Here is a 62,307-nt window from a genome sequence, read left to right as displayed (position 1 = left end):
CCTTCGGCGGCAATTGGTCGTGTGCTCCGCGAGAGTCACTCTCGGGGGTCGATCGGCCATTCTCGGTCCGCGATGCTAAGTGCCGGACGCGCTCGGAAACGCCATTCGCTCGACGAACGCCGACGACGTGAGACGCCCCCCATTTTTGGTGCCCAACTCGTAAACGTGCGTACCAACGACGTTGTGAATTACATTGTGGTTTTGGGGCATCAAAAAGAAAAACCCGCGCGCAATTGATCCCATGTGCGCAACAGTAGTGATCAGTGTTCAAAAATGCTCTCACACACACACACACACATCCTGGAGCGGATAAAAATAAGTTACTCCTCGCAGAGACACTCCGCAAAAAAAGACCCCCGTGACATCATTTCGACCGTGACTCTATCGGTTCGCACAGTGAAAGGACGACTTTGGCACAACTTTCGCCCGCGCACGCACGAAGGTGAACGCGATCGTGAACGTGACCACCAGGCCGACCGACCTTCGAGTGTGTGTGTGTGTGTGTGTGTGTCTGTGGGAGTGATTTATTTGTCGGCCCATGTTCAAATGACGGTTTTACAGTGACAACGAAGTGGTTCATATGAATCGGCGAGCGATGGTGTCACACCCGGCGGCGGGGAAGCCTAAGGTCTTTTAGTCAGCACGACGCCGCGCGTTATGTTAGGAAGATAGTGTTAATTGTGTTTGTTTCTAAATTGAAGTCCGTTCCTTTTTTGCCCGAAACCGGTCAGGAAGACCGATGTTTTTTGTTTTTATTTCAACCACATAAATGTTTCTTTTTCGTCCGTTTTTTTTTGCAGATAGTACAAAGACCGTTAACTGAAGTCGTGTACCAAAGTGTTGAGTTGTTTGATGTTTTAGATGAAAGTTGTTGTTGACCATAGTTACTTCTGATAGTGAAATTACTCTACTCCCCTTGAGAATGAGCATGTTGCGTTATGCCCAGTGTATGTGATGTTTGTGGCTTGTTTGGCGCAAAGTTGCCACGAGTTTATCCATAGTTGAATTACGATTTTTAGGCGCCAAAGTGAGTGCCAAGCCGCATCGGCAACGGCAACAAATACAGTGCTCAGTGTTTGACGTTCAAGAAGCACGTCGGAACTGTCGGAAGCGGAACTGGAGAACGTGTTCCGGGGGCCACGACGACGCTTGGCAGCTAGTAGCCGTAGCATAGCGCGGTTCTGTGAGACGGCACGCCAGCTGTGGATGCCTCACGTGGCGACCGCACGAACGATCACTGTGGAGCCGCTGCCGAACTCGATCTACTCCATCAAGAGTCGCTGGAAATCTTCAAGGCTCGCGACGGCAGCACGAAGACGCAACCAAACGGCAGTGCAGACCAAAGTCTGAAGCGGAAGTGGTGCTTTAGAGTGGTGAGTGCGTGCGTGCGTGACCATACCTTCCAATCGCTCAACCCGGTTCCGATCAAAAAATGATCGATTCTTTTCCGTATTCCGTAACTTATCGTTTCATCGTTTGATCACATCATCGTCACATCACAAATGCAACGAGAGCGGGGCGTAAACCTCGGTATTCCATCGGTCGGTTGAACGACGTACACTTCCTATCACCTCCGGAAAGCAATTAGCGACTTTCCGCCAGTTTTGTGCCGATTTGCGAGACCGTTTGTAAATAGTTCCGACCCGAGCCACCGCCATAAGTTGCGGGTGATTGCGATTTTTGGTGCACAGTATCTAAAGAACCGCCAGAGTGTAACTAGAAACCCGCTGGTGTGTGCATACGCAAATGATAATGAGTAGCATACGCAATTTGATGGAATTTTTTGCATTGCGATGGATGGATCGATGGATGCCTTTTCTAAGCATTTGAGGATGTCAAGTTTTGTTCCTGGTAGAGTGTTTTTGCGGTACTCTCTTTACTTCTTATGAAGAAAACTGCTACCGGAAGTCATCAAATTTTAATGGAAGTTTATGGTGAACTTGCTCTTACCGACAGAACGTGTCGGATGTGGTTTGCAAGGCTAAAAAGTGGTGATTTTCGCTTGCAAGACCAAGAGCGGCCTGAACAGTCAAAAAAGGTTGATGATGAAGAATTGGTAGCATTGCTCGATCGGAATGCATGTCAGATGCAAAAAGAACTTGATGATAAGTTGATTTTTCGAACTGACAACGCTCGACCCCACATCACAAAACCGGTCAAAACCTATCTCGAAAATGTCGGATGGGAACTGTTAACCCCCCAGCTGTATTCACCAGATGTTGCTGTTTAGGATTGGATCGCTCCTAAAGACAAGAAGTTCTATCGACACGGAATCAAGGAACTACCTAAAAGATGGGAGAAAGTAGTAGCTAACGACGGACAATATTTTGATTAAGGTAGTCGTACGTTTTGTTGTTGTTATGTCACAAATGTCCAATAAAAACCAAACTTATTAATTTGCAGACCTTATAGCCATTCAAGGTATGCTTTTGATATTGAATTGTTAACTTCGTATACTAAGTTTAGATCGTATGCACGAAGAACAGGCGATTTTGAGGGTCTGGCACATGTTTATCTCTATTGTCTATCTATAGCTCCCGCTAATTATCAGGGACGTAGAAAGAAGATAAACCCCCGCTGATAGAGCAGTCGGTAACGCTCTTCGCTGTCAGCGCAGCTGGCCGTGGTTCGAATCCCGGGATCGGTTGTAACTCAACCGGCCATGGTTTCGATTCCCGATACCGGCGTGATAGGGGGGTTGGCGCGGGGCTAACAATCCCGCCCGTAAAAATGAAATGTTAGAGAGAGCACCAGAGATTAACATTGTCTCTGGTGCAGGCCAAGACCGCGCAACGGTTGTAGCGCCAAAAAAGAAGAAGAAGAAGAAAGAAGATAAACGAAACCAGCTCCTACCGGACACCACTCTTGTCATATCTGGAGTAATGCAGCCAATAGCCGATGATCTGCGAGCACTCTGGACAGCGGTCAGTCTGTCTGACAGCTGAATTAACGGTGTGCTAAAGAGTAGCCTCTTTTACCAGCTTACCAAATTAACACCACAAATGAGTCAAATGGGGTAGCTGCGTCGAAACAAACACCGCTCGGCGCATCAATCACGGTCTCGTGTGCAACAGTGTTGAGAAACGACCGGTCGTGACCATAGAGCAACCATAAAAAAGCAGACATACGCACCCGTGCGCGGACAAGCACGCAGCACTTGCCCTCCGCGCGAGCATCTCAGATCGCCCCTCGTTCTTGCGGTTCTTGTCACACAGGGGTTATGGTCACGGAACCCTTGATGAGCCTTTCCGAGCCCGATCCGACCGGCCATGTTTGGCGAGATTGGCCGCCTGCCCACCGGTCGCAGTGCGTGCGTCTCACCTTTCGGCCGTGTGGGGCGCGATTGGGGCGAAGGTTGTCGGAGCGCGATGCAGTTGATGCACTGCTGCGTTAATGCAGTTTGTAGCGTTTAGTATTCCGCACGAGCGTGAGCTTCACGCAGCCTTCAAACAGAGCACTGACTGTGTGGTGGCTCGCCGTGGCGGCCAGCGCCTCCGAGAGTCTGGTCGGCCATTTGGCCTAGCGGTATCGAACGAATCGTAAATCACAGCGCACGCCGCCACCGTTTGTGTGACGTTAATTAATGCCACCGAGTGCGGCTGGTTCTTGAGCCACCGCCGGAGGTGTGAGGCGCGTACAGTTTGGTCATGAAACTCGATTAGCGATAGGGTCGAGTCTCAGCATCCACCAGTCTGGTGGTCCTTGCCAGTCTAGTGGTCCTCACGTGCCGGGAGCACAGCACGTTCGAGCGTAATAATCGGCTTTGATGAATCGTTCGTGGGGCACGCAGCCATCGGAATCGATGGCCAATGTGTCTCCGATCAGACCGACAAGCGGATCGAACGCCGCCGTTAGCCTTGGGCACCACACCAAAAACTTCCACCGAACCGAAGTTGGCTGGACGTGGCGATGGTCTGGGTTGGGCACGGGATTATTTGGATGTGCGTAAATTACACGAAGATGATCACTGTTTATCGTTCGTGCGTTGTTTTGGTCGGCCCCGAAACCTATCGGCTAAGTTCGGCGAATGGATACGGACCGTCCGATGATCGGTCCGGATCGGTTTGTATTGGTTTTTCCGTTTGGTTTTTTTCCGGCCAGACCACAACCGAATCTGGAAATCACTGCCTGCCCCGAGGTGTGGTGTTGATGCCGTTTTTAGACGAAACCGTTAATTAATACTTCACGCGGTCCGAAATCGGAACTCGATGCGAGAACAGTGTTGAGGGCTGTGTTTTTAAATTAGCTATTTTCTGTGTACATGAAGACAAACTATAAGTAATTTTTTAATGTTAGGAAATATTCTAACGTACCGCGAAGTCTGTATCAATGCATGGTCTACGAAGAGCGCCTTAGACACAGGGCGTTTGGAATCGGGAATAAACCACTTCGCATAACGGTGATGGAATAAAAACATGTTGATCTCAAAACAGAGGTGTTTTATTGAACTGTTCGGGAGGAAAGCAAATTTCTGATTCTCTGCAGCATCCCTGTAGTCACTTTTCCTCACGTTTTCCTCCTCCATTGGCCTCCCAATGCTTTCCGGTTAGTCGATGGGTGACCTAAAATTAATAGAACTATTGTATGCTGTTATGTACGGAACATCGCCTTGTTTACGCAAGTTTTTATATAAGTTTTCAAATCTAACTGACATCGCCTGGCGGATGCTCCATATGGTTCCAATTCAATAAAGCTGTTAAGAATATTTTGAACAAGGCAAAATGTTGTTAACAACTTTATTGAATTGAATATTCCTAGTAATGGTTTTATGTTCAACGAAATTTATGAGAATGTTACACAAGGCTGGCTTAGCCAAATGAATAGGTTTTGCTAATAATTATCCTGTTCGTATCGAATTTTCGACGTGAGCATCCAACATTGGCATTCTCCTTTCGGCTTCAATCCATTAGTGTTTTTTTTTAAATTTTTTATTAATGTAATGAATTAAATGATTGAACATGTAATTAACATAATCTTTAGATTTCCCAAAATTTAAAAAAATACGGCTCAACCGTAAATTCTAGAAACAAAGCAAACCCAAAATCAAAAGGGTATTGCCTTGACGGCGAAAACTATCCAAATAATCCAAAAATGGTTGTAATAAAAAAAAGGTATTGTGCCCGATTTGGAATGCCCCAGCCCTGTACATGAATCATGGTCCGTGTAACCTTCGCCACGTGTGTGCGTCGTAGACGAACGAATCATATTTGTCACCACCTATCATCACCAACCTGCCGATGTTTTTCGTTCAAGCGCTCAAGGAAACGATTTCGTTCTTATCATCCAATCAAAACATCTTCCCAAACCGTAGGCCTCGAAAAAAAAACGGGGCGCGAAAGGCGTTCGTGGTGATGAAGCGCCGCTAAACAAACACACTTCGAGCTCACCGAGCTGTGCTAACTACGCCGATGCTCGCGTAAATTGTGCGTCTGGGTGGCGCAATAGCTGCGTGTGCGCGCGTGCGCACATGTTCACATGTTCAGCCGGGCGAGGTGCGCTGGAGGAGCATTTCAAGATCATTTTGACTGATTGCTGCGACGCGCCGTAAAGTGTGGTGGGCGCCGAGAAGGCGTTTTCATGATGGATTGCGCTAATCCCTTGATAATGATCAACTGCCGACCGCAGCCGCAACAACAACTCGAGTACGACCGGAGGCCGAAACGGGAGCATACACAGCAGGACCACGGGACGATGATCTTTATCGCTGCTTCACAAAAAACACAGTGCGATTCTGAGAAGGCGCACTCGCAGTGCCTCACGTGAGGTGCAAGTTCACCGGCCATACTCCTTGGTGTTGCCGGCCAGTCACGGTGACAAATGACGCCAACCTGAACCTGGTCGCCCGATGTGTTGTTGCCAGCGGCATGCGCGTGGCGCCAAAAGCATGATCCAGTTACCCGGCACGAGATGCGATCGTTTCTGATGCCTCCGAAGCCTGAAGCGTGTCGAGGAAAACGTGGTGCGCGCGCCGTGGGCCACCACGAGCGTGCTCACTTGGCAGGCTGGAGACAGCGTTCTTTGCGGAAATATGGCGACCCGATCGGTAATCGGCCAGGGATGATCTGTGGCTGAACAAACCACAAATCAATAAGAAACATAGATTTTTTGATACATTCTGTTTTTGTTAGTAACTTAAAGTTATTAACTTGTTAGTTTTTTTACATATAAAACTGATCAATTTGTTGCTCAATAAAACGGTTAGAAAAGATAAAGAAGAATTAACCACGAAACTTGTCATTAGACGTAAAACTACATGCTAGTCTAATTAATAGTGACTTGACTTGTTGCCTGACTCTCCTGCTCCTCCTAATTAGGAATGAACTGTGTTTTGAGCATTTTAAAATTGTAACATGTTTTAATGAAAAAAAAAACTCCGGCTTATTGTTGCAGCCTATGGTAAATTTAATCATCCAGCAATAATAATTTCAACAATGTTCGTTAGACAGCAAAGTACGTGGTAATATTCTTCCCAACATACTCGTACATAAAAATACGTCCGAATAGAACTGGTAATAAATTGCCCACATTGAGAGCCACACAGGCCGTGCATTACCCACACAAACAATGGATCGTTCTAATACTTTATTCGTTGGATGTTGGATCCTTTAATGCCCGAACGAGCCATTTAATTCCTTCTGGCGCAAAACAATGGCGGACGGGATTTTAAAATTTGCCCGTGTCTTCTGGATGCTGGTTTGCATACTTTCTTTGTGTCGCATCGGAAATGGTGAGCTATTCCCTGCGTGGCTATTTCGCCTAGAACAATACGGTTTTTCGCTGCATTACATGGCTACCTTCCGGGTGCAGCCGTGTAAAATCGAAGCAATGTGGGTCCGTGCCGGGGGTGTGTAGTGTCTCATTGTAAGCCGAGCTTCGAAGGACTAGAACAGGACGTGTCTCGCAGGAGAAGCAGTTATTTATGAGGCTGTCAAAACTCGTTTCTCGGGAACTTCGGGTGAGGAATTTAGAGACAAAGTCTCCAGTCCCGTGAGATGGTCGAAATGGAATGTGGGCCAGAAATATCCTTACCACAGATAACGATAACTGCGGAGTACCGAGCTTGTGGTTCAATATGCCACTGTCCGCCTAAATTCCAAGCCGGGGTCGGGGCCAAGTTTTCTCATCTTTCAGGAAACGGCTCGCCCGCCATTCGGAAGAGCTTTGTGACCGGAACCAGTTCTGCTGCCCAGACCCGGTGACACTGCTTTGATGGTTGCGACACATTGCTTAACTATCCTTTTGTTTCGCTTGCTATCCCCACAGACAACAGCCATAACCGATGGTCAGGCAGTAGAGGCGGCGCACGTACTCAACGCATCCACTGTCGTCCTGCGCTTTCGAAAGCAAGGACACCCGAATTTTGGAACCTCTGTACGCTGGCCGAAGGTGTGAGCGCGCACCGATCAGCGACCATCGCCGGTTTATGATTTATGGTGCCAATCGTTCGACGGCATCATCGTCAGCATCGTCGTCATCCCAGCAACGTGCCACCGGACCATCACCGCAGCCGTCGGGATTATCACCAATTCCGGAGCGTTCGATGAAGTGTAAGTGTGCCTTGGTGCATTCTCGAGCAGCATTACCTATACGTGTGGACCCCGGGGCATGATCGCTCACGACCATCGGCGCAATTTCTCGAGGGACGCGCTGCTCGAGCGGAGATTATGTGCCGCGTCCTTCGGAGATGGAGTGTCGCCCGTCGCAACGCACTGCGTCGGGGAGCAGATTTACGAGACCTCAGGAGACACCTTGGCTTTCTCGGCCGAGCATTTCATGGTCGCGCGAAAATCCGGTACAGGACTTCGGCGTCCGGCGCTAGACGAGAGGTGTTCGCAAACAGACCAACCCGAGACCTTGCCATCGCGACCCACACAGTCGTTTGTCAAATGCGACGGCTAACCGGCTAAAAGAAGCCAAGCAGGAAGACGGGAAACGCAGTTGCGGTCCACATTACTTTGAAGTGCAACGTTGTGCGACCGCGAGTCGCGAAGATCTCTCCGCGCGAGGTGATCGTCGGTATTTACTGGCTCGTTTTAAGATTTGGGCTATTAGTGGCCCGCAATCGGTTATGGTTAATTGTCAGAGACGACGCTCCCCAGAGGTCACAAAGTGGGGACCGCAGCGGGGCAAGCAATTTGCTCCAATTGCTACTACCTCCAAAAAGATGGCGTCCCACTGAGCGGAAATTGTTCAATTAACCTGCTGCTTAGCACTCCGTGCCAGGGACAAGGTGTTGGTTTTGTTGGCAGCAGTGCGTCTACCCGCGCCATGACTCAGATTCCGAGCCGTGGATGATTGATCTGCAACCGAGCGAAATATTCGCACCGGCACTGGGCCGGATATTTCTGCATTTGGTCGGAAAATGTGGGACTTTGTTTATTTTTATACGTCTACCTCGAGCGCCGCGCGATGGTGATTTGCTGTCGCATGGAAAGAGCTCGAAAAAAGCTTGTAAGTCGCAACATTTACATAGGGCCGTGCGTCCGACGACCATAGCAATGCTACGATTATTGCACATGTAAATAAGCGAAACAAACATTAGAACACACGAGCTGCGCCCAGCCGCATCGGGTCCGCTGGTGAGGTGAGAGCAGCATGGACAAAATGGCTGCTGTCCTTCCACCCAACTTGGTGCCGGTTCGGGGCGAAGGTGTACATAAAAATCGTAAACATTTCGCCAAACCACCGGCGACGGACGGACAACAAGTGTCGTCCGTTCAGGTGAAGAGTGACATGATAAAAATTTTATTACCGCCACTCCGGACCCACAGATGACGGACAGGGTGGGCGGCGCAGTGTGGAGCATCTTGAGTTCCCGTATGGACGACCGTGGAGCCGTCTTATCGGCCCGGAATCGGTTGTTGTTAACGTTTTCAATTACATGCTTGTGCGCTCGCGGGTTGTGTGTGAATGTGCCTTCATCGGCCTATGATGATAAGCTCGGGGTGGCCTCAATCCAGATCCAACGGTGTGCATCGATCCCGTACTGATGAAGCATATTTCGGTCCGTTCCCCTTCCCCCCTCGCAGCCAAGGTACAGACGAGCTTCCGACAGAATGCATCCTCGATTGGGCGCTGGGGACGATCGACGACGACGAACCCGGTAACGATTCCGGGCAGTACGGCCAGTGGAACCGGGTACGGGTACACGCTCACCGGCAGTCCAAGCCCCCCGCATAGTCCACCCTTGAACATGCCACCACCCATACCGCCCCGGCCCGTCATTCGGCAGTCCAGTTTCACCAAGATCGGCTACATGATCAACACGGCAGTTAACGGCACTAAGAAGCAATTTAGCAGCGCCGGCAGCAGCAGCAATAGCGGTAAGTTCTAACTCTCTTTAAACGCTTCAATAGTACCACATTGCAGATAATGGTCGCCATTGTATTGTAGTATTCCATTGTTTTTACCACAAACTATACCGGTATACTGCAACCGGTTCAACGGAAAAGTCGGTCCGCTGAACCGGTCGAATTGGGGGTAGGACAGTGTCAAACTGAATCGGTTCAATGGGCGCAAAATTTTCGCACAACCGAATCGGTTGCGTTCACCACTACACACACTCGGTCCGAGGCAAGCTTCTACGTTTATGACACCGGATTGAACTGCTCGGTGCGCTGCGATATAGACGAGTGAGATGCGAGCGAGCACATTGTACGCATTAAGGATAAACTCACGCCCGTGAGGTGGCAGAGTGTGGCAAACCGTTTCCCGATTGTGAACCAATCTGTGCAAATGCTTTCGTTAGGCACAATCACATTGAAATAGCCTCATTTCGAAGGACCGTCCGGTGCGAGGTTCCGCCAAAGTGCGATTGAACCCACCCGTGTAAACGAGCCGAGTCGTAGCAGCGTATGGCAGTGGTGTGCGTGTGGCAGCGCCGTACGGCAAAGCCGTGTAAGACACACACCGGGTCCGCATGAAGTAGTCATCCGCACAAAACCGTCAATTGTGGTTCATTCGTGTCCGTATTTCGTACTGCCTTCTGCGTTCGCCGTGCATCCGCGTTTTTTTCCGCTTCGCGACAATCTTCCAGCGCAGAGAGTGATCCAGTTCTTCTCGTCTGTAAAACGAAACAAGACACCGTGCGAATCGCTAGCAGGCTCTAGCGGCGTGTCACGCGTTGTGTCTGTGGTTACGAGTTCGGAGTTCGCAGAGAGGTGTGCCTGGAAGGTTGCAAAATCCCTGTGTTTTTCTCCATCTCTTCCGCGCTGCAAGACGACGAAGCACCCTCCGCCCCTACCCCGAGCGCCGCATTCGAGATTTGCTGGGGCCGATTTTCTTGGCGGCTGTGTGTTCTTCATGAGCTTCGCACCCCTTCGCACACGTGTGTAGTGGTGTGTCGCGCGAACTATCAGCATCGAAGGAACCGCCGCCGCCGTGCACGGTGTGCGAAAGAGGGAGCCCGCCCGAGATAAGACGTGTTTCAGAGACCGACGGAGACACAGCGAGAGAGAGGGAGAAGAAAATTGTATCGCACACACAGCGAGATTTGTAAGGACACACTAACGACCACTGTCTCGTTTTTGGCGTGTGCGGCGATTGTGCCATTCCGAATGTTCGATTCCACGAAACTGCAAATGGAATATTTTTGATTCTACGTTTGGTACGCCGATGGCCGGGATTTTATTAACGCCGAAGCGTGACACGACACGAATCGTCTCACTTGCGTCGTCGTCGGCGCCGCGTTACATTTTACCCAGGGTTGGTGAATTTCGGACTTTCGACCATCCAGGAGCAGATCGGGGTCCACGGATGCTTGGTGAATGCTGTGTTTTGTACGGAGAAATGGCACAAGACAGGAATGGTAGTTTCCGCGGGAAGAAGCATTGAAACGGTGGACCCGCGATGCTACCATGTTGTGGGTTGTTTCCGGACGCACCGTCGTTGGGGGGGGTTGCGGTGAAATGTGCGAATAGGATTCGGCGATCGGCGGGATGCTCGAACACGCACACACGGCACGCAGCTACAAAAAAGTGTATGGCTGCGCCACTTGCCGTCTGGTGTGCGTGACTGATCCGTGCTCTGGATGTTTTGCCGAGAGCCGTACGCGCGGCAAGGAAACGTGCCACCCGTGATAGGTGGCGCGGGGTGAGAACATTTTCGCCAGCGGTCAAATGTTGCACCAACAGCAGCAAAGAACGTGCGGGGTCATCTTCGCGTCGCGCTCTTTCGGATCGGATTTCGCAGTTTCCCTTTCGTCGGATGCTTCCCGTTAGTGTGCGTGTGCGTGTGTTTTGTGTGCAGGTGTCCTTATTGTAATTTTGCATCGTGCCCAGTTGGGCCTACTTTTCCGATCACCATTAATGGAACAACCAGAGCCGGATCCGATGGGTTCCAAGGACTACTGAGGTGTTGCGTTCAAGGGGTATAGGGGCAGACCAATCGGTTTTTTATGCTTTGCAGCAGTGTGCGTGCTTGGCGTGCCACTTTGCAGATTTGTATGTGTGGTCGGTGTTTCCAACCATACACTCAACCCTAGAACCAGCCGACCTTGCAGGTGGTGTGTGGAACAGTGAACTGTCACATTTGCCTCCTTATCGCGCGCGGTCACGGTTTGCGTTCACGGGGTTGCGGAGCGTGCCAGATCCTTTTGCTAGACTGGAATCGGTGTTCGGGCGTATTTTACCTAGCCTTACGCTTAGTTTGGATTCGTCTATCGATAGAGTTCAGTTACTTACATTTGGCTGGAGTATTCCGTTGAGTCACGTTTTAATGTTGCCGTCGCGAAGAATGTGATGAGGCGAGCGAATTCGTGCCCTCTCGGTTGCGTCGACTGAGCAAAGGATTACCGTACTGTGTCTGTGTGTGTGTGTGATTGTCACATTTTTTCTTCGCTGAATGACGTTTCGCGTCGCAGTCTTGAATGGCTGGCCAAATGTCTCAGCCGCCGGTTGCAAAAAGGTTTCTTCGTTGCATCCGACGGTGATTTTTGGATGGTGGTGGCCCAGCAGTAACCAATTGAGCGATTTCTTTTAGGGGGTGCGTACGTGCTTGCGGTCAACGAAAGAAGTTGACTCAATAACAACACAACCGACCGACCGACCGACGGTGTTGTCTTGTCGCGTAGTGTCATTGGCAAAAGTGAAAGAAAAAGTGCGTAATACGAATGTTACGAGCATTATTGTTGCATTGCTGCCACCAGTCAAGTCGAGTGTGCTGTCCTCAGACCTCTTCTAGTGGTCGCGTGAAGTGCGCGTATGCGTGTGTGTGTATGTGTCGATAAAGAAATAAAGTGCAAGGAGTAAACGCAAATAATCGATACAAAAAAACGTCAACCATACGTGAAAAAAGGTGGAGAAAGGGAAAGGCTAACTGTGGTTGCTACGAATGCGTTGATCAAATCACCACCCAGAGGCATTGCGAAAATAAATCACCGCTGCACGTCGAGTTCATCGAAAAGGAAACAAAATATCCCTCCTTTCTTGTTGGTAACCAGCAGACTGTGCAATCTCATCACCGTTTTGGTTCACGTTCGAAAAGAAGCTGAATTGTCGAGTGGTGCTAACTGCTGAGGGCATCAGCATCCTTCCCGTTGCCGTTCTATTAACTGCGGACCGTGGTAAACATACGAACGTCATTATCTTCTTCTCCGGTCGATAATCACAGCCCAATAAGCCCATCGGTCGTGCTGGGTTTTGTATGAAGTCCTACTTCGAAAGTGGTCACTATAGGATTTGACATGGCCGGTGAGTTTCGCTGTTTGTTGGTTTTCGTTTCCGGTAAAATTCTGCTTCGTTTTTCAGCCAGAGTAGCGTAGATTCGTAGCGCACAGGACATGGTGCGTGGACTTTGGGTTTTTGGTTGGTCTCTGGTGTGACAACAAACGAGTATAACCTCACTTTTGGGAAATATTTATTATGTTTTTTAAACCTTTCAATGGTCCTTTTCTGCCTACCTGTCCCACACTACTGAGCTCTTCTGTGTGCGCGTCTTTCTCTCTCGCTCTCTTTCTTTCTCTATCTCTCCTTTCGCTGTGCTCCGTTGTCACAATTTTTGCGAAAAAAATGAAGCATAAAAGGCAATGTGACAACTATTATGAATCGACGGCTCCTCTCAGCGCTACCAGAGAATAGCTGTCAGAGCACACACTACTGAAGGAATACACATACAAACATGAAACAACAGAATAGCGTAGTATGTTTATTTGCATGAAAATGAGAAATAGAGGGAGCTAGAGAGAGAGAGAGAGAGAGAGAGAGAGAGAGAGAGAGAGAGAGAGAGAGAGAGAGAGAGAGAGAGAGAGAGAGAGAGAAAGAAAGAGAGTAAAAATCCCGTCTCTTCTCCGTCTCCTGTGACCAAAACGACGTCTTTTGATTTTGCAAAGTTTTCCGGCTCCATCTCACACAGAGGAGCAGTTCTGTATGAGTGTGTGTGTTCATGTGAGCGCGTGAAAACACCCTCCCCCCATACAAGGTCGCAGTGACGTACACGATGTATGTCGCGCTTCTCTGGCGCGTGTTCCAGCAACCGACTGAGTGTAGAACCGTGAACCATGTGCTCTCAACTTTTACTCCTTTTGTGTACGCGATCAATCCCATTCCCACGGCCGCCGTCTCGCGAACGCACACACTCACAGAAAGTGCGCTGGTGTGGCATGCTCTCGGGAGATGTTTGCCAAGCGAAAAAGCCTTTTTTCCATTCTTTGAAAGTGGCTGCTTGCGAAGGGGAAAGTTATCATTAGTGGCTTATCTTGGCAAGGCCCGGTAGAAAGTGGTTGCTGAGATTGATGATTAAAAAAGGAGCTTGTCGCCGTGCTGCTGCTGCACATTGCCCACCGAAGAGTAAATCGTTTTCGGCCAAGAGCATAATGTCAATTCCTCGATGAGATAACCGGTAGCCGCCGATGCGGACAGCACACAAGATGGTACTGTTGGGGCCGCGCACAATCGATCGATAAGACAAACTAGTTTTTTAATTCGCTTAAAACAGGACTCCAGCGAAGAAGTTTCCAGCCAATGGAATGATGATGTTAAGCGGTTACGAAACGTCACGAAACGTTAGAAGGAACGTGGTAAACGTTCATTACTAAAATGCGTGTTTCTATGCTGTGCTTTTGGAGAGTGCAAATATATTTCAAAGAATCATTATTCATTGAAGGTGTAAAAATAGTAAAATGGTTGGATGCTTTGTATCACTTTACAGCCAAGCAATTCACATCTTAGGCCGAAACGAAGCCTGGAGCTAGCTAGCCTGCAACTCATGCTTAGAAACTTTAGTAAAAATCATGTTCTTTTTCCGATTAACGGGATAACACTTTTCCGGACTGTATATGGAATGATAGATAACTTAACCTTTGCCCCACGAAGAAAGAATTCAGTTTAACAAGAAAAGCGGCATATGATTGTGTTATGATTCTAGACTTTTTTATTACTTAAAGCAGAAGCCAGATGAAATGAACTAACGATGATGCCTTTCACGACCGAAACATAATTAGCTGCAATAACGAACAAGAAAGTTGTGCCCACATTTAGGAGTTTATCAAACGGCATAAAACATCACGTAAACAAAGGAGGCCAAAAGTGGGCCCCACTTCAATGAACTTTTCGGTGGCTGCCAGCTAAAAAGTTGGCCTTTCGTGTTGGCGCTGGTCCAGCGTTCGATTTGATTGGAGTTTAAACGCCTCTCACCCAAATCGAGAGTTAGATTTGGGCAGAAAAATCGAAACACTGCAAGAAACATAATTCAGCATTAAGTAGGGTGTTAGATTCCTTCTTTCAAATCCACTTTCTTCTATTATTGGCACCGTTTTGAATGGCGGGAATGCACACTGGTTCATAGAATCACGGGTTCGGGAATCATTGTCCATAAAGTCTCATCGTTTCAATAGTCCTGATCCTGTACTGCAGAACGTAAGCACCGCACGGTCTTACCCTACATTTCATTTATCGCTGCGGCTGTTAAAACAAACAGGGACGCTATCGTTGTTTTCTCTCGCGCACCGCTGGTTGTAAACACAATTATAACAACACCCTGCCCAAAGGGTTTATAAATCGAGATCCGCTCGAATGTCAGAGAGTACATTCTTAATGCAAACGGCGGGGGTATATGGACCCCGGCTAATCGGGTAGCAGGATCATTGTGCCTTGTGAAAGTAGGGTAGCCAAGAGAAGTAAATGCTATTAACCGGTTATCGAGAGGTGACATAAATTTCCAATCGACTTTGCCGCACTTTATCCATTATGCACTCTGCAAATTGCTATCATCCGGCCGTGTAACGTGGCAGAGATGCGAGATGTATTGGAAAGGTTGTGTCCTTTTCTGCGTCCCTTCATAGTAATTCTCGCTTCCGGCCGCTTTCTTGCTCCTTTGTGAAAGAGAGCAACAAATTGGAAAAACTGTTCGAGGGTTGTTTTAGCCCTTTTCGCACCGTAAAGGATGTGCCGGTCACTTTGTATCACCTGTTCTATCACGGCTATGGATTTGGCTATTTCTGGAATGCCAAGCTTTCGCTGAACCGAGGAAGATTTGTTTACTCTCTTATGTCCACGTAATACGATTCTTTCACTAAACCACTTCCGGACACTGTTTTTTGCACCAATGGAGATGGTGTTGTCACGTTCACATCCTGTTTTATTAAATTTATACAAAGATTGTCACAACATTAAACATAATAATTGTCATATTATTTGTCAATCGAAGTTCTGTGGTGTGTTCTTTTGTTTGTAAAGTTTAATTTGTATTTGTTTGGGTTTATTAGTACATTACAGTATTTGGCGTAAAGCAGTTGAATTAATGCATCTTTCTAACTTCCTTTTTTAATTCTTCTAAGGTTAAAAAAGCCCCCCCGCTTACCCCCGCTGATAGAGCAGTCGGTAACGCTCTTCGCTGTCTGTCAGCGCAGCTGGCCGTGGTTCGAATCCCGGGATCGGTTGTAACTCAACCGGCCATGGTTTCGATTCCCGATACCGGCGTGACAGGGGGGTTGGCGCGGGGCTAACAATCCCGTCCGTAAAAAATTAAATGTTACAGAAGAGCATCAGAGATTAACATTGTCTCTGGTGCCAGGCCAAGACTGCTCAGCGGTTGTAGCGCCAAAAAGAAGAAGAAGAAGAAGAAGAAGGTTAAAAAAGCAGTTTAGTTTATGTAGGAAATACCACCTTTATATAATTTTCCAAAAGTAGCACAGATTCATCGTGTTGAATACTACTCTGGCAAACGGATGGTAGGCAAGCTTGGAGCATTCGCGAGATCAATTATTTCTTTGCTAATATAACAAAAAACCTCTCCACACGTGCCGACTCACCACAGTCACAGCGAGTAAAATGTTACATTTATTGATTGATGAATGGGCAATCACTTTGCAGGCCGCGTGACGTTACGTTAGGTTCTCCGATTTGAGATTGCGCTGCGCGTTGACGTTTGAAGGAATAAAAACCTCTCTAAGAACTGGTTCGAAGCACGGGCAGAAAAGCGATGTAGAATAATTTTCCACACTCCTCCGACTGCTCCCGCCTTTAATGTGTGTGAATGTGATGCTGTGTGCTCCACTTACTTCACATATTCATCATTAATGCGTAATGAGCATTCAGCATCGGTAATGAGAAGCACGATAACAACAAATGCTTGCGTTTGATATTGTACAGTATGAAGAACGTAGCAAAATATATCTTGTTTTTGGTAGGTGATGGTACCTGGCTGATTTTGAGTTGGGGTTTGTCCGTATGTTGGTCCGTATCGGCACCTGAAGTCAACAACAGAATCGGAACAACGATAACTGAAAGATGGGCAACTAATATAAATTCCACTAATTTTACTCTTTCACTTTGGTTTAGTAGTTAGTTTCTACCTATCGGTGTTCTTGTCATGCGCTTACAAATATTTTATGTCTTTTCTTCTTCCCCAAACAACAGGTAATGGCGAAACATCGTGGTGCTTTTCACAGATTAAAGGTGCCCTGGACGATGATGTTACCGAAGCCGACATCATTTCCTGCGTCGAGTTCAACGACGATGGCGAACTGCTGGCCACCGGCGATAAGGGCGGACGTGTTGTCATCTTTCAGGTGAGTCGGTGTACCGCCGTGCTGCGACTTCGTATAATCGCACTCGAGAATGATCTTAAAAAGTCTTTCAAGCAGTCTCGTGTGTCTCCTCATTGGCCGCGCAGTTCGCGCATTGACTGCAGTACGCGTAAGGCACTCCCGATGGCGAGAATTGAAAGTGCAAACTCTAGCCCGCGGCTTACACACCGCGACCCGGTTAAAAACCGGGTTTATGTAACAGCACTACCGATCGTGGTTGGTTTTGGCGCGCCACGGCTCTGATATATTCGAATTTCGAAACAAGTAAGGTCTGCAAGACCCCGCTGAACACACGATACCCGGTGTAGAGGGTGCTCTGGTCATTCAGCTGGCGGAGCAGTGGTGGACAGCTTGAAAATGTGTAACAATTGTCGGTGTGGTGGCTGTCACCGATTCGAGGTCAAAGAAGGTTTGTGCATGCTCGTGAGCGTGCGTGGCGTTCGGGAAAAGATGAAATCTCCTGTTGCGTGCATAACAACATGGAGCGAAAGGAAGCGATCCACTTTCCGCAAATGGTCACTACTAACACACGACTGGCTGGTCCGATGCGATACGGCGGCTCGTTGGCGGTGCTCGCGGTGTGATTTTGTCAACGCAGGGCGCCCATCGTAGAAAGGTGAATTTGTTAGCTATAATTACGTGATCTGTAAAGCTCTGTCTAACTAGTTCGAATGGTTTAAAACCACCTGGAGCTACTACTTGGCGTGACGCAATTATACCCGAGATTGCTGACGCGCGATTCACGGGGTGTAGTAATTGCTAAACCAAACGTCAACCGCCGCCGGGAGAGGAGTAAATTGCATCTCTCGGTCGTCGATCGGTGTCGACCGGAACCAGTACAGTCATTACTGGAGGCACCTTCTGTTTCCTGCAACACCAAGACACTGTGGTCGTGATTTTTCACTGTTTGCTTCCAATTTCCACTTCACAGAGGGATGCTGCTTCAAAAGCGTCGACACCGCGGCGCGGAGAGTACAACGTCTACTCCACCTTTCAGTCGCACGAGCCCGAGTTTGACTACCTAAAATCGCTAGAGATCGAGGAGAAGATCAACAAAATTCGGTGGCTGAAGCGTAAAAACCAGTCGCACTTTTTGCTCTCCACCAACGACAAAACGATCAAGTTATGGAAGGTGTCGGAGCGCGACAAGCGCGTCGAAGGCTACAATACGCGCGAGGACAATGGGAGTGTGCGCGATCCGACCTCCATCACGGCGCTGCGTGTGCCGTCGATCAAACCAATGGACCTGATGGTAGAAGCGTCACCGCGCCGTATCTTTGCGAACGCCCATACCTACCACATCAACTCGATCTCGGTGAACTCGGACCAGGTGACGTACCTCTCGGCGGACGACCTGCGGATCAATCTGTGGAACCTGGAGGTCACCGACCAGAGCTTCAACGCCGTGGACATCAAGCCGGCCAACATGGAGGAGCTGACCGAGGTGATCACGGCAGCCGAGTTCCACCCGACCCAGTGCAACGTGTTCGTCTATTCGAGTAGCAAGGGCACGATTCGGTTATGTGATATGCGCATATCGGCACTGTGCGATCGGCACACGAAGCTCTTCGAGGAGCCGGAAGACGTCGACCTCACGAACAAGAGCTTTTTCCGCGAGATCATCAGCTCGATCAGCGACGTAAAGGTGAGCAACTCGGGCCGCTACATGATCTCGCGGGATTATCTCAGCATCAAGGTGTGGGATCTGCACATGGAAACGAAGCCCATAGAAACGTACCCGGTAAGTGGCGGAGAAATGACACCAGGGTTTGACGGAAGTCAGTTTTAACATTAACAACACTCTCTCGCGCAGGTTCACGAATACCTCCGCACGAAGTTGTGCTCGTTGTACGAGAATGACTGCATTTTCGATAAGTTCGAGTGCTGCTGGAACGGCAACGATACGGCGATCATGACCGGTAGCTACAACAACTTTTTCCGCATCTTCGATCGCAACACGAACAAGGACGTGACGCTCGAGGCGTCGCGCGATATCATCAAGCCGAAGACGGTGCTGAAGCCGCGCAAGGTGTGCACCGGTGGCAAGCGGAAAAAGGACGAAATCAGCGTCGACTGTTTGGCCTTCAACAAGCGGATCCTGCACACTGCCTGGCACCCGCTCGAGAACATCATCGCCGTGGCCGCAACCAATAATTTATTCATATTTCAGGATAAGTTTTAGCTAATAGTAACGGTAGTAGTGAGTATAATTAATTATTATGATAATTGTAATGATTATTATTATTATTGATAGATTTTCCTGAGGCAGGGCAAACGAAGTAGGGCAAGAATTATGGAGCGAGTGAGCAGGGCCGGCAAACGAACGATTGGGCAGCATGTGTTGTGTGTGCGAACCGAGGATAGCGAATGAACGGAACCGGGGTGTGTGTGGAGACCGGTGGTGGTGGACCGAAAAGCGAGAGGATCTGTTGAGAGGAGCTGCTGTGAAAAGCTTTACAATGGCTTCAAACAACGGCTTTACATCTGAAAACCGAAAGCGGAACCGCGTGTAGAATCGTAAGAGGAGATGCGCCATCCCAAACCTAGCAGAGGAGTAATAACGCTCACCATCAGTACAAGCAACAATCACAAGAAGAAGATCGATGGGGTCGCGGAATGTGCAGAAATCGCTCAACAATATTCGGACTCGGAGTGCAGCATGCAACCAGTGCGTGGGAAGATTACTCCATTCTTTCCACAAACCACAAACAACATAATACTATTAACGTCGCGCTTTGCTGATGTAGAAGCTTCAGCAGCAGCAACAGAAGAAGCGTCACAGCACTATGAATGGCTTATTTGAACGTTAATTATCCGGCACCTGGTGTACTTTGAGCTTGATTTGATCGGTTTTGTTCCATTATGGTGTACAGTTCAATCCGCCAAACGATGAGTGTTAGCTTTTTCGCCGATCGGTCGAACACGATCGTGGCACGGCACAGACAGAACCCCCATCCGCAGCAGCTTCAGCAACCAACAACCAGCCAGTCAGCCAGCTTCGAGTGAAGCTTTAGCGAAAAAGCATTATCATGCGAGAACAATAATCGGGACGGACGGGACGGTTGAGTGTGTGTGTGTGCGCAGGACGAAGGCGTTTGCATGTGGGAACATAGAATGGAGTAGATGAGTGAGCGGGAGATAGGATGTTTGAAGTAGAATTTGAATGAAATAGAGGGAGTGCGTTTGTGTGAGTGTGAGAAAATAGTTACAAAATATTAAAAGCAAAAAAAAATCCAATTAAAATAACAGTTACAACAAGGCCATTTGGGATTCGTAACTCGTTATCCTAACGCCTGGTAGTAAGCAGCAGTATCGGGTCATAGGAAACAGAGAGAGAGAGGGAAAGAAAGAGCGCAACAGAGAGCAGAGAGCGAGAGAGAGAGCGAGGATCAAGATGGAATTGTAGTATGGAAAGCAGGGAAAGCTACGCATCTAGAGCTAATGCGTGAAATGTAAAGAGCCAATAAGAATAAGTAACATTTAGCACACATACTGAAGTTTGGCAGTAAGCTGTACCTTCCGTGTAACGATGAGACGGTTTGCTTACGTGTCAAGGTGGGTCAGATGGAGGAACATGAATTGCATGGAAACATCATAAAATTCACGAACGCAATTGAAAATTCTCATATCCCTACACACAACACGCACGCGCGCGCGTGCACACACAATATGTGCCGCTGCAATAACCAAACAGAACAAAGCTACAATACCGCGCCAAGGATGATTTTGGAACCTCACTTTTTTCCACTTAAGATTTTTTACAGTCCACATCTCATTGGGTTTCCTTTGACCTGGTATGTAATCCCATTGTTCCGGTCCCGCCTCTTGGGCAGAGGAAAGCAAAGCAGGCGGGTGCATCAATGCGTGTGTGAAGCAGATAGTTTTGGTTTTTTTTCGAAATTCTGCCGTCTTTTATTTCCGTGTATGAAAAAGAAATAGCAGGCTTCTGTATCAATTAAGGAAGGGAACGAAAAGTAATCTAAGATACGCGAGAGCAGTAAACAGCATGTTGTTTCATAATGAGTCTGTTTTCGGGTAATCTTTTCTGCAAATTTTAATTCTTTAACATTCGCGACTGTTGTTGACACCGTAAAAGTGGTGCGCCATGCGAAATGATGGGTTTTAATTTATACGTTGCCTTGGTAGCTGTACAATACCGGTTTTCTACATAGTATTGAGCATTGAATGTTAAAATGTTTTAAGTTTTCTGTTCTTCGGGGTTCGGAGAACAGATGTGTTTCGTGTGCCGGTCAGGGAAATCGAATCGAAAGCGAATGTTTGTTTCGTTCCGTATTACTACGGAACTCATGTTGCTTTTCTATTTTGCATTTAAAAATAGATTACGCCAGCGAACGAACAAAGGTAAAGGAGCTACGAAAGAAGGGCGAAACTTACTTACCGTACCTACTTTCGATGCATTACAAAGAGTACATTTAAACAACCAACCGAATAGAGTTAAATCAGGTAAGCAAATTAAAAGTAAAACAAGAGGTAATCATACAAATTACTCAGAACAGAGAGATTACACAGCCACGCTCGTACAGCCAGCCAGAGGACCGTAAGGGTTTGCATTTCCATTGTTGCGTTTTTCCAGTTTTTTTGCCCTTTGGTACCCCCAAATCTGTGCAACGACATTGTTAGCACACTTAAGTGCTGCGTGTTCGGAGTGAACAGCCTTTTACAACCATTCCGTTTGTGCCTTTCCTTTCCATGTGTATTTTTTTTTTTAATTATCGTTTCCGACATCCTTCAACAACCCATCATACGGCACAGTGTGTTTCAGTTTTCATCCGTCGTTTTCGCCATCAAAGGGTTTTCGTTGTTATTATTGCAGTGGCCAAAATTGTAATGTGTGGTGTGGGAGCTAAAAACAGAAAAGACACTCGAACGCCTTCGAATCTTCTTGTTAAATAATCGTGAAAATGCAGCGAATCCGGGGAGGACAGGCTGGTGGAAAAAGGTAACGCGGGGCTAAATTGCTAGTTGGTAGCATGTGATACTCGTGTTTTTGCTCGTGCGCGATCGATAAGACTAGATAACAATATAGGAGTTGAAATCAATACATAGAAAAGACGGACGGGCGGAACGGAACGCGGCGCATTGGAGAGGGACGAGAGAGAGACAGAGGAGCGTGACAGCAGCAGCAGCAGCAATTGGGCAACAAGGGGAAACAATTATGGCTTAGAGGAACACATACGGAAGACAAGGAAGACGAAAACGAAACAACAAATGCACAGAAACAAGGGCGCAAGAACGAAGACAGTGGGCAAATGGATTGGCAAAGAAGTTAGAGAAGCGATCAAGAAAAAAGAACATTCAAGACAGATGTAGGAGAGAAAAAAATCAAATAAAACAATGAAATAACACAAACGATTAACAATGCCTATGACGCGGGGCAACACGAAGGAAGAAGGCAACGAAGAAGGAAGTAACAGGAACGGGACGAGATTCTCTTGCAGTTTACAGTGGCAAATGTACTATACGATCGATATTTATATTTCTTTCGCATGCACTGGTAAGAAATGTACCCTGGAACGTTTAAGGACGTCGGGTAAGTCGGATCCAGTTCGAATTCAGTAGTATTGGCATTCAAATGAACAAGTATCCGTGTATACAGTCAAACAGACCCGTCCTGAGCGTGATCACGATAAGTAGAAACGTTATCTTTGACACTGGAGCGTCTACTTTAGAGTTGGATGACATAGTAATCAACCCAGTGGGCATTCCGTGATAAGCACACCGAGTGCCCGTGTATGCGTTCGCAGAGATACCGCTTGCGGGCAACACAATCGTGCCTGCCACGCTGTTTAGTTTCGTGACACCGTCTCCACGTTCTCGTGGAACGGAACCCCGAATCGGAAGGGAGATTTGTTGCCGACAGAGATAACTGTGGGCGAGAGATGATGATAACAGGAATCTAACTCTCGGCCCTCGGCAAGAAAGAGTAATCCGACGATGAAGAATCATGGGATTCTGGTTCGGCTTCGTGAGACAATTTGGTGGACCGCGCTAGAATAATTTGAGCATCCGAAATGGCCACAAGTCACGACACACAAGAAGAACAATCTACGCAAACGTTGGTTCCCGATTTCACGGAACTGAGTGAGGTCGCTTCGATTGGCGTAAGTATTCGGGATGCTGTTGGTCGGTTGCTGGTCGGTTATTTACATTTATCGTCTCGATCGGTGGTCTCGCAGAGCAATGGCCGGGTGCTGTTCGCCACGGACGATTGGTTTGCGCCCGCGGAATGGATGCTGAAGGACGGGGAGCCGGTGTTCCTGCCCGACGAGTACACCGCGTACGGGAAGTGGATGGATGGGTGGGAAACGCGTCGCAAGCGGCTGCCGGGGCACGACTGGTGTTTGATCGAGTTGTGCGCTCCGACGCGGGTCGCGGGATTGCTGATCGATACCGCGTTTTTTACCGGCAACTACGCACCGCGAGTGTCCGTCCAAGGCGGAACACTGGATGAAACAACGCGAAGCATGCTGGAAACGTCGATCGCCCGCAGCGCAGAAGGAGACGGGATGATGGGCTCGGGAGCCAGTGCGGAGGAACTGGGTATGGTGAATTTGCTAGGAACTGATCGGTGGACTGTGCTGTTGCCACGTGTTGAACTCAAACCGGGTTACGAGGCTACCCGGAGACACTATTTTGCGCTGTCCGACGACAAACGGCAGCTAGCTGTGCGCCACCTGCGCGTTAACATGTTCCCGGACGGTGGAATCGCTCGGCTGCGCGTGTTTGGCAGTGTTCAGCTAGACCGGAAGCTCCTACGCCGGAGCGAGGGTTCGAAGACGGCAGTGAAGATCGATTTAATCGCCATGTTCAATGGGGGCCGGTGCACCGAGTACTCGAACGCTCACTATGGCCATCCAAGGAATCTCATCAAGCCGAGCGAGGGTCGCAACATGGGAGATGGCTGGGAGACGGCTCGGCGGCTCGATCGGCCCGCGGTTCTGGTGGTCGACGAGAACGGAATTCTGCAGGTGCCGGGATGCGAGTGGGCCATCTTCGCGCTGGCAGCACCGGGCTGGATAGAAGAAGTTCACATTGACACAAAGCACTTCAAGGGAAATTATCCTGATAGCGTGCGGCTGGAGTACGCAGGGCTCGATGAGCCGGATTGCTGGATTCCGTTGATGGAAGCAAGGAAGCTGAGCCCCGATCGTATGCACGTGTTTGCGGGCGCAGAACTGTTGGTGCAAAAGCGTGCAGCAGGCAAAGTGCGACTGACCATGGCGCCAGATGGAGGAATATCTCGCGTTAGGCTAATGGGAACCGTGGCGATCGAGAGCTCTCAGGCGAACGGTGTAAAACACTAAAACTTTCGTTTAACTTTGCCGCTATGAGGATTTCTTTTTACACTCACACTTGTCACGAAGAATTCTTTCCGCTTGAGTTTTGGGTCCGCTTTTTGAATAAAAGCTGCAAAACCAAATCGTGTCGAAGTTCTCGATACATATTTGTATCAATTTAATTTATTGCGATTGTGCACCAGCAGAGTTACAGTTTTTCCGAACACCAATAACGGATTTTAATCGGTTTATGTAAACCTAATTTAAGAAACCAAGATTCGAGAAGAAGATTGAGAAACTTGATAGAAAAGATTGATGATGGCGCGAGGGACAATACATGTGGGGCAAGTTTGGTAGATAGACAAAGTTCGTAAATGAATAGTTGGAGCATCGCCGCTGATAGAGCAGTTGATAACGCTCTTCGTTGTCACGCAACTGGCCTGGGTTCGAATCCCGGGACCGAGCATGGTTTCGATTCCCGATACCGGCGTGACAGGGCGGTTGGCGCGGGGCTAACAACACTGCCCGTAAAAACGATCCGTTACAGAGAGCATCCGAGATTAACATTGTCTCTGGTGCAGGCCGAGACCGCGCAGTAGCGCCAAATAAGAAGAGAAGAAAACGTTGGAGCATCGGTCTTAGGCACAACTCGGGTTTCTTTTCTTGTAAATAAATAGTCAAATTTTAGCCAGCCAACCAACGGCTACGTTCGTTTATTCATCCTAGTGCCCACCGACTGCCAACTACGATCGCTAACGCCGTTATTCGAAACACGTCCAGCATCATCAGTCTACTGCGATCGCTCGAGCTGCGCGCCGACTGCGTGTAGCTGTCAACGATGTGAATCTTCCAGCCCATGTTGGCGTGCGTGAAGCTGTTGTAGTAAACCACATCGGGCCAGCTGGTGTTCGGAGTGATTTGCAGCCGCGCCGGATCGCCCGAATCGCAGCTCCACTTGAGCGTGCGGTTGAACTTTTTGAACGTGGCGAAATTATCGTCCAGCCGCCGGTCCTGCCCGTCGGGATGACGCGCCAAGCACAGTGGTCCTGCGGCCGTCGGCTTCGGACGTCCGCGGCGCGTAAACTCGACACCTCCCAGCACACGGATCTCGCTCTGCTTTACGTCGGACAATCGGTCGAATCCACCGTGCGGTTCGTCGGTTATCACAAGCGGATGGTAAAACTCGGGCGAATGAGGATTGTTGCCACCGCGTACGGCAAACGAGTACGTCAGACCCCGCCGCAGCAACAGTTCCGGCACCAGGAACCCGTTGATGTACCACGCCAGCCCGTTCGAGACGTGACCGGTGATGCCTTGGTAGCCCCGCTTTCCACCGGCTGGCCCAAGTGTGGCCGTGAAGGAGCGTATCGAGCGGTCGAAGATCTGCTGGCGCTCCCACACGTCCTTCAGGTTCGTTTCGCGGCTCGTAAAACTAAAACAATCGTTCACCGGTTCGCTGGTGTTGAAGTGTATCAGAACGTTTCGCTTTGGGTATATGTCGTGGTACGTTGGCTCGTTGTTTGAATCCAGTCGGCCTATCGCCCACACGACGAACATCGGGCGATCGAGTAGGAACTCCTTGTCTCCCGGATCCGACGACACCAGCAGCCGGCGGAATGTGATCGTGTTGATGTCATTCTCCCGCGCGAAGGTGTGCAGCTGGTAGCTGTCCAGTCCGCCGACCACATCGTCCCGACAGACACCCTTGTTCTGACCGAGAACCTGCACACACGGAGCCAACGATGTCACGTTATAGTCCACCGAGTACCCACGGTGTCCGTCGATGAAGGCGACCGCCACATCAGCACCCAACATTTGGCTGCGCTGTTCGGATCCGCTCAGACCGAATGACATGTACTCGTCCGGTTGCACATTGCCAGCCAACTGGAAAGTGATCTGCGGTCCAAACACCTCCCACGATACGCGGTAGTCTTTGTGTAGCTGGCGGCAGTTTGGCAGAGATTCGGCGTGAGGCGTAATGCGCACTAACGACGGTGGAACATTGAGATCATCCGAGATGAGGATGGAACCGTAGTCTCGGCGCGCTTCCACGTCGTACACGCTGAACCAATCGATATCGAAGATCGTCATGTCACCGGGCAGTTCGATGGTGATTGTTTCCCGATCGTACTCCCGGATCGGATCCAGGTAGCCCATCTCGTCCGGCACTTTGCTTCCCTTGGACGAGGGCGAGGCTCCAACGCCGACCCAGAAGTGCACCTCCGATCCTTTACCATCGTAGCTGAACTCGTTGATGCGGAACGTTTTCGAGTCCAGTATATCGATGGTGTCACTCGAAACGGCCGGACCACCGGCAACCGCCGACAGACTACCCGCCTTCTGCGGGACCGGGGGCTCAAAGTCTTCCGGAATGTACACGTCGGCAAAGTTGTTTTGCGAGTTGAGATCGTACACGGCTAGCCACTTGACCTCGGTGATTTTCTTATTGTCCGGCAACCGGATCGTAAAGTCTTTGTTGAAGTACCGCTCCAGGATGTTGGTCCTGCGTGGTGACAAAGGGGGTGAGAACCGGGTACGGGAGATTATTATCGCTCCAGGATACAAGAAGCGACCGAGACGCTAAACTTACTTGCCGTACTCATCCGGAACGATGAATCCCTGTGGCCCAGGCCGGTTGCTAGCACCAGACCAGAAGAACGTATCGACACCGTTGCCGTCGTAATTGAAGCCGGTTAACAGGAAGGTGTACTCGTCGACCGCGTAAACGTCACCCGACGCCTGGTGGTGGTAGGAATTGAACTTCCCAATATATTTCCCCCGATACGGGCCATCGTCTGGATTTTGGCTGGCTGTCAAGGATGATAAAATAAGCTTAAATAAGCGGTTCTATCTGACAAAGAGAAACTTGACGAATCTTTTATCATTTCAATGTTCTGATAAAACGGTAAATGAAATAATAAAGAACTATTTTATCGATATTAACAAACTGTGACATTACGGATGCGTGATTCACTCACGATGTCCATTCGTGGTTGAGCGAGTTTTCTTACCACAAAAACACTCTTCGCATCATACCAGAACTGTAAAGTTTAAGCAAAGCCATTCTAAATCCTGTCGGTGCTCACGGACGTTCACTCGAGGATACGTACCATCCGTGACCGCACTTCCGCACTTTCCGTTTGCCCTCCGCTCGGTGCGGATTTCGTCGCTTATCAATTTTTGCGGAGCGTTGAAGTCTTTTGTTAGCAATACTCACCGATGGGCGCTATGATCGTTGCGAACAGCATCATTTGCAGGAACACCGTAGCAGTGCTAATCATTGCGCTGGATAGATGCCACCGGACAGAGGTCGATGTACCTGAGCAGAAAAAGGACACTCGCTTCGTCGACCTCATCGCAACATTCAGAGCAGCGCACTTCGGTCGGTAGCCACGCAGCGAGCTTCGATGCGTTGCTATGTAAAGCACCCCGGGTTTGTCCGCACTTTCTCTCGCAACAACGGTTCGAGTGATTCGTGTTGGCGAATGTGGTATGTGCCAGTGCCTTAGATAAAGTGTCGTACCACACACAAGACACAGGCCTCTCGGCTTTGCATCTCACTCGACGAGCGGCTACCTTTCACTGCCAGCACCTCAAGCGCGTAGCAGAAGCGGAGGGCATCCGTTTTCGATTTGGTTGGACGAGTGGCGAAAAGAACGAAACCACTTCCGGTTCCACACGAATGAGCCCGCGGCCTACGTACAAAACCGAAGTATGCCCCGTAACTAGGAGGAAACCGCACCAGTACACGTAGCGCACCCCGTCTCTTTTAGTGCTTTTCCTTGTAACTTCTTGGCGGTGCTGTTTTTTTATGTTTGACTTCTCCACTTGACCAGCGGTAGCGAAATCGCAGCAACCACGGCTGATCGACCGACACTTACTAACACGACTACCAAGAGCGCGTTGTTTGGACGGGTACGATACACGCAGCCAAAGACGGGTGTGTTCGCGGGACAACAATTACGGCAAGCGTGAATGCAACAAACGCAGGTGACGCAGAGAAATTCACCTCTCCGCCGCTCCGCCGGACCGCCCCCGGCTCTGTTGTAAACTGTTTCTGATGGTTTCTTCGATCGACAGGACGCAACTCATACCACGATGCGTACCGGACAAGCGGCACGCATACAGTTGCTCGAATTTGCCGACTGGTTTTGTGTCTGTCATATCTGTCTACGCATGGCCCATGGAACAAAAATCTTCCGAATTTGATTCTTTCCTTTGAGAAATCGAATACAAAATTCTAGGCGAAGGAAAAGGTGGAGGGTCACCTTCCGACGCGAATGTTAATTTTGTTCCGGAATTGATATCCGCTGATCGTTGAGGAACGCACACTCAAGGTCGTAGCGGTGCAACAGGTTGATCGTAAAAGGAGTGGCACTACCGTAGATCGCCGTTTCTCTGCGCTTTCCTTCTGATTTTACAAATAAATTTCATGCTAGGTGCAGCATAAGAATGCGTAAATGATTTAAATCCTATTTTGTGTACTACTGTTTAAATGTCACATATTTTTTGTTCGAAACTGAATCGAAAAAGACTGAATTACGTTTCGGCCATTCCAAAACGTATTTAATACACCCCAAGCCAACGGGTTCCTGCAAATGCAAATAAATTTACAAACAAGGTGTCAGTTATATAGTGTATATAACTTACATCGATAGGGCTTTCCTTTGTTTATTGTATCGTTTGCTGGGTGTCCTTTACTACGGTATGGAACGAGTACAGTTAGGTAGCGGTGGCTAAGGTTTTGCAAATCCGTGCGACTATAACATTGCACATTGTTTTTGCTATATATTCTTTGCGGTCTACGATCTCAACGATGTGTTTATAATATTTTCTTTTTCATACGCCTCCCTGCTGTTCGGGCAATACGGGCACGTTCCGCAGCCGTTATTGTACATATTTGTCTTTTTTTCCATTCAGGCAAGTGCGGTACGAAAGATGTCGCATCTCGGAAGATTGTTAGCCTCTTTCGGTGTTTTTCATGTCAGCTTCTGGCGGTGCTCTTGAACCCGCGTGTGCGTGTGTTTAACTTCAGCACAGGGACGGTTGTCCGACAGCTATCGGCGTGTTGTTAATGTTACTATTCGGGGAATGCTTGCTGTTGGTTTAGTTTTAGGTTCTCTATTTGTCTGTGGCACTGTGCCACCGAATGGCTGGATGCTCTACGCTTTACTTTAGATTGTTAAATAGCCAGTCTATTGGTGATTAATTGCTACGTTCAAGCATAATATTCTCTGTACTTTATTTGCTTACGTGGTGCCTGCAACACTATTCCAACACAAAATTTCAATCTTAGAGAGTCTGAAAACCGTATAAATTTCCGGGTGTAGGTTTAATTTTGCTCGTACATGGCGTTGCTTTCACCACCAATTTCATTTTTAGGTCCATCATTGAACCATTTTTCAAAACTTCTTATCCGCAACAAGCAACTGGGTACTAACTGCTGGTGTTGGCTTTAGTTCTACGGTTTTACGTGAATTGACAGACGGATGCTCTGATTAAAGTAGGTTCCCCCTTCTGACCATCTAATAGCAACGTGCTGGCCACTTAGTTTCTCCAGGGATCCTGTCCAAGGGGGTGTTGTCGGTTATAAAAAATCACAGATTTGCAAAATAATTGAAGAACTTACAATTGAACTATGAACGGGATCGAGTGAGATATTCGTGTGCTTCACCACTCTTTCCCCTCTAAACCCGTGTTTTGGAGAGTTTAATCGTCGTCGTCGGTTTTTAAGGTTCATGACGTTTGACAAACTCTTCGAGGGTGCGCGGGATTTGGTTGCGGTACGGTATTCCGAAGCGCGCTATGATGGTCGAGCAGAGACACTTGAGCGATAGATAGTGCACTAGCGGAATGTCGTTGATCGGATTGATCGCTATCTGGTAGAGTGGTCGTTCGTCGTTGCAGTTGGGTTCGTCCAGGTGCGCGCCATGCTCGAGCAGAGTGTAGACCAGCTGTCAGGGATGGAAAGGAAACAATGAAACAATGTCTACTCCACGCTCCCTGCGTGTAGTGCATACTAACTTCACGTTCGTAGTTGTACGGTATGGCCGCGATAAGCAGGGGCGTCGATTTGGATTCGTTTTTGGCGTTCACTTCGGCGCCACAGTCTAGCAGCAGTTTTGCCACGCCAAGGTTCGGAAAAACGATGCGCAGTGTGTTGGTGTCGTCGTTAAAGTACCCACTTTTGATCACGTTCAGCCGGGACACGGACAGATGCAGGAGCGTATCGCTGGTGATGGCACTGCGGATGTTGTTCCGCACTAGAGCGTGCACGGAACGATAAATTGCAGCACGGTCTTCGCTGGTCTTAGCCGTTGCCAGCATAAGATGCATCAGGTGTGTGAGACACTTCATAATGCGATCGAAGTTCTCCTGCTGCTTCCGGTGTACCGGACGGATGCTAATCAGCCTTCGGGCCTCGTTGATGCTGCCCGTGAGAATGCTGAACACGGCATACACATCCTCGAAGCGGGGCCGCAGCTCCACGAACTCGTTCCCCAAAACCTCGTTGTACTTTTCCAGCAGATCCAACATCAACCTAACGATGGCTTGTGCGGTCAGACACGTGTCCGAGTAGAGGATCGAGTACTTTTGGACACGCACTTGCAGGGCCAGCAGCCACAAATCGATGCAGCGCTGGAACCGGTGCGCATCCGCATACGATGCACCACGATACATTAGCCGGAAAAGCGTGTCCTTGTGTTCGATGCCGAGGATACGCTCGTAAATGAGCAAACTTTGCACGCGCATCGCGTCAACATCCGCCGCAACATTGTCCAGCTCGGCGATGCTCGCGAACTCGACCGCATTACCGTAGGCGGCTCTTGGCTTCACCGTTGGTCGCTTAACAATGTAGTTGGCCTCACGCAGGCGGATGTGGTGCGCCATGCGCCAGTGCAGCATTGCAACGCGCGTTTCGTTCAGATCGTCGATGAAGGTCGAACCGATCAGTTCGTGCGCATCGGCCAACCTTTCAGAGGAATAGATAATGCGGCTCTTGAGATAATCGAAGATGTGGTGCGCTCCCTTGAGGCAAGCCGTCTGCAGGGCATCGTCCCCATAGCGTGACTTGGCGAACGGATCCGCCCCATGTTCCAGCAGCAGCTGGGCCGTTTCGAGCCGGTGCTCCTGTATTGCGTAATGCAACGCCGTTTTGTCCTGGATGTCGCGAGCATTCACGTCGGCTCCCTTGCCAATCAGATAGGTGCATAGGCTGACCGATTGAACAGAGTTGATCAGGCACGTGCCACCGTTGTAGTTCGGCTTCCGGATGTCTGCTCCGTTTTCAACCAGAAATTGCACTGCAAGCAAAGCGAAAGGAACGATTTGGAAAGGTCAAGAAAACGATGCGAACGTTCGCTGCGATGTTGCTTTTATTGCTCGGGCTTACCAATATCGATGTGAGTCATAAAGCAGGCACTGCGGAGCGGTGTCGAGCCCGTATCAGAGAGCGCATTGATGTTGGAACCTAGGCGAACTAGGCACTTCACTACCGGCAGCTTACCGGAAACGCACGCACACCACAGCGGAGTGACGTAGTGTACCGAGCGGTCCTCGGGCACCTCGTACATGCCCTTTTGTTCGCTGTTGGCATCACACATCGTGATGAGATACTCGGTAATCTCGACGTTACCACGGCGACAAGCAATGAAGAGCGGCGAGCAGTCTTCGTTCGTCCGTTTGACCACTTCCTTGCGCATCTTACGCGGTAGCCGCTCGAGGCGGTCACGAAGACCCTTCGAAAGGCGAACGTGCTCGTCACAGGTCTTACATTCCTGCAGCAGGTCCTTGCCAATCTGCTCCAGCGTTCGATGTTGGTTGCCCTGCTGCGACGAAGATGAGGACGCCGACGACGACGAAGCCGATGGGCCGCCCGCATTTGCAGAGTATTTACCCATCGAAATGTGCCAGCTGCAGGCAAACTGACCCGGTTTTGTCGCACAATTTATTGTAACACCTTCGCTGCTAAGTTAGGGCAGTTAGAGATGAAAGTTCCGTGCTCACGATTTCACAAATGATAATAACAACAACAATCCAACAGAGCACAACCACCACCACAAGCGCTCCGTGCAAATCACCACATCGAATTGCTTGCCTCAAATCTTTGCTCTGGCTGGATAGGCTGTTAAAGGTTAAAAGTGCAGCAAACAAGTGTCTTTTTGCTTAAAAATGTTTAATTTCGTTCACGGTCACGGTTGCTGGAGTTGTTCTCTGCAGAAATGTTTTCGTGGTATGAAATACTGTCAGAAATACTTCGAAATGTTTACTCGAGATCGCGAGCGTCATCCGCAAGAAAGTTCATTGCATCACATGTAGCTTCAAGCGAGTCCGTTCGTTTTCAAACGGTCCGTGTTGGGCCGTTATTTTGATATTTTGCAAAACATGCAACGAGTGGTCAAAGAACGGAGCGCTAAAACACATTAGAAGAATAGTGATGAATTTCAATACGCTTCCGGATAATACGTTTTACGAATAGCTAACATCATGTTCAATGCGGTAGGAAAACTTGTTCTCGAAACATTGTGTTTCGATTGTACGAATAAACTTGTTGCCAAATCCTTGGCAGCCCTAATAAAAAGCATAATACAAGGTATTTAAATATTTTCTATGAAGTTTATCTAGAAAGTCAAACATTCATATTCATATACGTGAGTAACCCCAGTTTTCTCCAGCTAGGCCACCACGTGTCTTTTGTGCGTCAACACAAAACTCTGTTTTCTTTCTGTGCCCGATCATCGATCGCACCAATCCGGTGTTTGCTGGAGAACGCTAGGCGTGTCACTCGTTTGTTAGGGCACTCTGTCTTGTGGACGCATCCGGCGTTCTTGTTGGACTCGGACCTGCGGAATCGAGATCATGCAATTACACCGTCCGGGATAAACCATTACCGTTACACTTATTAGTAGTGTACACACACGGAAATCGATGGGCAGGAATAACTGGGCCGAGTGATGGGGTCGGCCCTGGTACCTAATGTGGGGGGTTTAACGGGGTTTACGAGAGACTTGTCCGCGCATGAGCGCAACGCCATGGAACCGGTTAGCTGGCCGCCGCTGCCCGTGTTCGGATGTTACGCCAGTGGTTTTGTTGCTGGTTCGCTGGCCGATCTAATCGCTCGTACCAGCGCCTCGCTTTTCCTTATTTCTTCCTTTCCTTGCCTGCACTCCGGTAGCTGGCGTACGTGTAGAAAAGGGCCAGTGAGCGAGGATTGTTCCCGTCGCGCCGCCAGTGCGCAACAGGAAGACGTTACACGCATTGATTATTGCGTAAGGCACGGGGTGCAAAAAGGTGGGATGAAGTCAGACCGTCAGGCCGTGCTAGTGTCCCTACCGATGTCCGCAATTGGTAAGCGGGCGGGTGGTACGCTTTTCCAGGGGACCCTTTTGCTGCGTTACTAGCCAAGAAGCTGAAACGGGTTTTTCGTCGATAGTTTCCGTCGTTCAACAGGGCGAAGGATCACAGGGGACAACAGGTACGCATCCCGTTAGATATACGGTTCACTCGTTTATTGATCCGTCCGCCATCATTATTCGTACTCAAACTCCAACCCGGAGCCGCCGAAGTGCTGCTCAATCCATCGATCGAACCGGGCGGACAGGTTCGCGTCCATGTGATTCTTCCAATCGCCGATCTCGCCCTTCCGGATGAACTTTACGCCACCGCCGGTGGCACTGGCGCCTTCCTGTATGATGGACGAGTCCTTCATCATGGGCTCCATGTTGACGGCCGGGTTGCGCTGCATCCGGTCGAACTGCAGGTGATCGCACAAACGCTGCACCTCGGCCTCCGTCAGCTCGCGGCCAAAGTCGAGAAACTGGGCGCACTCGCGCACCACCCGCGGCAGGTTGCGCTTCATGTCCTCGTAGCGCAGGAAGAGGATGTTGTCCTGCGTGCGCCGCTTCCAGAAGGCCAGCGCATGGGCCCACATCGGCCCGATCGGGGCGCGATCGTTGAGGAAGATGTCACACAGCTCCTCGAAACTGCCCTCGGTACGGTGGATCAGCTGGCAGTAGTAGTAGTAGGACACGCACAGATCCTTCGGGTTGCGCACGACGTAGATGATCTTCGGCCGCACGGTGTCCAGCTCGCGCGGATGAAACTGCCAGGGCAGGTGAGACTTGACGAAGCGCCTTCCGGTCATCCTGTGGACACACTGAACCGAGTCAATCTGCTCGTGCCGGCTGCAGTGATCAAGAAGTCCGGTTACAAACGCCAGTTTTGCAGTCACCGTCCGTCATCGGCGCACTCAACTTACGTGACAGTATCCTCAACGCTACGATCGTCGGAGAATATGGCCGATAGCTCCAGCAGGGGTGTGCGCACTTGCTGCAGCTGGTTGCGGGCGGCCTGGTAGTCGAGGTTGTTGCCCAGCAGCCACACCATCTCCTGCGCCCAGGTTGAGCCGGCGCGCGGGAACGACATCAGCCACACGTCGTCCGATCGGATCGGCAGCGTGTGGATGGAATCACCGAGCTCGGCAAACCGGCGTGGCATCACCACGCGGCCCGGGTTCACCTCGACGAAGTGATCGCGGCGGCCAAAGAACCGCTCCAGCTGATCGCACACATCGCCGTCCAGCGATCGGTACTCGAGTCCCATAGCTCTCGCCGTGGCTCCGCGGATCCGGACAGATTCTACGACACTCTGCAGCACAGTGGGCAAGCCGTTGCCTTTCACTTACCATCCACGCGGGGTTACTGTGGCCGGAAACCCGCCGCATGGTACCATTTATAAAGTACACCCCAAAGCACGTCGTCGTTCCCCTACCTTACGGGCTGGCTGGCTGGTGCAGGATTACGGCAAGAGTAGTGGTCGTTGGACTTGTGCCGTCCGTCGCCCGGTGCATTTCCGTGTTCCGTTACGCTAGGTGAAAGCACTCGCCCCCCGATGCAGGTGCTCAGTGCGCACTTAGAAGGATTACGAGAGAGCCGCTGAAGACCCCCACGAAACCGCCCAGGAGAAGAAATGCAACCTCAGGAGAATCGGCCAACTGATCGGGAGATTAAGGTGGATGCAGATCAATCGCAACCATTGTCGGTGGATACGAGCGAGTCGCCGTTTATGGGCTCGGGAATGTTCGAGCACGGTTATCTAATGTGGATTACGAATTGTGACGTATCATAAACAACAGTACAAACCGTGTGGGAGGTCGGAATAGTCAGGGCGTACCTTTTATTTCCTGTATTTATTCATGTGCTCTGTCAGGATGCTATGCATTTGTTGGGAATACTTAACATACTGCATGTGGCTAGAAGCCCTTCAACAATCTGACTAGCACTAGATGTCACGATTTGTATTTGTATGTTTTATGAAGTAAACGAATAATATTACGTACCGTCGTTAAAGAACGTTTTCTGCTTCAAAAATTGGGTCTACGGTATTCTCAGTGAGGCAAACTTGTGGTTTAAGGGATACTATAATAAATAGAATTTGTATATCTGGAGCATTGATTATCCGTACGCTACGTCTTTCTCAAGATGAGAGTGTTTCCGTTTGGTGATCCTTATGGGACTGTGAATCAAAAGGAATATTTGCCAAATGAACTGATGATAGTTGGAACATTCTATTTAATGGGGACTTCATACAGAGGTATAACTTGTAACTGTTTGTGACAATTCAATAGGCACAATAACGTTTGCTAAGAAGTGTAGTGATCACAACGATCACGATGATTCACCAGCAACGATTGAGTATTTCGAAACGAGTATCGAAAGAGAGTCCAATTTCTGTCGGAAAGTATAAAACTGTCAAGATCTACTTGAACTTACGTGCCAACAAATTATCTTTCCAGTTAGACCGACTACATTGATGTTAGACCAGCTTTGGCTTAATTATTTACTTTTATTTACGCATTAGATTTGCTACTTCAAATGGTACGTTTGGTCTTGCTAAAGTGAATTGTTTCGATTTCATCAAAAGATCATTCCTGCAAGGTAGTACGTCGGTTGACAAAACACTTGCCATCCTCAAAACAACATCATCTAAGGTTCGAACATACCTGGAAGGCTTTGCTACACAGCCTTTTGCTGGAAAAGAAAGGAACCAGTGCCGAAGAATGGAAGGGCAATAAAATAGTAATTCCCGATACCGGTGACCAAACTCACGGGACGAACCGCACCGAAGGCATAAAGGTTGCTGTCTTGGTAAAGGTTGCTACGTATCTGGCTGCAATCTTAAGCTCATCTGCCGCAGGCGAGAGGTCGAACCCAAAACGGGCTACCTGACGAAAAAAGGCCTCTTTTTCTGGTTCCTTTCCCCAAAAATCTCCGCTTACGAAATGGAAACTATTCGTTGACACCATTCCTCTGAGCTGTCGCCCTCCCGGCGTGCGTCTGGTGTCCCACAGGAGCCCTGAGACTTTGCTCGCTCTCGATCACATCCCGATCTCGATTCACTCTTTCCGCGTTCGCTCGTATTTTCTTCGTGTTTCTGTAGACGTCGCCGCCATCGGGCAACTCCAAACAAAACGGCCTTCCCGACCACGTCGACCTGAGCATTCACCACACGGAGGCCGAGGTCACGGAAAGGCTCACGATTCTGCACCGCCCAAGCGTGGGCCGTAAAACGATTTCGCGGTGGCCTCCATCCGCCTGCCGGTGACCCATTTTGTACAACTCCTCCGTGCCGCGTTCCGGTTCGGTTGCGATATTGCGCACCGAGCTCCCCAGAGGACCGGATTTCCAGGATTGGGCTCTTGACCGAAGACGCATCGGAAGAACATTCTCCTGTGCTCATCTTTGAGGTTAATGACTCGACATACCTTGCCACGTATCGTCCGCTCTCCTTCTCACATTCTCCCCCTTACTCTCTCGCGCATGCATCCGTCGATTGAATCACACTCTCACGTGGCCACCGGGTACCGATTCAATTCTTCGTTCAATTCGCACCTTGATGGAACCCACTTCTAACCGCAGAGGGACCGGTTTAGACCAACGGGACTGCGCGCGTGGTGACCCATTTGCGCATTCTGACACCTCCCAGGGCCTCTGGACCCAATCCTCAATGACACAACACCGTTCGCGTCATGGGCTTGCTCGCTGACTGGTCGTTCAATACCTCACGACGATCGCCTGATTATCAACCCTTGGTTTTTTTGGAGTCAGAGAAAGTTTGGCACGATTTTTTGTCCACGGGGAGCGGCGTGTTAGGAAGCAACACTGCTGCGATGTACCCCGGTTGTTTGACCGTTGTTGGGCGGGCGTATTGTTGCTGCGTTCGTCGTCTGGCGGCGCGTTGAAGTCACTCACGGAAGATGTTGGCGTTTGCGCTGAATAGCGCGTGCAGCCTTTCGGAACGTCTGCGAGGTGCGTGATAAGGGCTCGTAGGAGGGCCCGGTGGGTGGGCACCCTAATCGTCTGGTCTGACGATTCGCAAGTCGCGCGGCGGAACCAGTCAGCAAATCAGCGCCACCGGCTGGAACTGATTGTTGTGTGTGCCTTCCCGAGACGCCCGACACGGCCCGACGTGCACACTGCCCCCCCGAGCATAAGAATTACTGTTACCAAAAGCCTCTGGCTGCCTGGCCTGGATCTTCCCACATCTTGCACGCTCGCTGTGTACCTGTTCTGTACCGTCTTCCGTCGCTTTCTCAAGCCATTCGCTTCATCTCCACCGAAGAACCCAGCGCCCGCTCTCTCTCTCTCTCGCCCCGGTTCCTATCCGCCGTCTTACCACCAGTTCATTCACCATCACTCTCGGTGTGTGAAGAACGTGATCCTCCGATCAGTTGTGTTCCGGATCCCGAGCCGTACGCTTGTCCAGTAGTTCCCGAGCCGTGTCCAGCGAGGTGCGCCAGTGGCCAGGGTGGACTGAAGGTGAAAACAAAGACAGTCACACACATACGCACACGCGCCGGAGGTCGGAGAAGAAAGCGGACTTGCGTTGTTCGGGCTGAGAAGAGAATGCGCTGAAAGAGTTCGTGAGTGAAGCCGATCGGAGTGTTTTGGACCGGACTGCGTGTGTGCGAGATCTTCTGGATCGAGCAGAGCAATGAAGATGAAGACAACGTGCCTGTGTGTGGTGCCGTTGGTGATCTTGTCGATCAGTGGCCGGGTCGGGTGTAGTTCGCAGCGGCCCAACGGGTCGCCGGATGCCGGCGACGAGGGTAGTCCCTTCCTGGACATGGCGACCGAGTTCTTGTCCACGCTCGGCAGCCAGCAGGCTGCCGGAGGGGCTGGTGGTGGTGGTGGAGGTGCGGCGGCCGGCCTGTCCGGCATTGCGTCCATGCTGTTGCCACTGATGGCGAATGCGAACGCTGGCGCTGGTGGTGGTAAGGCGAACAACGACGGTATGGGAGCGATCCTGTCCGGACTTGGGAGCATGTTGGCCGCCGGAGCAGGAGGTGGTGGTGGTGCTGGCGGCGGTGGAGGCTTCGATCCGGCTCTGATCGGCAATGTGATCCAAATGTTTGCCGGTGCTGCCGGTGGAATGGCGGACGCCGATGAACCCGTGGCGGGCCGAAAGCAACAGCAAGCGGCCGGAAGTGGTCGGCGTCAGAAGCGGAAGGCGCCGGTGGCCGACCAACAGAACCCGCTCGTGGACACCGTGCTGACGATGGCTTCGGGCTGGCTGGCCAACTACAACAGCGTCGATCACGAAGGTGGTGCGCCGGGTGGTGGTGGTGCTGGAGCGGATGCGCTGGTCAGCCTGTTGCCGCTGGCGGTCCAGGCGTTCCAGTCGTTTAGTGGGCCAGAAATGGAGCGCACGCAGGAGCGGCACAAGGAGCACTCGTGGGTGCTGCCGCCGTTCCTGGAGAAGGTGCACGTGATGTGGGACCAGTTTACGCAGTCCGAGCTGGCCGAGGCACTGTGGGCGAAGCTGGGACTGAACGCGGTGTTCAAGGGGTTCGTCGGTCGCGACGGACGGCTCGACTACGACAAGCTGTTCGAGTCGCTGCAGAACCAATCGTTCCGGCGGCGCTGGATCAAGGCGGCCACGCTCTACCTGGCCGAGTGGGCCACGTATATCGCCAACCCGGAGGTGTACCTCAGGTAAGTGGCGCGCGGCTGACGCACACAGTTTACCGTTACACCGTACGGCGTGACGTGGTGTTTCATGGTTGAGCAACGCGAAAGTAGGTCAGCCCATCGTGCTCGTGGAATAACGCGGAATTCCCCATGTTTCTGACCCCTCCAGATACGTCGCCACGGGCGAGATCGTGGCCAATGGGTTCCTGCAGGCGCAGGGCTACCCGAAGCAAACGCTGCTGGACATGAAGCGACCGAGCGAAACGATCTCGAACCTGATCGATCACGTCGCCAAGCGCCACCTGGCGGTGAAGATCTCCTCCATTCAGTACGTGAAACCGGCGGTGAACTACGTCCGCGATCTGCTGCAGTTGGGCAAAGCGAAGCAATTTTTGCAGCAGTACAATGTGACCGAGATGACGGACAAGCTGACGGATACGCTGAACCTGGAGGTGAGTCGTAGCATCCTTCACTTTCGATGGCAACCATCACTTTCGCCGCGCTTCCCCCCGCAGGTCATCGAGCCCGTGCTGAAGGTGCACCGGGCGTACCGGCAGGCGATCGCAGCGCCGCACTGCGACAAGTATATTCTGTGCGAGGTGAACTCGCACGATCCGAACGAGCAGCTCGGTCTCGGCGGCTTCAAGCACGGGGTCACGCGCTTCGGCAGCATGGCGGCCGCCTGGTTCATCGCGCAGGAAACGCGCACCCCGTTCTGGACGCTGTTCGCCAATATCAACGATCCACACCACTGCGACGTCAAGCATCCGGTCGACTGCGAGGAGTACCATGAGAGCGAGAACCGTGTCACTACCGAATATCCGCACAGTGAGCTGTGAAAGCTGCCGCTGTAAGCCTGGCACCCACGGCCGCGCTTACGGTACCTCGTCCTGTGCGCGCGCGTTTCCGAATTGTTAGTTTCCGTCTCGGAGAATTGAAAAGTAAGAAAATCGCAAGAAAAACCTGCGACTCCGAGCATGATTGTTGACACAAAAAGCGTAGAAAACCGTCGAGTGATCTTAGTAAGGAGGGGCGAGTGTCGGTGCCCCGAGGCGAGTTTGAAAATTTACATTTGCAGAGAGGGAATGAATGTGGGAACACTTGGGTGGAGGTAGTGCTGCACTAGCGGCCAAGTTAGCATAAGATCGGTTCAGATCGGTTCTTTCGTCCTTTTTTCCCGGTGGAGCCAAGCAATCCAACGAAAGGAACTGCTTTTCGGGGTAGGATCCACTGGTGACCGAAGGATTCGGAGCAAACATCCGGTGGTCGCTCCTTCCTCTCGATTAAAGAGTACTTAGTAAGCTTAGGTTATAGGTTAGATTTTACGTGTAACGCAATGACGGGGGCCACTCGCTGAATCTGTTCGGTGCTTACAATTACGCGATTCCACCCTTCATCCGGTGGAACGGAAGGATAGTTCTGAATCCTCGCCCAAATCGGATGTAAATTTTCAAACAATCCGCCTGCGGAGCGCCGGAACGTACGCACCTTCGACGAGGTCACTACCAAAAAATAAAGTCACAAAAAATAAATCAACTCCATGAAAAATCCCAACGATAGGCAGTATGGTTCTTGTTTGCTGCTTTGTGTGTGGTGCTTAGTAGGTAACCGTTTGCCGTTGGCGGCCAACTGTGTGTTTAATTTATTGCTTATGTACTTTCGGGCACGTTACACCGCGGTGCTAAGGCTAGGCGAGATCTGTGGGACGGAAAACGTTATCGATGCGCAGGAAGGTTGTCGGTGGGCTCTAGAAACTTCCCACTCACTTTTTGATGCTCTTGCAAACCCAATCCATTCCCTCCTGAAACGGAACGGAAGAGGTGTCATTGGTTATTCGAACGTTTCCTGTGCCACGTGCCACGGTTTCAATTGATTACCTTAATGCCGGTTCCTTGTATGGCACTGCAGCCCTGTATCTGCCAGGTACGGTCCGACAGTTGGACCAGTTTCAAGCACTCCGCAATTTCGGAAGCCTTCAGGGCGCCCACAATGTCCTGCTTGTTGGCAAACACCAGCAACGGTACGGCTTTCAGTTTGTCATCCAGCAGCAACTCGGTCAGCTCGTCTCCGGTCTCCTCCAGTCGTTTCCGGTCGCTCGAATCTATTACGTAGATCAGCACGTCGGTGTTTTCGAAGTAGTTCTTCCAGTACGGTCGAATTTTACTCTGTCCGCCAATGTCCCACACGTTTAGCTTGAAGCCATCGGAGGCGACGGATTTGATGTTGAAACCGGCTGTGGGCGTCACCTGTGTCACCTCCTCCGAAGCCAGCTGCTTCAGGAGCGTCGTTTTGCCAGCATTATCCAGTCCAAGCAGCAGAATCCGCAGTTCTTTCTCCGGTGCCGACCGTAGCTTTCTTAAAAGCGACAGTAATCCCTAAAAGAAGGCAATCAGAGAGCGCCTTGCGCTATGGGACTTCTTTTTGTTTCCTTTGCAGTTCAAATTCAACATTTTATCTCCAGTTCATGCGTTTAGGAATACTAAATAAACCATTTTTCGATATCTTAAGGTATTTTTGCGGCAGAAGTTATTTTTTCTGCTATACTCTGATAAAATTCTTCGCAATAAGATTTTAATGGATAGCCGTTGCAAGTAAAATTTCGGACATTTCGTATACAAATCTTATCACTTATGGGAGCTTTAGATAGATTATAATGTAACAAAAATCCAATAATAGAATAATAAGATAACAATACATTTGCAAAAGTGACATGAGAAAAAATGTCCCCTGTCAAGAGGAACTTCAAAAGTTTATAAAGCCAATATGTTTCGTGTGGCCATTTGTACCTATGGAGACCAGGTGTTGGCTTAAAAGAGCAATGACAGATCATTTCTAGGACTCTACGCAACCCAAAAGGTTAAAAATTCGGATTGGTCATAGTGAAGGAAACATAACTGAAATCCAAACAAACTGTGAAACTTTAAATAACTCCGCGATCGGCGCTTGTAGCCGTTTCGCAACAAGTTTTCGAGTTCGACAAAAGCACGCAGCCAGCCGCAGTTTTAGTGCGAATCTGTCAACAAACCGGTTGCTCCTGGTTACGATTTCCAAACAATTTCTACGTTGTTCTTCGCTTTACTGCAAAACGAGTTGCTGCAGAATTTCAACCACACCTATTTTAGCGCGCTGCATCCGATTGCATCGAAGTTCTTACCATTGCAGACGCGAGAGTGAGTGAAATTAGAAGCGAAAAGATACCGCACTCGGCACGGAACCTGGCCTTCGAGAGCGAAAGGCGTAGAGCGAAGACAACAACAACTTTTTCTTCAGCGAAGACAACAACAACTTCAACAACAACAAGCGAAGACAACGAAGACCGAGTGACAACTGGCTGCGTACGATGGGCTGTCAGCTTTGGATAACAGGGTTGAATCCATTCGATAACAGGGTTGGATCCACTTCGTTGCTTAAAGGTATTTAAATTGTATCCCAACCGTATTTTATACAATTTTCGTACCGGAAGGGCCAATTCAAACAATAACATCATCATATGATTTTAAGAATATTGGTTTTACGACAATATACAAATTATTGTGACAGACATAGTATTCAAATTATATTATAAAAGATATTAAATCGGAATTGCTGTGCAATTAACCATGGTTTCAAATTACCATCCTTAGAAATCGACCTTTGCAAGGTGCTAAAATTGGACGTAACTTCTTCACCGATCATCCAGTTTGGTCCACTGAATGCCTACGTAGCCAACGGTAACATTCTCACTACAACCTGCGCAGTAACGGAACAACAACGGAAGGTCGATTTTCCGGCATCCATCAGATCGCTCGCAGCCAACAGTAGATATTGCTTGGTGCTGCTGGATACTGGCCGACTCCTGAAGTACGATCCCGCCGAAGATCGTACGATTCCGCTCGATTTTCTCGGGTGCGAAGGGCAACATGAAGATTCGCCCGGCGAACGAATCACTCACGTGGCCTGCGGGGAATGCGGTAGTGTGGCGGTGACGTCGACGAACGCCATCTACAACATCCCCAATCGAACCGCCACTCTGCCGAAGCACGAGCGCATCAAGAAGATAGTGGCCGGATTCGAACACACGCTGCTGCTTACCACAAACGGAGACGTTTACAGCTGGGGCGGTGGACTGTAAGAATACTCTTTCTGTTTGTGGGGCGATCCTTGTTTTATGTGTCCATTACTCGGCCTTTTTTGCAGACGTGGTCAGCTCGGGAATGGTGAGATTGCACCGTCGGAGGTTCATCCGAAGCTCGTCGAAGCTCTGGCTGGGATTAAGATGGTGGATATCGCAGCCGGCGGATGGCACTCGGCGGCCGTCTCTTCGTTCGGCGATCTCTACACGTGGGGCTGGAACAACCAGGGCCAGCTGGGGTTGACCGACTCCAGGTATCACGATCGCGTCGTTTCGCAACCACAGCTCGTGCCGTTCTCCGACGGCGACGAGGACGTAACGGTGACGAAAGTGCACTGCGGCATTGGCCACACGGTAGCGGAAGTGACGGCAGCGGGGGGTAATGACGATACCCGACGCATCCTGATCGCCGGATGGGATTTGCAGAGGCGCTTCCAATACGACCGTGCAACGCTGCCACCGGTGTTCGAGGGTTTCCGGAAGCTAGAACCACCAGTCACCACCGGTGTGAGCCATGGGCCATTCGAACTCGGCGTTGGACCGAATCAGTGTTACTTTCTGGCGGCCGGAAAGGGCTGCGCGGTAGAATAAAGGAAGCAAAACGTTACTCAATCCTTGACCCGGTTACGCCAACAGACCATACCGTACGCCGAAAATGGAACAAATGAAGCGAATTCAAGTCGGTAAATCGGGCACGTAGCTCCCATGCCACGGTTTGGGTTATTCTTCCTCGTCCATCGAAATGCCAGCCCCGCCGTGCGCACATAATCGTTCCGGCATTGAGACGCTCTGGCGCGCTACTTGAGACATCCGAAGACGCGGGAGGTTTCAAGGTTTCGACTGACCGAAAAATGGGAACAGAAATGAGGTCACGCATCCTGCACCGCAGCATCCATTCGCGGCCGCTCGGCAGACGCCGGTACTCGAAGTGAATTTCGCTTACGTTGCACTTCGGAGACCCCTTGTCCGCTTGGGGTTGTGTGTGAGTGCGCGTTTCGTTGTTCTTCTTTGCCCGAAAAAATGCACCGTGTAACGGCAGACCCTGTCTTTTAAGCCGGGCGCACAAAGAAGAGAACTGCCCAAAACCGCGAGGAGCGTCGCGTACGAAGCGCACTAAAGCGGACGCGAAATGCAATGCGCGCGCTTCTCCCCGAACCACACAGACGCAGGAGCAGGAGCCGACCAGGAGGGGGTTCGAAATGCCGCCTGCCCTCCGAAAAAATTGAGAGTGAAAATAAGATCAAGGCCAGCCGGTTTCGTCGGCCAAACGCAACCGCGTGTGGCGATGCAGTTTGCGGTGCATCGGAAGATGTGGTAATTGCATCGAGGGGCGGTGCTGACAGGCGGTGCGCGGCGCGGCGGAGCGTCCTCGGGCCGCCCGGCCGAAAATAAGCGCAAAATTATGAAGACCAACTTTATGTATGCTGCCCAGGGTCCGGAGAGGTCAGACAGGAAGACCGCGGCTCGAGCGACCGCTGGCACAGGAACCGGTTCCGGTGGCCGGGGCGGGACGGCGGGTCCAAATATGATCATTAAATTGTTACGGCCAGTGAACAGTTTCACTTTTTTGTTTCACTTCGGTTGCCCCATTCCGCGCACTCGAGGACACTGGCCGTCTGTACCCTTTTTTGGGATAACGTTGTTTTATGCTGCCCTGTTTGATGTTACACGTGTGCTCGTGGATCCGGATGTTTATTTTCGGGCCATGCTCACAGTCCCCGCAGATGCAACGAATTAGTGCAGAACAAATGGAAGAAATTGACTGACTTTTCGGGGCAGCAGTTTCAGGCCCGGGGCCAAAAGAACCGTTGTTCCGCCGGTTGTTCATCCCTTTTTCGGTGTTCAAGTCGGAAGCCACCCAGCAGATCGTTGCGAAGGTTCTCTGCGGATGAGCTGGCTGGCGTTCGTCGGGAATGGGGTTACATTATCATATCTTAATGGTATCTCCAAATGATAACCTACCGGGCGAGTGAGCAGGTCAATGGGATGTAAACGATTATGCAAAGAATGGCGCGCCATAAAAGTTGCGGTTATTTGAGGTTTGTTCGTACAGGCGTTTCTTTATAGTTGAAAAGAAAAGTTCCCTTCAAGATGTGCCACTTTGACAACCATCGCAAAGCCTGAGCCTTGGACACACTTTGGCAGACTAAGGACATTATTGATGCACTTCCGAACGGCTATGCTAATTCCAACCTTAAATCGACATGAATGCGCAAGAAAAGGTAGGATGACACGTGTGAGTGCATCAACAATCGAATGCTGTAATCTAACTAAAATACAAAATCAATGCTTTAAAATTTTTTTTCTTATTCATTTGTTATGCGACCGGGTAGAACCGTTTTAAGGTTTTCAATATTGCTGGAAAAAGATAAATTTCTAGCGCTTAACATCTGCGTTGTTAAATGTTATATTAATTTCAATCAGCACGCTGTAATTAGAAGGTTTGGGGCAAACCCGAACCACCTGAAATAATCTTTATGAAAATTAAAAACAAAATTGCGAATACTTTTCATCCGACCGCACCCTTCGCGGAAACGGAACCGGAAGCCCACCGGTGCATCGGTAAAAGCAAGCGGTCCCCAAAAACTGTATTCTTTCGCCTTTTTGTTGCCGTTGTTGATGGTTCGGTTTCGATTGCGTGACCACATTCGCTCCATCTGCCGTGAAGAACACCTTGCGCCGCCCTTGCCGGGGGTTGTGGTGGGTTTTCCAACTCACTGTCCTCAAAACAGCCCAAAACAAAGCCGACCCGAAAAACCGTTATGGTCAATTATTTTCGCAAAAAATTAAACTGAACCAAAATGACAAGGGCAAAAAATCCTACCCACCTCGACTGGAACATAAAACCTGATGGGGGGCTGCTGCTCTTTTGTTATCGATGTGACGGCGGCCATTATCGGCATAACGGCATGGCAATGGCGAAGATAACTCATTCTGTGCAGGTTGTTGCGTTTTTTTGCATTCAAGGTTTTTTTTTAATATTTTGTTTGTTTGTATAATTCGTTTGCAACAAACAAGTCAAGAAAAGACTTCATGCGACAATTAAAATTGCTACGCATTAAGTAAATTACCAGCTCTCTAGATGTGAATACACACTGCATTAGACCACTATTCATAAGATTGACCATTTTCATAACTAGCCAACGATTGAATTGTTGATTACCTTAAAGGACCATTGATTTATTACTAGCAAGGCAACCCCTGAAATAATAATGAGTAGAAAATTGAAAATTATCTTATTCATTCACTTCACTAAAGCTTGATTTGCAGTGTCACAGCGAGCAAGTTTTCGTTAATTGCATTCAACAATTTGGTTCAGCAAACAGTTTGCAACAAATCAAATGTTTGAAGGAATGGATGTTTGAATGTTTGAACAAATCAATGTCTTTGAATGTCTTACATGTTATATTTTAAAATGCCCGAAATCTTTTAAGGTCTGTAAAATACCGGAACTCTGGAAAAGATTACTATAGTGATGGAATTGATGGGCAAAGCTCATTGTTGTTGCTTGAGAGAATTGGCAAACATGTTTACAATTTTTAACGATCCCGTACAAAAAAAGCTCCCAAAAGCTCTTCTATTTCGAAGGATTTATGGACCAAAAACTCAACCACAAATGTCTAATGGGCTTTGCTAGTCCGCATGTTTGCTAGTGCATTTTTTCTTCTTATTTCTTTAGTTAAGCTAGCCAATTTGGGTAGCACTTTTCAGGTTGATACGAATGAAAAGTCGAATATAGAAAGAGGTGTTGAAATAGATAACATGACGCATTACATGACTTTCGGCATCTGCTAAAAACTAAGTGTTAAGACCTCGGGTAATTATTAACAAACCGGCTAATATTATTATTTTATCGACTTAACAACGAATTAAGTCATTGTGTTACACGATCATTGTGCGAAGGATCAAACCCGCCGTGCCTGTTGCTCTTGGCGTAAGTACACTGTTACTTTAGGGCGTTGGCCTTCTACGGTTTATCGACTGTTCCACGAACGTTGCTGAAACGTTTGTATACCCTCTCATCCTCCTGATATGACCATTGCAACCCCCGGTAGGGTTACTCTCCCACACGTTGATGACGAACAACGTCCGCCTTTCATCGGCATCAGTCACCGCCAGTTGGTAGCTTATCATGCGAACACGCCGGTTCACGCGCACGTCCTTGGATCGCGCCGCTGACCGCCGAGGATCTCCGGCCAGACCGCCGTCTGGCAGTTCTCCATCTTCTGGCCGCCCGTTAGAAAACACTCTCCACAATCGGCTGTGAGTGCGCGTCTGGTGGTTGTTGAAACATCATGCAACAAATGGACAAAAAAAGGCCAAGCTGCTAACGTAAAGCGTGCGGCAGATAGCGAAGGCAGGCGCGAGAGCTAACAAATGGCAAACAAATAGTGTGTGCGCGAAAAAAAAAAACGAAGAAAACAAACACAACAAACAGCTAAAAGTCCCCCCCATTACACACACACAAACGGGCGGCAACCCGGACCTAGCCTAATCTGTTTTGAAGTGTGCGGTTGACGGCGCGACGGCCGGCCCCGAACCGCCTTTTGGGTTCAACGAATTAGAATCGTTGAACTCGCCGGAAGAGTGTGGCTGCTGCGGCGTCCCACAGGGCGGCCGTTGGGGTGGGCCCGAGGGGGTGCCAATAAACATAACCTCGTTGGCGTTTGAAGAGGAACGCCAGCGCGGAGTGGTGTGTTGCGTTACTGTTTCGTTTCGTTCCGAAGTGCTAGACAACAACGGCCAAAGATGGACAGTCCAGACCCTGGAGTTGTAGATGTTGTTGCTATCAATTATCAACTATACCACAAGCTAGACGAAAGCAATGACAAATGTGACGAATGTGACGAATAAAAAGTCTTTTCAATTACTGCGATGCGCTTACGGGCCATCTGTCTCTAGTGTAACTAATTTCTGCTTACGACACCGCAAGGATAAGGGCAAAGTTGCAGCGTTATTAACAAGAGAGATATTACTCTATTTAGGTCAATTGTTTTACTCTTCATCTCAACATCTTATGGAGCTGTTGACAGTCTAGCATTTTATGCATTTTCTTGGTAAAATCTACAGACACAGTGACACAAGTAGGTTATCAAACATCATCCGTATCTCAGTACCTATTAATTATTTAACTTATCCTTTCGTTCGTTAACTTCTATAAAGCTGAATCGACCCGGTCATGGTACACAATGCGAGCTATGGACTTCAAATGAAGCTATTGGCTAAGGCTTAAAAATCTTTGAAATTCATGTTTCAATACTCATCACCTTATAACTTTTTTTGATATGTTGATATTGCTGCCTGCTGTACATTCGTGATAATTATTCGACAAAGTAAAATAATTTTCAGTACTAGTTTCACAGTTTTGCTCAATACCGATTAAAATTACTTCTCAATGTAAGCTCTACACCAAAGGCTTGGAGCTCCCAAAACTAATTTAAAAAATGTCACTTAAAATCTGACTCTAAACACAATGGCTTTAGGCTAAAGCTTTCGTACTTAAGGCTAAAGCTTTCGTATGGGCAAATCTCAACTAATTGATAGCAAAATTATTACTTAAAGTATGTTAAGATCAAAAATAATATGCTGTTATTACTACTACTACAAAACTGTTGTGTGTCTACCGACACGAATGCACATTCAAGGCTTGACAATGTTTCGTGGGTCTCAGACTCGTTTCAGGTGTCGATAACTTTCGATTCCCTAATGGAACTGGTAGACGACTGGTCAAATAAAATAATCAAATAAATAGTTTGGGGAAAGCCCGAGACTACACGGCGCCACAAAACCATCTGTCACCCACTGTGCGCGGCTTCTGGTGGAGCAAAAAATCTGGTCGGTTCCGGGTGTTGCCCATTACCGATTCGGACGCCATGGCCATGTCTCACTTTTGCACCACCACCAAACTCTCCAGACAGACGCCGTGCTACCCTTCCCATACCCGCCTGACGCGTCTCGTGTGGAGCCGATGTGCGATTTCAAGGCCATCAGACGTCTGCACCCTCCGCGGCCACGGCCGGCCACCACCGAATACCTCGGTGTGCCCTCGCGTCCAGAGGGCCGCATCATTATCGTTCGAGATTGTTTACATGACGCCGTGAACGTGTGTGTGTCGCCGTCTGATGCGTTCCGTTCCGTCTGACAGCGCTCGCTGCGTTCGGCGCTGCTGCCGAAATGAGGCTAGGATTGGGGAGAAAGCTCTGCGCCCCGCGAGAGCCAACCCATCTTCCGATCCGACTACAATCCGCGTTCGGGGCCTGAGTTGGCGATCTTTTTTTCCGCTCAACACACACACGCACACGCGCAGTTTAGGAAGTGCAGCCGCCTGTGACCTCATTCGGCTTTCACTCTCGGTTCACCCCCCTACAACCCTCGCCGGCCGCTTGCGCAACACTTGACCACTTGACACTCGACTCGACAACCCGACAGATATTGGCCAACCGGCCGGCTGGACTGTCGAAGTCGCGTCAGAAGCATGCGACGGTTGCACAAATTTCGGCACACCACGGAACGCGGCACAGAGAATAATGGCAAGAAAAAGAACGGAAACAGAATGGCGCGAGATAAGCGCTGCTGCTGAGGCGCGGCTCCTAGCGGCCGCGAGTTGATTTAGGTCAGTTACTGATCGTTACGGTCACCGTGTGTGTGTGTGCGCGGTCGGTTAATGCGGCCAGCGAATTTTGGGCGCGAATGTGGGCCATCGTTTTTATTTTGTTTTGGTAGTCGAGAGAGATAAATTCATGCCTTCTTTTTTTCTGTTGGTGGGTTATTTTTATGTCCGAGCTGCGAGCGTGTGCCGCAGGACGGTTCTAGGAGTGATTCGACCAGCACGATGGTCCTCCTCTTCTAATGAAAGGGAATTTTGCAAAGAAGCTCACGTATGAACCACACAGTGTAAACTACTTATTTTGTTTTTTAGAAACTCTCTTGTAAAAATATCATTGTTTAGATGTCTGCCACGGCTTCCAAGCATTTGAGTCATCCACCCAAGAGTTTCGTCTTTCGGGTACAGCGACAGTGTTGTTTGCTCACAATGGCATAGATGGACCAATGGATCACGTATTTTAGTGACAAACTTAGCCTATCTGAAAGTCCTATCTGAAAACCGTCGATTGACTGAAATAAATTTAACTGCAGCCCTGGGCATCTCATTGGGCAGTGTAAGCAATATTTTTACTGAAGTATTGGGTTTCAGAAAATGTGTGCACAGTATGTGCCACATTCGCTAACAATGAAACAAAAACACTTTCGAATGGATAAAGCGTTATCGAAAGGATAAAGGGGAGTATGTGCGTGGACTCATCACTATGGATGAGATTTGGGTGTATCACCATGATCCTGAACAAAAACAAGAGACCAAAGAGTCGTGTGAACCTGGTTCTTCGGTTCCGAAACGAGTTCGTGTCCAGAAATTAACCAAGAAGGAAATTAGTTTGTGCATTACTTGCAAACTGGCTAAACAATGAATTCTGAATGTTATTGTAACCTCTTATACCAGTTGAAGGAAACAAGATCGTAAAAAAAAGACCAGAAGCACAAAATCCTTTTTCGTACGGACAATGCACCACCGCACCACAATGACACCACAAGAGCATTTTGGCATTGGCAAAAGTCCGTGAATGAAAGTTGGAATTGTTGGAGCAACCACCTAACGACTTCCATCTGTTTCCAGATCTAAAAAAACATGCGTGGAAAGTGTTTTTCATCAAATGGTGAGGTCCTAATCAGGGATGGAATTTAAAAAATTGGAATCTCAGGAAGACTATACAGAATATGAAAGTAAGTACACAAATAGAAACGGTTGAGAAACACGTCAATCAAATCTAACAATTGGTGCTCTAAAGGGGTTAACTCTTCGGCCAGAGACCTTACAGGTCTCCAAACCCTACCAGCGTAACACTAACGGCTATTCGCCAATCTCAAGAAAGCGCTCCGTGGGCTACGATTTGAATCCATCTAGGACATTACACCAGCTTACCGTCGTCAGTCCGTCATTCTTTCGCGTAAAGTAATACATCGGGAATGTATTTTTATTACAGTATAATAAATACTGGTTATATTCCAAATTCACATTATAAATATATTACAATAATTATTTTTTTCTTGTTTATTATATAATTTCTCGCCGTCTTTCACGCTCTCTTGTATTACATTTCTCCATCTCTCTCGCGCGCGCTCTCTCTTTCTCTCTGACTGTGTGTGTTTGTGTGTCGGGCTGTGTGTATGTGTGTATTTTCACTTCATTTTATTTGTTTTCCATTTTTTAATATTTTCGCTCGCCCAGACCTAATCATCTGCCCGCGTCGTAGCGCACGTCAACCACCAGTGTTGACGTGGTCCGGCGAGGCGGTTCGGCGTCGTCCCTTTGGCCAAGGCGCCAAACCTCGCGCAGGAGATGATGGCACCTTGGCGCTTCGCTGAAGTGGTGTGTACTGGAATGGCATGCAACTGCACAGTTGCACTGCGTTTCCCGTGTTTCCCGCGCGTGTGACGATCGATCACCGTTGGTACTCTCCACCGAACGAACCGGTGTGTGAACGGTGCCGTCTGGCCGTTTGCCGCATGCATATGATGCATCCGTACCCTCTCTTATGCTTATGCTTATGTTTGCTTTTTCAATAACAATCCCACAGTGTTTAATATGCGTTTTCAACACTTTTGCACTTCCCCCTCTGTTGGAATATCGCGTGTCACCCAATAAAGTCTTTACACAGTTCCTGTGGCGCGCGAGTGTTGCAACTCGTTGCTTTGTGTACGTTGGGTGTGTGTGTGAGTTTACATCGTTTTTTTTGTTTCGGGTGACTTTTTCTACATTTTTTCACCAACCTTTGGGTGGTGGCCACAACGCATCTCTCGGTGCATCGCGAAGATCCAATCGGTTTTTGGCTGTGCTCCACGGTTTCCCTGGTTTCCGGTTAACCGATTCGCGCTGCGCTGACGCGGACGAAGTGTGATTTCAAAATAGTGTGGATGTTTCGGCCAAAATTGGTTCTTTTTTTCTGTTTCAGCGCAATTTTCTTTTCTTTTGTTGATTTAGGTTTAGTTTAGTATTTCTATATATCCCACCAATATGTGTACCAGATTACTTTCGACTTGTTTTTTGTTCATCTCGTTTTTTTTATTTATTTGTTTTTTATCTATACTTCCAACAGCTTCCTTCACAGGTCTACATCTCTCAGTTCTACAAAAAACGAAAAGGCAATGATATCGTTACCGATATTCTTTTGTGTTTGTGTGTGTTTATGCTTGTGTCGGCGGATCGCGCCACGGACTTACGACTGTTCCTTCGCTGTTCCGACACTCGTGTGTGTGTGTGTGTATTGATTCCTTTTTTCTCTCATTTAACTAGTACTACAGGTCGATTGGGTTCATGTTTCAATCTTGTGTTCCAGACATGATTTCATGTTTATAGATTGTAATTTTAGGTTTTCGTTTGGATATGGACTTTCGGAAAGCTGAGTCTGGAGGTGCTTTTGGTCCCAAAACAGGTTCTGCTCGCGTTGTATGCTTACCACACGTTCGTTTTGCCATGCTTAACGGTTTGGTTTTCCCATTTTTTTTAAATCGGCACGCGCACGGCGTACGTTTTGTTTCGTTTCATGTTTTAGAGTGTTCAGTAGAGAACTTCCGGCGATACCATATTTTTCCGTTCTCCGCACAGGGTCTCCCATGCGTTCATAGTTCAGTATCCTAACCGGTGGCCGTGATGATCCGAAAGTTGAAACCATAAACCAAAAAATCTCCGGAAGGTCAAGTGCGCAGGGTTAAACGGTTTCCTTTTTTTTACTCAACCCCCCCCAATGGCTTCGGCCACGGGGCTTCCTTGGGGCCGAGAAACGGTGTAATACTAGAGCGTTTCTGTCGTCCCATGGCAATCGTTTCGTTTTGTTTTGTTTTTGTGTTTTTGATTTCTTCTAAGTACTGTACGCAGTACACGTTTACCTCTGGATACTCTCTCTCTCAGTTTGGGTTGGGCTTTTATGCTGTTTTTGTCAGTCTTTGATTTTGTTTTGTTTACTTTTTCATTTGTTTGATTTGATTTGTGTTTCGGCTTTCTGCTCCCCCCTGGGCGTTGGGCGCATCCATTCCGCTAACACGCACGAGAACGATTTTTTTGCCTGAACGATCCGAGTGAACGGTCTAACGCGGTTCGCGGTTCGATTGCCATTTTGCTTCACTGTTTTGGTATTGAAAGTGGTAGAATGTGTGAAACGATAAATGTGGTAATTTTGCTGTGGGAGTGTTGTAGTACTATTGCTTCACTGTCACCTGTGTAATCGGTTTTGCTTTCCGTAGTAATCCCGCAGGAAGTAGTTTTGTTGCTGTGCTGGATTCTGTGTCTGTTGAACTGTTTTGCTGCATTGATGGTTCCTGTGTGTTGTTGGCTATTGCATTTCATGTTGTTGGGGTTGTTGTTGTTGTTGCTGTTATTGATCACGCGAACAGCGACGAGCGAATTCAAAGTTTATGCAATCGTGACGCGCGGTTTGGCTTCTACTTGATGCACTGTTCCTCCGGCGTAAAAATAGGCGTACTTCTAAAGTAAAACCCTTTCTCTTCATCTCCCTTTTTTCTCACCCTCGAACACCGCCCTTAAACCGACAGTACGTTATTCGAATTATACTTAAACAACGAACTGAGAATAAAATAGAACTAAATCTGAACAAACAACCGGTAAAGAATTAACCCATCCTAACGTAAACGCTACATCGTAAACCTAACCTAGACTGCGACTCGTAAACACGCTTATTGTACTTGTGATCTGAAAAATGAGCTCACTCGCGACTCGGCGGCTCCCAGCGCTTCCCAGCGCCCCACATTGCAATTCAGTATTGTACACGGTTTCGAAGAGAGTCGAAGAAAAACTTGAACAGAATCTTACAACTTAACCATTGGCTTCGAAAGGAGCGCGGTTCGCGCGCGCGACCTAGTCTTAGGAATGAAGAAACGCCCTAGTCGCTAGTCACTAGACACATCGGAGAGCAAACGACCGGGAACGGCCGGAAAATCGTCACCAAAAACCGCGGTGTGGCTCTCCGGTGGTAGAATCTTATTGCTTTGCTGCTGAATATGTGTAGAATGTACAGAACCCGAACTAAACCTAAAACCTTGACCTAAATCAAGCGACGTATCGTCGCCCCCGTTCCCCCAAAATGCGCTGCTTATGATCGGCAATGATATCCTTGTTAATGTTCCTTGAGTTGCGTTGCTTAACTTAAGCTTGCTGTGGGCTCCCATTAAATAACTCATTAAAAACGGAACCGAATCCGCACGTCCTGTCGGTCGCCGGTTGACATCGGCACACTTAACAGTAGTAAAAACTGGCACTACCGGCAAAAGTTCGTATCCGTCGTCACCATTGCATAGGTCGCTTCGATTGATTCGCTCGCGCTCTCGAGGGATGCGCTGCTGCTGCTGCTGCTGTTCGGTGAAAATCATATTACACCTGTTGGACTGTTAGTTGAAAAATTAAAGTAAAACATAACCCTACTCTTACTGCGCTATTGCTTCGTCTGGTTGGAGTCTGGAAAACTCAATCCGGTTTCGGCTCGCGGCGATGCTCTCGTCTCGTGCGCTGTGCGCCACGTGACCGTGACTCCCACGCAGCACACCGCAGTGCTCCTCCTGCTGTCTGCTCTCTATTTACACAATAAAACCAACTCCTCCGCCGCGGTTGGTTCTGAACCCGTGTCACGCACGCACGGAAACAGAGTTTGGTTAAGTTAGTGATCCTACGGGGCGCCATCCTACTAAGCCATCCTTTTATCTGTCTCACTGTTTTCACTTCCTCTGCCTTTCTCTCTGTGTAATTTAAGCGATACGTGAACGGCTCAGGATCCGCCATCAGATGGATGCGGTTTGAGTTTCCGTTTGATCGGTTCTGTTTGTTTGCTTATTGGTTGCATCTAGCGTTTCATTGTGTGACATTACATTTACTTCTTTGCTGTGTGTGTGGTTGTATTGTGTGTATTATTGAATTATTGTTTGTTTTTTGTTTTGTTCTGTTTATTTATTTTGTTTGCTTAGTTTTTGCTTCACTGCATTTGAAGTTCTGTTCTCCCCACACTTGGGAACAGAGCTTGGAATCTTGGTTTCGATGCGCTTTGGTGATGCGAGGGCACCGTAGCGTGTTTGCATTCGTCGATTTTTTGGTGATCTTGTGTGCTGTCACGGCTTCACCGTGCATCTCCGAAGATGGTTCCGAAGAGCGTTCGTTACAGGTCAAGCCTTGCGCCTTGCGCGCCAATTTCGAAAAGTTCATGATCACGTTCCATAGAGATCTTCGCAACTTAAGCCGAGCAAACACATACCGAAAATGAAATGGAGAACGTGTGTTGCAAAAAAGCAATGAAAACGTAGCGATGGAAAATAGTCGTCTTCTTACGGGATAGGTAAATATATAAAAACTCTTTCGAGTGGTGTAAGTAAAATTGATTAATTGTAAAACAATAAAAGCGTAAAAAAGAAAATCAACGTAGGTAACCAGGGCTAAGCCCGGCACAAGGTGCACCTCGGAAAACTGGTGCAACAATCGAAACACTAACAGAACAAGCACAACGGAAAGAGTCAACAAGATTAAGCAAGAGAAAATCAAACATAAAATAACGCGCTTGGAGAGTTCTCGATATGTGTGCGTTCGGCTCGATAGTAGTGTGCCTCTCATATGTCCCCAAGGATGTTACGGGTATGTCTATCAAAGAATGATGTATCCGATGTAACTTAGGGAGAACAGGCCGACCTCGAACTGCCGGCTGCAAGTTGTTTGTATGTGTGAAACAAAACAAAAGACAGTTGAATCAATTTCATAATTGCATCTTAGTTACAATAATGATTACACACACGGCCGTGCGTAGTCGCCTCTGCTATTGTGTGCGGTTTTGTGTTTTACATCTTATTGTTGTATCTGTTTGCGGTTTTGCTGTTAGCTTGGTGAGAATATTTCACTGTAGGCTGGAATATGTACTTGTTGTTGTTGTTGTTGTTGTTGTTGTTGGCTGCTGCTATTGTAGTATTCGTGCTGTAGTAGAGTAGTTTACGTTATTCTGTTGTGACCGGTTAGCGGTTGATATTGGTTTGCTGGCTGCTGTTTACTGCGCGTATGGGATGGGTTGGCTGCTATTTTCTATTGGCTGTTGCTCGCTTGTGACTCGTTATTGCGTTGGAAAGTAGTTTTTTCGGTTAGGTTACTAATTGTGTTACTTAAAACTCGAACAAAATAAGCGATAAACTAAATCGCCATAGCGGAAATCGTTGGTTTCATCATTTTTGACAGTGCATCGCTTGCTACGCTACGTTGCTCGCTTCCGTGACAATCCTTCCGAAATACTCGACCAAAGCTAGACATGTTATTATGGGTTTAATTTCTTTTGCCATCGTTCTAGAAACTTGGATTTGGCTTACTGCCCGTTTCGAGGTGGTTTCAGTGGTGGGTCTTTCGCTGCGCAGAGCTTCAGAATGGTGTTACTCGAAACTTCTTTTGCCACAATTTGTGTACTTGGCTTTTGGACATAATTTATAGGATCTACGTGACATCGCCCACCTGTTTTTTCAACTTCAAGTCCATCTGTGGCAAATTATCATTTCCAACGGTTATCGTGTAGCCGTACGTACCCTACATATCACATTTAGACACTAGAACACGATGAAAGTATAGCGAGTGTGGCGGACCCAATTTCTGGCTGTTTCTGACCCGATTGCGTTAATTTATCGTCCTTGTTGCACACTTGTTTCCACAACTGGGGAGCTTCCGCCAGCAGCTAGACCCTTCTGCACTGTGTGTCTCCGGAATGTGGTTTATTCGCGTTTTTTTCTCTAGGTTTTGTTAAAATTTTCCCTCGCCCTCGGACAGAAACTACACAGACGATACCGCTAGACGCGCGTTGCTGCTTCCAAAAAGTGGTATAAAAGCGGTGCAGCGGTTTCTGCCTTCGGAATCAGTCTAAGTGTAATGCGCGCGACAGAACGGAAATGGTTTTCCCTAAAATGTGCACGCGATCTCGCGGTGCCAAACCCAAAAGAGATAAGAATAACGACATTTTTAACAAAGTCCCTCGCTAAACGGGGATTCATTTTTCATCCTCTCGCATTTTTTTCCACCCTCTACTTTTCTAACTATGTACAGCAACCAAGGGTCCCTAGAAAGACGGTTTAAACAACAAGCTAAGCCAATGAAGAAAGAAGCTAGCTTCGACAGCGTTTTTCGGGGGGGCAAACAACGACCCCCGCCCGGAGCCAGCTTTCTTTCCGATTGGTAGAGTACACCAAAGCACCATTTGTTTGATTGTTTGATCCGAATATCCGCTAGTCCGTCGGCGTCTCGCGTTTTGCTTCAATTTCTCTCGCCCACGTCGTCGTACCGGCGCAAGTGTCTTTCCCTATGTCCATTCTCACGGCCCGCATAAATAACCAAAAGTTTGTTCCAATCCCTTTCCGATGTCAGCCAGCTTTAGCACCTCTGCGCGGCGAACGCAGTTTGATAAGATTGATTAGAATTTGGTTTCCGATTCAGTTCCAATGGGGCGCGCTTACAGCGCGCAATCAACTAAGCATAATTCGATCACAATTTCGCTATCGTCCGGGATTGACAATTTTGGTAAACTACTTATGCTGTGCCTAATTATTGGTTTTGACCAAAAACTTTTTTATCCGCTAATTTTGATCCGCGCCGCAGAAAGAAGCAACAAACAAACAATCACAATTGCTTCTACGTTCTACGTGACAAATTTTGAGTAATTGATTTCCTACGGTAATCGCGCCAATCACGCGCCTTTGGGGTTCTCAGTTTATTGTTTTTTTTGGCTCAGTCACTTCATTTCGTAAAGATCCTACCGTTAAAGCGCGCTAAATTAAGGAGCGGAACCCAATCGAAAGGGTGCAATCCTTACGAATGTAAGTCACCCGAAGCGAAGCGAAGCAGCCACGTTTCCGTTCCGCTGTTTCGTGTTCGTGCGAGTCCGTTCCGGTTCCGTTCCGGTTCCGTCGGTCTCCCGGGACTCGGCTCCCGGAACGGAACGAAGCGGGGAACTGGTGGCGCATAGGTGTGTGAAACCATCGTTTCTGGTCCGAAACACGAGTTACGAGTAGATTTTGGGTGTTGCTTAATTTTACAGTACCTAAACACGGAAGGAAGCGTGTACAGGAAGCGTTCGCAACCGGACTGCTGCTTCTGCTGCGGCTGCGGCTAACATCGATATGTCTGTACAAACACTTATCACCCGTTCGCACACTTCCGGCCCTGGCCCTGGCCCTGCGTCCTTTTGCCGCGTCGTGCGGGATGGTGATCGGTAATAGGGAAAGCACCGCGCTTGTCGACACGTTTTGCCAAAGTCGCCAAAAAAGTGCTTCCCGAAAAGCCATGCTTTCGGCCGCCACCACGAGGACTCGGTTAGCAAAGTGTTCACTTCACAGGCGGCGCGCGGCGTAAGGATAATTCATTTATGTTTTTCTTTTATTTTTCCGTTTACTTCCGTTATAAGGCATTGATTTTTCGGTTTTCGTTTATACAATGTTTTAAATTTAGATGTGTTTCCTTGGTTTTTGTTTTCTGTTCTCCGCGTTCCATTTTTTCTGCTTTTTTCGCCCCTTTCTTTCTCTCTCTCTCTTTCGCCATCAAACACATAGTACACAGTGGAATGGAAAACACTTCCCAAAGTAAGGTACGGCACACATCGGAATCCGGCTATCCGATCGGCATCGGCCTTTTCTCTTCCGCCTACAAAACAGTGCTCCGTGTCGGGGTTTGGCTCGAAGTAAAATGGTATCCGTGTGTGGTAAGGTAGAACGATAGGTTTAACAAATTGTACAGTCTGAAGTGTTTGTCACGTATCCGTGTAACGCTCTCCGTGTAACGCGCCGCCAGCCGGGGCTGCTTTTGCACAACTCCTGCACAACTCGTCTCTGGCACATTTTTGGTGGTAAATACTTGTAGTTGTTTTTTTTTTGTTAGAGTTTGATTATTTGTTTTGCAATTTCGATCTCTCCCTCCCTCTCTCTCTCTCTTTCCCTCTGCGTGTCTCTCGGTCTAGGTTCGAAAAAGAGCGTATCAAAAGGTGGAACAAGGGGGTGGACCCAAAACTGGCGATATCTAAACGCGATTTCTAACCAATCATCAAGCGTGCGTGCGTTCCGTCACCACCACCTCAACGTTGACCGCCACAGCCACGTGTCAACACGGCCACGTGTGGCTCGTGGACCCTCTCGTGGTGTTTGTGGCGCGTTCCCAACAAAGTTGTCGCGGCCGCACGAAGAAATGCTGCTGCCGTGTGGTTCTTTCGCTCGAAATAAAGTGCCATTGTGCCAGTGTGTCGCACATCGGGTGTGTGTGTTGATGAGCTTTGTTCTGTTATTTCTTAGTTCGATTGTACAGATTGTGGGTTTCGTATGCCTGTTGGATGGGCGTTTGCCTTACTAATCTTGCTCAATGCTCTCTCTCTCTAATGTACTCTAATGTCTATTCGCTAGGCAGCCATCCTCTGGAGGTCCTCTTCCACGTGTATTCGTGTGCATATTCTCACCTCACCTGCTGTTCTTATCTTATCTGGATTTGGGGATGGGTTACAGCAAAACCGGCGTTGTTCGTAGACCCCATCCGATCGCGGTCTCCACGGACGCGCGCCCGTGGAGCCGGATACAACTTAACCGTAGGCGCTACTATTGTTAGCAAGAAGCATGAACGTGGTTAAAAAAAATCGGAAACAATACTAGGCTAGGTACGGTACAGAGTTTGGAGACGAGTACAGTAAAAATAAAAATAAATCACTATACAACAACTGCACGACGCACGCGTGTTTGGGTGTCTGCTGTCCGTGCCCTCCGTTATTCCAGTTATACTCACTACTCAACTAGCCTTACGCCCTACAACAAACAAGTTCCGCTTTTGCCTCGTTTACTGTGTATTACTGCTCTCTACTGCGTTCTCCTACTACCGCGTTCTCCCCCCTGTTTAGCTGGCCTGTTCTCTAATCTAGTAATTCGTATTTCGTAGATAAAACTTAAACTAAAATATAACCGCGTACCGTTTGACAAACGACGTTCCTCCTCCTCTTATCCGTAAAACGCAAACTCACGAACCACGATAAACCCGGCCAAAAAACGCGGGCGGAATGAAGAATGCGGGAACCACGCTGCCTCGAACCGGAACCGGCCCGGGGGTTCGTCCGGGTGGAAGCACGCGGATCGTTACCGTGTTTGTGTGTGTGTGTGGCCACGTAAAAGCGAAAATGTAACGGCCTTGCAACAGGATGTGGAGCAACGTGTAGTAGCTGCTGCTACTAAGCTCCTGCACTTTCCTACTGTTTTTGTTCGATTCTTCTACTGTTCTCGTTTCGTCGTTTTTTGGGGGCCTTCCTATTTGTTTGTTGTTTTGTTGGTTTGTTTTTGCCCACTGATTTACGCATTCATTTGACAAGACATTTGACATCTTTATGCACTCTTTCGTTTTCGCTATCTGCGCTACTTTGATTGCAAACACGTTCGGCTCGACTTGTCAGGTGTTTACTATGATCCAATTCGATTCCTTCGGTAAGCCGCTAGTTCGGTCTGTATGTGCGGTGTGTGTGATGTAAGTTTGTGTTAGTGTGTGTGTGGTTGTTGAACGTGAATAGGATTGGTTGGCTATTGGTATTTTCCATTTGTCGTTAAACGCTATTGTTCGATTCTATTATGTATGTTCTCGCTTCACACACACTGGCGCTCTCTCTCGCTCTGCATTCGTATTTAAGATTTGCTTGCTGCTGCGTGTGTGTTGCGCGTTGTGAATTAATTCTATCCTGTGTTTGGAGACAGTTGTTGCTGCTGCTGCTATTGTGTGTGGCTGTGTGTGGCATCGAATGGTCCCCCGCCGACAAGAAAAGCGCGGTTTTCGTGTGCTCGGGGGCTCGATCCTCCTTCCTTCTCGATTGCTTCGCCCCCTCGCCCATCGTTCTGTTTCAGTCCCGCCCACGGGGGAACATCCGATCGCTGGTTTGCGCTATAGTTTGCTGATTTGCGGGTTGCTGTTTCGCATTGGTTTGGTTTTTACATTGGTTTTACAGATGCTGGAGATGCTCTCTTATTGTTTACTATTGTAACTATTGTAAGACTGGCAAGGGTGTATTGAGAATTGAATGTGATCGCTTGCTGGTTAGGTCGCTTTTGTTCGCTTTGCTGCTGCTTCTTCGATCCTTCAACTGCCGGCTTCAAGAGGATCATCATCACTGGTGTACGTATGTGTGTGTGTATGTGTGTTAGTGGTGTGGTTGTGTGTTTCTGCTGGGTTCTGCTGGCGAAACCGTGGGGTCCGTGGGGATTCTTATTATTTTCTGTTTTTCCTTTTTTTGTGTTTTGTTTTTCCTTTGCATCTATTTTATTCGCCTGCCACGCTGCCGTGGCAGGCGTTCACTGTTACGATTACGGTGTAATTATTACTGCATTTAGAGTAAGAGAACTGTAACAAAATTTAAACACTAAGTGTGCGCGACGGCGCGAGGAGCGCACGACGCGCACCGTCGTATTGTGTGTGTGATTGTGGGTGAACGTGAACAACTGTGGGATAAGATTGTGTGTGTGTGTGTGGCTGGCTGGCTGGCTCGCCGTGTGGCTTATCCAGTGATCCTGGCTATTGTACAAATTGTTATTGTTATGCTGCGCTGTGGGCTGAAGTGTTTAATAATAACGTGATGATGGCGCGAGCTCCGGCGGCCGGGCGCTGCACCGCGCACCGCGCACCGAAGCCCGCGCTGCTTCCGGTTCTATTGTTTATTACTCGGGCCACCTGCTGTGGGTGATTCTCGGTCTGTCTGTGTGTTTGTGGGGGGTGCTGTTGTTAAGTTGCGCGTTCCTCTTACGGGCCTGTAGCAATAATAATTGTTACCGTAACTGGGAGCTTGAAGTGTTTTCTGGTTGATGTTGTGGTTGAGTGTGTTGTAA

The 62,307-nt window shown here is 48.8% G+C and overlaps 8 protein-coding genes across 10 annotated transcripts; 4 read left to right on the top strand and 4 right to left on the bottom strand.

The window, feature by feature from the left end:
* The first annotated feature begins 7,423 nt into the window (after positions 1-7,423).
* On the top strand, positions 7,424-22,385 carry LOC128274337 (protein phosphatase PP2A 55 kDa regulatory subunit). 2 transcript variants are annotated; one of them, XM_053012496.1, is made up of 5 exons: positions 7,424-7,547; positions 9,030-9,323; positions 16,854-17,005; positions 17,955-18,764; positions 18,837-22,385. In XM_053012496.1, exons 1-5 carry the CDS (start codon positions 7,424-7,426, stop codon positions 19,203-19,205), a joined length of 1,749 nt encoding a protein of 582 aa, XP_052868456.1. In that variant the 3' UTR covers positions 19,206-22,385. The 2 variants fall into 2 exon arrangements, with proteins under 2 accessions (XP_052868456.1, XP_052868457.1); XM_053012497.1 differs by lacking the exons at positions 7,424-7,547; positions 9,030-9,323 and adding exons at positions 10,132-10,160; positions 11,980-12,689.
* Positions 22,386-23,028: 643 nt separating this feature from the next.
* On the top strand, positions 23,029-24,391 carry LOC128273886 (allantoicase-like). Its single transcript, XM_053011949.1, has 2 exons — positions 23,029-23,145; positions 23,221-24,391. Exons 1-2 carry the CDS (start codon positions 23,056-23,058, stop codon positions 24,346-24,348), a joined length of 1,218 nt encoding a protein of 405 aa, XP_052867909.1. The 5' UTR covers positions 23,029-23,055; the 3' UTR covers positions 24,349-24,391.
* Positions 24,392-25,029: 638 nt separating this feature from the next.
* On the bottom strand, positions 25,030-28,010 carry LOC128272717 (protein Skeletor, isoforms B/C). The gene is made up of 3 exons (XM_053010583.1): positions 27,539-28,010; positions 26,912-27,131; positions 25,030-26,824 (listed from the first exon to the last, which is right to left on the bottom strand). The coding sequence occupies exons 1-3, from the start codon at positions 27,675-27,677 to the stop codon at positions 25,039-25,041; spliced, it is 2,145 nt and encodes a 714-aa protein (XP_052866543.1). The 5' UTR covers positions 27,678-28,010; the 3' UTR covers positions 25,030-25,038.
* Positions 28,011-29,015: 1,005 nt separating this feature from the next.
* Positions 29,016-32,222, bottom strand: LOC128272474 (protein fem-1 homolog C). Of its 2 annotated transcripts, XR_008269248.1 has the most exons (4): positions 31,715-32,222; positions 30,346-31,625; positions 29,951-30,275; positions 29,016-29,886 (listed from the first exon to the last, which is right to left on the bottom strand). XR_008269248.1 is itself a non-coding variant. In XM_053010291.1 (3 exons), exons 1-3 carry the CDS (start codon positions 32,220-32,222, stop codon positions 30,051-30,053), a joined length of 2,013 nt encoding a protein of 670 aa, XP_052866251.1. In that variant the 3' UTR covers positions 29,016-30,050. The 2 variants fall into 2 exon arrangements, 1 of the variants encoding a protein (XP_052866251.1); XM_053010291.1 differs by having other exon boundaries at positions 29,016-30,275.
* Positions 32,223-33,850: 1,628 nt separating this feature from the next.
* On the bottom strand, positions 33,851-34,923 carry LOC128273945 (luciferin sulfotransferase). The gene is made up of 2 exons (XM_053012019.1): positions 34,580-34,923; positions 33,851-34,505 (listed from the first exon to the last, which is right to left on the bottom strand). Exons 1-2 carry the CDS (start codon positions 34,921-34,923, stop codon positions 33,851-33,853), a joined length of 999 nt encoding a protein of 332 aa, XP_052867979.1.
* Positions 34,924-38,313: 3,390 nt separating this feature from the next.
* On the top strand, positions 38,314-40,129 carry LOC128273573 (uncharacterized). The gene is made up of 3 exons (XM_053011568.1): positions 38,314-39,314; positions 39,460-39,742; positions 39,806-40,129. The coding sequence occupies exons 1-3, from the start codon at positions 38,314-38,316 to the stop codon at positions 40,127-40,129; spliced, it is 1,608 nt and encodes a 535-aa protein (XP_052867528.1).
* Positions 40,130-40,945: 816 nt separating this feature from the next.
* Positions 40,946-41,782, bottom strand: LOC128270406 (ADP-ribosylation factor-like protein 3). Its single transcript, XM_053007806.1, has 3 exons — positions 41,771-41,782; positions 41,168-41,665; positions 40,946-41,091 (listed from the first exon to the last, which is right to left on the bottom strand). Exons 1-3 carry the CDS (start codon positions 41,780-41,782, stop codon positions 41,053-41,055), a joined length of 549 nt encoding a protein of 182 aa, XP_052863766.1. The 3' UTR covers positions 40,946-41,052.
* Positions 41,783-42,587: 805 nt separating this feature from the next.
* Positions 42,588-43,992, top strand: LOC128270405 (uncharacterized). Its single transcript, XM_053007805.1, has 3 exons — positions 42,588-42,703; positions 42,914-43,397; positions 43,467-43,992. The coding sequence occupies exons 1-3, from the start codon at positions 42,631-42,633 to the stop codon at positions 43,990-43,992; spliced, it is 1,083 nt and encodes a 360-aa protein (XP_052863765.1). The 5' UTR covers positions 42,588-42,630.
* The last annotated feature ends 18,315 nt before the right edge of the window (positions 43,993-62,307 follow it).

Source organism: Anopheles cruzii, chromosome 3 (genome assembly GCF_943734635.1).
Source record: "Anopheles cruzii chromosome 3, idAnoCruzAS_RS32_06, whole genome shotgun sequence".
Lineage (NCBI taxonomy): Eukaryota > Metazoa > Arthropoda > Insecta > Diptera > Culicidae > Anopheles > Anopheles cruzii.
Note: the sequence above shows the minus strand (reverse complement) of the source record. Positions and strands in the feature narration are given on the sequence as shown.

What these genes read in the sequence shown, in the direction of transcription:
- LOC128274337 (XM_053012496.1), top strand. Translation starts at nt 7,424, where the DNA reads ATGATTTATGGTGCCAATCGTTCGACGGCATCATCGTCAGCATCGTCG. An exon ending in TCCGGAGCGTTCGATGAAGT is followed by an intron (nt 7,548 to 9,029) that starts GTAAGTGTGCCT and finishes CCCCCCTCGCAG; the next exon opens with CCAAGGTACAGACGAGCTTC. An exon ending in AGCCCATAGAAACGTACCCG is followed by an intron (nt 18,765 to 18,836) that starts GTAAGTGGCGGA and finishes TCTCTCGCGCAG; the next exon opens with GTTCACGAATACCTCCGCAC.
- LOC128273886 (XM_053011949.1), top strand. Translation starts at nt 23,056, where the DNA reads ATGGCCACAAGTCACGACACACAAGAAGAACAATCTACGCAAACGTTG. An exon ending in GTGAGGTCGCTTCGATTGGC is followed by an intron (nt 23,146 to 23,220) that starts GTAAGTATTCGG and finishes GTGGTCTCGCAG; the next exon opens with AGCAATGGCCGGGTGCTGTT.
- LOC128272717 (XM_053010583.1), bottom strand. Translation starts at nt 27,677, where the DNA reads ATGAGGTCGACGAAGCGAGTGTCCTTTTTCTGCTCAGGTACATCGACC. An exon ending in AACGATCATAGCGCCCATCG is followed by an intron (nt 27,132 to 27,538) that starts GTGAGTATTGCT and finishes CATCCTTGACAG; the next exon opens with CCAGCCAAAATCCAGACGAT. An exon ending in GTTCCGGATGAGTACGGCAA is followed by an intron (nt 26,825 to 26,911) that starts GTAAGTTTAGCG and finishes GTCACCACGCAG; the next exon opens with GACCAACATCCTGGAGCGGT.
- LOC128272474 (XM_053010291.1), bottom strand. Translation starts at nt 32,222, where the DNA reads ATGGGTAAATACTCTGCAAATGCGGGCGGCCCATCGGCTTCGTCGTCG. An exon ending in TATGACTCACATCGATATTG is followed by an intron (nt 31,626 to 31,714) that starts GTAAGCCCGAGC and finishes CTTTGCTTGCAG; the next exon opens with TGCAATTTCTGGTTGAAAAC. An exon ending in CGTACAACTACGAACGTGAA is followed by an intron (nt 30,276 to 30,345) that starts GTTAGTATGCAC and finishes CATCCCTGACAG; the next exon opens with CTGGTCTACACTCTGCTCGA.
- LOC128273945 (XM_053012019.1), bottom strand. Translation starts at nt 34,923, where the DNA reads ATGGGACTCGAGTACCGATCGCTGGACGGCGATGTGTGCGATCAGCTG. An exon ending in AGCGTTGAGGATACTGTCAC is followed by an intron (nt 34,506 to 34,579) that starts GTAAGTTGAGTG and finishes TGATCACTGCAG; the next exon opens with CCGGCACGAGCAGATTGACT.
- LOC128273573 (XM_053011568.1), top strand. Translation starts at nt 38,314, where the DNA reads ATGAAGATGAAGACAACGTGCCTGTGTGTGGTGCCGTTGGTGATCTTG. An exon ending in AACCCGGAGGTGTACCTCAG is followed by an intron (nt 39,315 to 39,459) that starts GTAAGTGGCGCG and finishes TGACCCCTCCAG; the next exon opens with ATACGTCGCCACGGGCGAGA. An exon ending in CGGATACGCTGAACCTGGAG is followed by an intron (nt 39,743 to 39,805) that starts GTGAGTCGTAGC and finishes TTCCCCCCGCAG; the next exon opens with GTCATCGAGCCCGTGCTGAA.
- LOC128270406 (XM_053007806.1), bottom strand. An exon ending in TACAAGGAACCGGCATTAAG is followed by an intron (nt 41,092 to 41,167) that starts GTAATCAATTGA and finishes GTTCCGTTTCAG; the next exon opens with GAGGGAATGGATTGGGTTTG.
- LOC128270405 (XM_053007805.1), top strand. Translation starts at nt 42,631, where the DNA reads ATGGGCTGTCAGCTTTGGATAACAGGGTTGAATCCATTCGATAACAGG. An exon ending in ATCCACTTCGTTGCTTAAAG is followed by an intron (nt 42,704 to 42,913) that starts GTATTTAAATTG and finishes TACCATCCTTAG; the next exon opens with AAATCGACCTTTGCAAGGTG. An exon ending in TACAGCTGGGGCGGTGGACT is followed by an intron (nt 43,398 to 43,466) that starts GTAAGAATACTC and finishes CCTTTTTTGCAG; the next exon opens with ACGTGGTCAGCTCGGGAATG.